This window comes from Paramisgurnus dabryanus, chromosome 1, assembly GCF_030506205.2.
Source record: "Paramisgurnus dabryanus chromosome 1, PD_genome_1.1, whole genome shotgun sequence".
NCBI classification, from domain to species: domain Eukaryota; kingdom Metazoa; phylum Chordata; class Actinopteri; order Cypriniformes; family Cobitidae; genus Paramisgurnus; species Paramisgurnus dabryanus.
Window position 1 is genome coordinate 36,446,690 of NC_133337.1, and position 72,089 is coordinate 36,518,778.

General features: G+C 39.5%; 1 protein-coding gene and 1 long non-coding RNA gene across 2 annotated transcripts in view; one reads left to right on the forward strand and one right to left on the reverse strand.

Moving 5' to 3' along the window:
• Positions 1-2,386: 2,386 nt before the first annotated feature.
• Positions 2,387-30,099, reverse strand: drd4-rs (dopamine receptor D4 related sequence). The gene is made up of 6 exons (XM_065268468.2): positions 29,653-30,099; positions 10,764-10,915; positions 10,099-10,373; positions 9,205-9,317; positions 5,568-6,262; positions 2,387-3,993 (listed from the first exon to the last, which is right to left on the reverse strand). Exons 3-6 carry the CDS (start codon positions 10,333-10,335, stop codon positions 3,791-3,793), a joined length of 1,248 nt encoding a protein of 415 aa, XP_065124540.1. The 5' UTR covers positions 10,336-10,373; positions 10,764-10,915; positions 29,653-30,099; the 3' UTR covers positions 2,387-3,790.
• A 40,886-nt stretch (positions 30,100-70,985) lies between these two features.
• LOC135749949 (uncharacterized) overlaps positions 70,986-72,089 on the forward strand; it is a 1,692-nt gene continuing 588 nt past the window's right edge. Inside the window, exons 1-2 of the long non-coding RNA XR_010532533.2 lie at positions 70,986-71,230; positions 71,687-72,089. The exon at positions 71,687-72,089 is cut by the window's right edge and continues 588 nt beyond it. This is a non-coding gene — a long non-coding RNA (uncharacterized lncRNA). The remainder of the gene's footprint in view (positions 71,231-71,686) is intronic.

The window sequence follows — 72,089 nt, forward strand, 5'->3', positions numbered from 1 at the left end:
AAATTATGTGCATAATAATGTAATCTTATTTAAATGTTAAACAAAGATTTATTTTCTCACTTTTGGCAAGTTGGATGGTTTGAAATGCACACCGATATTTATACATTTATGCAGTAACACTTTGGTTATAATGTACAGTATACTGCGCAAGTCTTAGGTCTTAGGCCACCACCACCAGAGTTATTTTAGAAGTTTTAATGTCCATCCATATTTATTTTTCAATCTTTTTTAGATACAAACAGAAAATACAGGAATATGTATAAAAAAAAGAATTTTCAGAACTAAATGTCTTCTTTAGGCATCGTCAGTGTTTTGTGTGACCTCTCTTGGTAGCAAACACATCTTGGGCCCTATTTTAACGATCTGAAACGCAAGTGTGAAGCGCAATGCGCAAGTGACTTTGTGGGCGGATCTTGGGCGCTGTTGCTATTTTCCCGGCGGGAGAAATAACTCTTGCGCCGGGCGCAAATCAATAAGGGGTTGGTCTGAAGTAGGTTCATTATTCATAGGTGTGGTTTGGGCGTAACGTCAAATAAACCAATCAGAACGCTATCCAACATTCCCTTTAAATGTAAGGGCGCAAGTTCCATGGCGGGTTGCTGTTATTATGACGAATTTACCAGGCGCACGCCAGGAGCGGTTCACAGCCGAGGAGACCCACGTTCTTGTAAGAGCAGTCAAAGACAGAGAAGTTGTTTTGTATGGGGATAGGAGAAACCCGCCCAAATCAGCGTCGGTTAAACAGGCGTGAGAGGAAATAGCCACACTTGTCTCATCAACTGGCATATCCATCCTTGCGCCAAGCGCTACAATGATGTCAGGAGACGGGGGAATCCCAAGCTTGCCAGCATAAATCGGGCACGCCGTGTAACAGGAGGTGGATCTGCCTCAGGACCTGACGCCAGCAAAGGACATCGCTGCGTCCACCCTCACCGCTGAAAGGGTTTGGGGGCTTTGAAATCGGACCCAAGAAACGCAAGCAAGGTCCAACCCCAAAGTGCACTTACAAATCAAGTTAATATAAATTAAGGTTTCTTATGAAAATATTTTAATCGTTATTTGCATGATAATTTTTTAACCCAGCCACACAATAAATAAAAACTATCACCACAATGCTCACCACTATGATTCCCCTTATCTCGTGTATTAATATTCTATTAATAAGTGTAACAATTTATGATTTGCAAAAGTTGCATTTGTGTAGATTAGATAAGCAAAGTGTATGCGCGTTGTGCACGCTATACATTATGGTCAAGCATGCGCCCTTAAAATAGCATAATGAACCACACACAACGCACCACTGACTTTAGACTAGTTTTTTTGGTCAGTGGCGCAATTGTTTTTTGAAACTGCAAAATAGCATCAGGGATGGTTTGCGCCGCAACACGCCTCCTTTTTTGCGCTGAACCGCCCAGGGAGCGCAAGTTCATTCCCTAGTTTGCCGATGTGCGTCTGTGGAGGGAAAAACCCGCTGTGCGCCGGTGCAAAATACGAATGATACATGCGTCACTGACAAAGTCAATTGCGCTGGGTGCAAGATAGGGCCCCTTGAGTGTTTATTCAGCAGAATGAAGTAAAAATACTAATTTCTTTAAAATTAGAAATTAGAATTAAATTTTATTTATAGGTTTAAGAAAGCCTCCCATTTCCTGCTATTGCTCAAGTGGAGGGGGAGTTTACTCTAAAAACTTGACACATCAGTTTACAATTTTATACAGTTTTAATACTACATACGTTTCCTGTATTTTCTGGATGAATTCTATTAAAGAGACAGAGAAACAATTAAACTGTATATGATCACTATGACATTGCAAAAACAACAAATCATATTCTGGCATGGTGGCCTGAGACTTTTGCACAGTACTGTATATCTGTTTATGAAGAGCTCCTATGCAAAACCCTCTAATTGTGTGTCTGTTTTGGATACATGTTTTCTTGTAAATACACATTTTTATCAGGCACTTATGTTTGGGTTCAGTAATTGGGTTCATTTTAATGGCAATGAAAAGGTTATAAGTGATGTCTTAGTTTCACTAATGTCACTTAAGTCCCTCCAAGTGCATGCAAAATCAAATCTCTATTTTTTTAAAAGTCTCTAGTAACTTATCACTGTCTTTTCTGAATACATTTGGTCAATATCCTAATATATCCGGTAAACAACCGGGTAAAGGTTAAATCTTGCACCGTAATGTACGCACACCATCATTCATTCAATTCTTCTTCCTTGCACTTTGAGGATTTCACTGAGAAATTGTCATGGTGTTTAAAGGATTCTGCCAACAAACTGACATTCCAGAATGGATAGATCTGTATGTTGACAACATGCACTTATAGATTCCACTGGTTTTTATTTATTTATTTAAATTAAAATGATTTTGTTTCTCATTGTTTTTTCAGGCTTACAGTAACAATCCCAATGTATAATATAGATATTTTTGTAGCATTTGTACACTTTAAGCAGGACAAAAACACACATCTCCAAAAAGTGACAGATGCACCAGTGATATTGTACAATAACAGTAATACTCAATATAGTCTTTTTTACAACACCAGTTCTAACAGGCACAACTACTACACCCACAATCCCAAAACTTTTTTATTACCGTTGAAAACATGTTTGGTGAATCACACACATATGAATTAAATTGGCAGACTGTGTGCGCTCGGGCAGAGAAAGGCATCCGTTGGATTTGGCAAAAGTATATACACTCCCAGCAGATGGCCCATTTTCTGTTTCGTCTGAGGCCACATGGCTTTAACTGAACTGCTTAAAGTCACATTTATTGTAACTAACAAAGTTTGAAAGTGCTGTACATAGGTAAGAAAGGGTTTTTAAAACCTGTTAATTCTGACTGTTTAATAAATCAGGCACTCTTTCCCTGGCAAAACATTTTGCAGGATTTAATTTAGCTCAGTTTGCCAGGGAAATTAACAAGAAAAAATGGCACCTTTAAGAGACAATGGCTATGTTCGGAATTGCATGCTAGCCTTGTTTATACTTTGTACAATATCGTAATTGTCTGTATGCATAGAATACCCAGATTTGCCAAAATATGCATTATACAACACCACGCTATATTGTATCGCACAATGCAATCTTGACATTCCTTTTCCACTGAATCAAATATATATGCAAATGTTTTTGTATTGTTTGATTGTTTGGTCTAAAATTGATTAAAAATGCAAAAATATCTTCTTTTCTGAGATTGTAACTAGCTTTATAAAATACACAATATAATGAGTTGTTTAAAATGTTTATCCTGCCATATTGAACGATGTGCAGAAATATCCCATTCCGAACACAGCCATTCAGCTCTTACCTGGTCAACTCAATGATATTATCCAAATGCGTCATCGTCCTTTCATCACCTTTTGCCTGTCCAATCGACTTATACAGTTAACAAACCAACACCTTAAAAATAAGATAAGAAACGCCATGAGCACTAAAAAACATCATGAAATCAACACTGATACCAAACACATATCAAACACAAATTACTTATTCTCCATATGGACATTTTCACATATTTTATGCCTTTGGGCTATGAAATCAACAGTATTCTGTACTATTTACAAGAAAAACGTTCGGTTAACTAAGGCATCAGAAATATTTTAGAATGGTACATTCTCCAGTGCTGTCTATGTCCAGTCATCCATTCCTTTGGTCTCTTTCCTTAAAGACCATTGTGCGCAAACGATCAAAAAGGAATCATTCTTCATTTGTGGATTTTGTCAAGAATAATAAGAATCTTAGTCTTCAACAGAACAATCCTCAAGAAAAAGCTCAACCTCAGGAGCGACAACAGATCAGTTTGTGAAAGACATTCCTGAACTCCACATTGAAGGCGGTGTAGATGATGGGGTTGACAGCGCTGTTGACGTAACCTAGCCATGTGACCACACTGATCAGCGTTGGCCCGATGTCGCATGACTTGCACAGCACCTTAGTCACATGGACCACAAAGAAGGGAGTCCAGCAAGCGAGAAAAACACCTGGGAACGGGAAGGTGAGGTTTAGCAGTTGAAATACATTTTTGTCCTCCTTCCTTTATTCCTCTAGCATAATTTCTTTTTTTATTTAATAAGATAATTTTATAAATAAGGTATTCTGATAAATGGTGGTAAGCATATAGTTCACAGTACCCATTGCCTTCCATAGTAAGAAAAAATACTATGGAAGTCAATGGGTTCCGTCAGCTGTGTGCTTACCACCATTTATCAAAATATATTTTTTTGTATTAAAATAAATAAAGTAACTCATACAGGTTTAGAACAACATAAGGTCCATGACGTTAATGTCGACCAAATTGTCATTTTTGGGTGAACTATCCCTTTAATCTTATAAGCCCTGATCTGATTGGCTGACTTTACACAACTTCCACAAGTAAGGAGACACATTTTGAATGTACTACACTGATTGTATTTTCATTTTTTAAACTTAATTTACACTTACTGTGTTTTCATTTATATTAATAAATTATTATAATGGATCTCTGATGACCCCGCCCCTAAATCCAACATCAAACCACATGTCAGTCAGGTGGGCGTTTCTTTGTCAGTATGATCCATAATAAGCACCAGACACATTTAGTTCAGTAAAAGGTCTGGCTACTCAAGACAAAATACATTGGTTTGCAAAAGAGCAAACCATATTCGGGCCGATGTGTCTATTATGTTCACAGTGGGCACTTTAAAAGTAAATGTTAATTACCCTTTCTTTCAGCTATTGTATTTTACTTCATTTACACTGTTGTGTTGCACCATACTAAGATTTCATTCTGAATAAAGTACAGGATACAATGGGGATCATATGGTCACATTCACAGTGCTTTCAATGCCCTTGAAACAGCCTTATGTGTTTTCACTTGAGAGGATATGTCTTAAAAAAGCAATTTTCATGTTAATTATATAAGCGCAGCAGGTGTCACCGTAAAGCATGTCACGAATGAGATTTTAGCCGTGTTTTTGATCACGGTTGACCACCCCAATGGCTGTCATTTGGTTTACTTCTTTGTTTATGCATTTATTCACGACTTGAGGGCTTATTTTCAAATAAATGAACATTTACAACATTACATGCTATACCTGACCACATGAATGAGTGTCTACATGCATTTGCAATGTATACCTGCAACATGCCTGGTTTGATTTAATAAACTAATCATGAGGTGGCAAACTCAGCAATACATAATTTTAAAGATGTCTTTGGTAAACCAGTTTCACCAGAAAGACAATGCAGACCAGCAATTTTTGCATGGGAACAGCATGGATTCTCTTGTCCACCATCTAGACCAGGGATGGGCAACTCAGTCCTGGAGGGCCGGTGTCCTGCAGAGTTTAGCTCCAACCATAATTACCGGTAAACACACCTGAAGCAACCAATTAAGGTCTTACTAGGCATACTTGAAACCTTTAGGCAGGTGTACTGAGGCAAGTAGGAGCTAAACTCTGCAGGACACCGGCCCTCCAGGACTGAAGTTGCCCATCCCTGATCTAGACTATAATAAACCAGCCTTGTAATTCATGCTAGTCTAAGTATGCTTAATAAATAAATGTGATATACATACCCACTACAACAGGTAACACCTTCATCGCTTTCCGCTCTCGTCCGCTCACCCTATTGCTCTTGCTGTGACGTCTGGACCGATGGTTCTTCCCCACACCATTCTCTCGCCCGCTTTCATCCTCTGTGTGCCGCTCTGGAATCTCTGCATCAGACATACTGTCCATTTGGGTGGTCATGGGGTCACTTTCTGCCGCTGGAATCTGCCCCTCTGCCTTCTCCTCTGTACTAAGAGTAACCGGGCTAGTTAAGGAGACCGGAGTAGTCGGGATGGTGGATAAAGATGTAGGACTGAGACCTCCAGGCATGAGGTACGCCACCTTTTCCCTCACTCCGCCCTTGTCCTTCTGAAGAGCTGCTCCCAACCTCAAAGACAGACCATGATGCCCTTTGGGAGCCCGGCGGAAGTGCGAACGGCTACGACCGGAGCTCCATCGCTTAAGTCCCCTGAACATCCAGTAGTACAGGAGGAGCATGACCGGGCAGGGTACAAAGAAGGAGCATATGGAGGAGTAGACCACAAACTGGTCGTCCTCCAGCTTACACACATGAGGGTCCCTGTTAGGCACATGGTTTAAGCCAAATATGACAGGACTGGCCACAACCAGGGAAAGCACCCAAGTGGCTGTAATCAAAGCCAGTTGACGAATGCTAAACTGATTCCTGTTGTACTTTAGAGGAACCACTACTGCTATGTACCTGTAACAGAAGAGTAAAGAAGTTTTTTTGGTTAATAAGTCAGACTTGCTTAATTTACACTAAACTTAGGTTTGTTCACACTTAATTCCTCTTTGAGAGATCCAAACTTAGAATGTCTTAAAGTGAACTAAAAAGAGACAGAAAAAGACCAAGTTATTTTTACTGTCTCTGTCCCTGAAAGAGGACTCAGATCCAGTTTGGTCCACAAGCAGTTATATGGTCTTCTTACGTTTACACTTATTTTGCAAACGAACCCTTTACCTGCACATTTTTAGCGAACCATACTGTTACTCAAAAGCAAACCATACTCAAACCACATCCTAAAAAAGTTTTGGTTTTGTCAAAGGGTCTGAGATCATTTAGAGTGTTCATATATGGGCCAAATACCCAGCAAACTGCACTCAGACCCCTAAGGACCGAGTGTAAAAACACCCTAAAGGCTGCAACAAATATAAAGATAATCAGGCTTGAGACGATTTGAGACGATTTTCCCCCTTACGACAATCCTAGGTAACATCCCGATCATCTTCGTGAATGAACCGATTATCCTATCAGTTTTCCTGTAGTGCGCAATATGTTAAGAGCGCCTAAATCTGCTCGGAAGCACATCGGAGGCGGTCCAATGGCAAATCGGAACTATTAAACATGTAGAGGCACCTTGTTTGTGAATGGAATCTGATGGTGTGTAGTGTGCCTTGCTCCCAACCACTAGAGGGCACTCTCGGCATAAAAATGCATCACACCACCGCCATATTAGGAAGGTCACGCTCTGCTAGTGTTATTGTTTTGGAAGCCATCTGTCTAATGTTTTATATGCATGAAGTTTTTTCATGACCACATAGCGGAAACCAAAAACCGTTAAATTGCCAATTTTTTGTCTTCATGTTTGTGGTCTCTCACATTTTGAAAGTTGACACTCTTAAGGGTGTCGCACACTGGATGCGCAGCTCAGCGCAGCGTCGAATCGCGTCTAGGACAACTCGGAGGTATTGTACACCGGAAGTGCACATTAAATAGCGCAAGCTTAGTCAGATAGCGTCTACTTCAAAATGCAAAATATACGTTAGCAGCCAATGTTAATCGTTAATGATTTGGGACAAATATGATGTTATTTAATGTTAAACTATGTGAGTGGCGCAACAGGGACTTCCTGAGTCAATCATGTGCCTATACTCATAGAAAACAATGTGTTCGATATTTTTTAGAAAGGCCCGGCGCTGAGCTGCGCGTCGGGTGTGCGACCCCCTTTCAAGAAATGTAACTGGTATTTAATCAAGTCACATTGTTTCAGTTTGGGGTTTATTGGATTAGAAATTCACAACTGTATGACTTTTCAGGTAACTCAGATGTCTTATTTATAGTATCTCTTAATTTTAAACTAGAAAGTAAAAAATGTCCCCTTTACTAAATGGTTGTCACTTATGTTGTGTATTTGTTCGATGCAATATTCAATCACACGTCACTTGTGGGTTTTCTTGTATTTGCTTAAACTGCCGTTTAAAAATTCAGCCTATTACTGAAAGCTCATATAAATGCATAAAATCGTGATTGACAACTCCTAAAATAGGCTTTGTATGCGTGTTTAATATTAAATCGGAGTGACCTGCTGAGACAACGGAAGATTGTAGTGCAATCATTTAACATCTGCATGAGATCTCATAAGTCTGATTCATCTTCATCCTTTCCAACGCAAAACCTTTGTTTTCATCTTCAGAGTCTTTGTTTATGTGTGGCTGAAAGACCGTGTGACCCTTGTTTGCCTCGGTCTGGGATCTCTTGAAGTCGCTTTATATTGTTTACGAGAAGCGCTGCTGCTCACCCCACTTTGTATTTAATGATATTCAGCTCCACATCGTGCAGGCGTGCAAACGGGAGCTGCGGTTTCATTAGCATCCCGCCCAGACCACCAATCACACATTAGCACTGAATTAGCTGAAATTCACAGTCTGAATCTGAGTTAAACAGAGCAGAGCCTTAAATTTTATCTAAAGGTTTATTGACGACCACAAAAATCCTCAATATATGATTATTGTTCAATCATTGTGGATGATCTGTCTTTTAAATAAGTTTGTCATTTGAAAGAATATAATCTTGTTTAAAAGTTAACATACCCCTGGTTCTTAATCCATCATGTTGCCTTCTTGAGCATCAGTGAATGTTTTTATCTTTTGTAATAGTTGTGTATAAGTTTCTCAATTGTACTGAGTGTATAAAGATGAATCTCAGTCACCGTTGTAGAGGGTTAAATATGCAGAAGACACTGAATAAGGCAAATACTGTGCAAGACCTCTGGGATTTTTCTAAAGACCAGATCAAACAAGAGACTTATTACCACAGCTATCACTCACTGATCATCCAGATAACAGCACAGTGATAGGAATCAATGTAAACTTTTGAACCGATTTTTTTGTCTATTAAAGGGTCGATTAAAATTCACACAAAAATAAAAATGTTGTGATTATTTACTCACTCATGTTGTTACAAACCTGTATACATTTCTTTGTTCTGATGACCACAAATTAAGATATTTTGAGAAATGATTGTAACCAAACGATTGTGAGCCCCATTCACTTTCATAGTATTCTTTTTTCCTACTATGGAAGTTAATGGGGCTCATACTCATGCAGAAGTATATATGAAAACTGACAAGGCTACACCAAAGGACTCATGCACAACTATAATGAGCCCTTAACCTCACTGAGTTACAGACCTAAATTTCTTCCTCTTGCATTTTCCCTAACCTTACGTATTTCTCCATATTTCCAAATTTTTCACATTTTCCTTTCCAAGTGATTGACTTATTTTGTGGGAGCCCACATACATTTGCAATAGGTGTGTGGTCGGGTTTCCCACACAAAAGTCTGACGTAAGGTTTGAGATTTTATAGACAGCAGTCGAAGTGTAAATGCAGGTGTGTGTGTGTGTGTGTGCGTGTGTCTCACCTGTCCACACTAATTGCACATAGGTTCAAAATAGAGGCTGTGCACAGCATCACGTCCATAGTCATCAGGGCATCACAGATGTACATACTCAGTGTCCACATGCCTCCCAAAAACTAAAACACCCACATACACGCACAGAGAGAGTTATATTGGGTGAGACAACAGGATTTACACTAATCCACACTTACTCAGCACGATCCAATGCGGTAACAAATGCTAATTTATAATCAGATTTCAATGAATTGGTTAAAACAGTGCCTTTGAAGGTATAGTTGACCCAAAAAATAAAAATTCTGTCATCATTTTCTCATACTCATGTTGTTTGAAACCTGTATGAATTTCTTTTTTCTGATGAACACAAAAGAAGATATTTTCGATAAATGATGGTAAGCACACAGCTAATTGTAACCATTGACTTCCATAGTAGGAAAACAAATATTATGTAAGTATTGTGATAAATTAAGAAGATGTTGATAAATGATGGTAAGCACACAGTTGACGGTACCCATTGAATTCCATCGTATTTGTTTTTCCTACTATGGAAGTCAGTGGTTACATTCAGCTGTGCGCATACCATCATTTATCAAAATATCTTCTTTTGTGTTCATGAAAATATATATATTAAAAAAACATATATGAACAACATGACGGCGAGTAAATGATGGCAGAATTTTCATTTTTGGGTTAACTATCACTTTAAGGTATATTTCTGATCAGTATGTGTGCTCAAACACATGACCTTTTGTTAAAGCATTAAAGCATAGCTTTATAAATCTAAATCATCTTTACAGTCACTATTGTGACCAATGGGATTAGTGAATTAGCAGAGAGATACAGATATTGAAGACGGATCAAAGGATCGACAGAATGCCACAAAAACTCATCTGTGTTTACCTCAGAGTAGACGTAAAGAGGGAGAACCAAAACAGCCAGCAGGAGATCGGCCACTGCCAAGCTTACAATGAAGTAGTTGGTTGCGGTTTTGAGAGACCGTTCTGTTAGCACACTGAGGCAAACTAGGACATTCCCCAAGATGATAATGAGGATGAGCGGCACACCACATATCAAGGCGAGGTAGTTGTACCCCTCATCGGTTGTCAGTGGGTCTGTACTGGGCGTCACATTGACCATGGTGCCCTAAAGTTCTGCTTCCAACCCGGGTTCAACATCTGTGGAGGACATTTCGAAAGAATAAGGACATTGTAGTCTGTTAATGAAGATAAATAGGTTTTGTGCATGAAATGGATGCTTATAAGTGTTTGTTATCCTGTGCATGTGTTTGTAAGAAAGTAAAGATGACAAGATGAGACAGTATGAACATGTGACATCAGTTAGTCATCTGTATGCATGCTTTTACGTGGCATATGGCATGTTGTTTTTCTTTTCTGACAGTAATAGACCCTCTCCCCGTTCTTCATCTGTGATTTTCTTTCATATTTGTTTGTTTTCGCTGTGTTCATAATATGCCTCCGTGATGCATCAAAGGTGACATTTATAGTTAAGTTTCTGCTGCTCTGTTTCATTCACTCTCTAGACTAAAGTCTAGCCAAAGTTCGTACCTTCTAAATGTCACAAGCAAAGAGTTTGGTAGAGGTATGTGGAGTATGTAGCATCGTCTGACATCAGCGTGTGCTGTAGTCACATTCTCTGAAGAGTATGCGAGTCTCTCCGTCGAGGTGCAAGGTGGCCATGTTCATAGGTTCAACACTTGCTGGCAAAGAAGAAAGGTGATAATTGAAATTTCTCTCCATGCTTTAAATAGGCATCATTATCAATTCATACGACTTATGTGACAAGTTAAAAAAGGAAAACATCTTCTAGAATGACTATAAGAAGTCTTCAATCGCCAACTGACTATTTAGAAATGCTGCACCTACAATAGTGGCCAAAACTGATGTCAGGGGGGATTTTGTAGATATTTGCTTTTAGTCCCCTCCCTCCAGATTATTAAATTACTCAAATATGAGGTGTATGGAAGAAAATGGACTAAACACTATACTTTTAAGGTATAGTGTTAGACAAAATAATTTAGCAATAAATCATCGTATTTGGGGATCTGGGTTTTATTGAAATATACAAATAATAAAGCATACATTTACTTCAATTTTAAATAAAGTTATTATTATACGGTACTCAAAATGCTTGATTTTTATTGGCTTGTCGTGACATTCCAAGGTATTTTATTCCAAAATAACACCCGACTGACACAAATAACACGCTGATCCAAAATATAATATAAGTATTTTAAAGATATACTTAGGTTTTACCAATTGAAGTAAATTTTTAAGTTGATCCAACTTTTTTAATTGTAATACTCTAAAGAAGGCCCAGTCAAACAAGATATTTCTCAAGATATTTGTTTTTTTAATACTAATTAGTGGTGTAACAGAACTGTGATCCATACAGATCACAACTCACAGTTTGGCTGGCATGCAATTTGCGGATTAATATGCACTCAACAAATGTAGGCATGTCAGAATTACAGTTAGAATATACATAATGTAGCCTTTTTTAATGTTTGATGACAAAATAGAGACTTAAGGAAAATTATGTAGACTAATAATTTAAGTTTAATGTCCTAAGGATCAGCCTACTTATTTGTAATGCCCCACAGCTGACATGGAACATTATTAACCGGTTCGGAAACTTAATTTTTTTGTTCTAACCGGTTCAGGAACGTCAATTTTAGGTTTAAACCGAAAACCGGAAACATTAAAATACTGTTTCTGTTCGGAACGAACCAATTGGGAAAAAATTCTAGTTCAAAGCCCTGATTAATTCTAGTAAAAATATAATATTAAAATGTAAAACATAAATGGTTTAACTGCCTTTTTTACATCTTATTAAACAAACAAAAAAGGGCATTTTTAGGTTCAACATTTTTTATGTTATGTAGAGAAGAACCGGGGGCTAAAGTAAAGTTACGCAGGACAAAAGTAACAATGCAATTTTCTCAGAGCCCTGACTACATTTGCATTTTAAACTATGACAGCATCTTTAGCACACATCCCTAGAAAGAGCTGACAAATATTGTATATATCCTCATCATTTTGCGTGTCTAGTTCCAGAAAGCTGTTTTCGATGGTAAGTAAATTCCCAAAGCTGCATTTTTGTTGTTGTTTTGTGTTTCTTATTTCCTGTGTTACAGTCATAGACTGTAAAAAAAGATGGACGTAGTGTCCGTGACGTCACCCATAGGTTTCTGAAGATCGTTTTTGAAGCTTAAAGTAGGCGGTGTCTTCCGTCGCCATCTTGGCCGCCCGTCACCGCGCATCACTCGCGAATATCCAAACAAGGGTAAAGAGGCGAGATGTGGGTGAAGCTGATGTGACTGGTTGCTAAAACCACGCCCACCTAGGTCGATTTCAGTGACAGCAGTGGCTGTTCAACCATCACTTAAGTGACCACGCGCTTAATTATGCAGAACATTTTAAGGCTTAATATAATTTAAATGGATGAGTTACAAAAAAATTCACCCCCCTCACAGTTGTCACGAATGGCAAAATTAGCTATTCAGACCAAAAACACTTTTTATACCAGGCTGTAAACATTTTATTTTCTACATTAAAGTTGGCCATTTTAACATGGAGGTCTATGGGAATTGACTCCCTTTTGGAGACAGCCTCTAGCGGCCAGTCGATGAATTGCAGTTTAAATTACTTCCGTATTGGCTTCATCGGAGAGATCGGAAAGTTGCCCCTCGGTTACAGTACTGAACAATCTACAGGTTATTTAGTGCTGTAACACATCCTGAAATTTGGCTTCTCAGAGTTTTTCAAAATAAAAGTAAATCAGGTTTAAATGTCAGAAGTTCCTGTCGGGACGAAAGTAAAACTTGTTACTTTTGTCCCACTGCTAATACTGTTGCATTATGTTGAACATTTATATTATTCTTATTTGATTTAATTAAATTTATAGTGTTCATACTGTTGAAAAATGTTTATGCAACAATTCAAGATTGTACTGTAGGGTTGCTTTTAAAACATTTGATTAAACTGAAAGATAAAATATGCTTGCAGTTACAAACTAACAAGGTCTAGTCATGTATATTTACTAAAAACAAGGGTAACACAAAATCTATTTTGTTCTGTTGTGTTACTGACCCACCTGTGTGTTACTTTTTTCCAGCTGAGGGTCAAATGTAACAATGTGCAACTTGTGTTCAAAGTGAAATTATACTAAAGTAGTTTTACATTTGTTCAAAATTCCACCTGGTATTGATAGACCACACTTGTGAGTTATTGACCACAGCAAAAATATATATCTGTCCCAAACATTATCTTTTCAAATTAAATTTTTCTGAAAAGTGGTACAGTACTTCTGCTCTCCCCTAGCCTGGCTCCGCCCTCCTACGTGCTTCCGCTTAATTTTCATTTCGCTTCAGTAGTACATCTGGGACTGCTGTGTAGAGTTTCGTTTTCTCCTGCAAAAATCTGCAGGTCCAATCAGTGAAAAGAGGGGGGTCGCTAAGAACAATGACATTGAGGTCGTGCGTCAGTTTGAGTTGTAGTAATGGCAGCGGAGAAAGACGTGAGAAAAGCTATTCGGTCCGTTGTTGCAAAACTGCCGAATATACAGAAGTTAAAGCCGGAGCAAGAATCAGGTTTGCTAAGTTTTGTTAGTCTGATTATTCGTACTTGTTGTTTCCGGACGGTTTCGGCGCATGACATACATACGTCACGACCACACGTTAGCAATCGCCTATGGCAGATCCTGAGTGACTCTGGGCAGATCCAATAGTTTTAAATTTTAACAGAGGACCCTCCTTAACGGAAGTAACGCTTTGCAATGGAGCATGGCCAGACTCTCTGTACAAATGAAATGAATGTACGAGAGTCTGGTTGGACCAGGCTAGCACTCCCCTACTCCTCATTCTGATCTGCTCCAGACAGCTGCAGATTTAATAGCTTGTTTAATAGCTGATTCTATCATCATATCATTTTCAAGCTTGTAATTGAAGTCAGCTAAAGCCATATTTACACTTATCATATTTCTCTATTAATCTATTTTGAATGGCATCAGCAGTTTCTGGACCAATTAAAATTAATTGCATCTATTTAAAAACAAGTGAGTTTCATATAAAGGTATAAAGGATATGGACTGTCATAACATCCTTATCCTAAGTTTCCAGGTTTTTTATTCGATGTGAGACACATCGGGGTATGGAATCAGTGGAGACTCGGCAACTGTGATAGCGGACTGTTTGAAATTCTCCCCTCTTGCACCAACAGGTGAAGGTTGCCATGACAACGTCCATGTGCCCGTGCACCACAATAAAGACGGGAGGCACTTATGAGCATGTACGTAAATAAAACCCAATCAAATTTGTTGCAGCTCACGTCAACCTTATCGTTTAGAGAGGTCTCCTCTTTAGTGGATGTACTCTTTTATTCTCTGGAGAGTCTGTTTTTAGATGTCTAGTAAGCAGAGTTGTCCAATACTCACAATTAAATTGAAAGAAAAAACTAGTAAATGTAGTTTTTAATAATACATTATAATTATTAGGGGTCAAGCCCAGAATGGGCGAAGACCCCTATTGTATCCGTTAGTTTTTTTTATTATTCTTGTGGCTTCTTCTTCCGCCATTGCGTCTATGGCAGCCCATAGCAGCATACATAGGAAAGTTATGAAATTTGGCACACTTATAAAGGACTGTCCAAAAAGTCTCCACAGCAAATTTGGAGTCTCTATATCAAACCCGCTAGCGCCACCAACAGTCCAAAGTTGCACTTACGTTAGAAACAAAATTCTTGTTTCCTCTGATTCATTGGCTCAATGGATTCAATTCGAATGGATCCTACGACGTCATTTTCCGTCATGAACATTTTTCAGCCATTGTGAATTATTCATAAAAACCTACTTTTGCTCGTCCTAGAGCTTTTGCCCGATTGTCAAGAAAATCGATATGTAGCATCTATTCACCCTCAATGCAAAAAGTTATGGAATTCATGACGATTCGTCAATCAGTTTCCGTAAACCGTGTCAACAAAATTTACGTAGAGTGCTAAAAAATGGATTTGAGGCTGTATCTTCGCCAAACTTAAGCCTATTGACATGAGACTTGGTACTTGTGATGGCAGTCAGGACCTGAGGGTGCATGCAAAGTTTCGTCACAACGCCACCTAGTGGTCAGACAAATGTTTACATGCCTATAACTTTAGCTGCAGTCGACATATTTTAGTGGGACTTGTTACCTTGTAGTCCTGAACTGTTGCCGAGTCCAACGATACTAAAAATGCCAGGTTTTGCCTTACGCTTAGCCCTGTGCAGCAAAATAGCGCTTAAAAAACATGCGCGAATATCTCCCCAATATATATACTATGACCACAGTCTTAGGCTACACAAAAAAAATGTGTATGCTTGCACCACTAGTTGGCCCTATAATTAAACAAAACCTTTGAAATCAAGCAACCCTATGGTCATACAACTGTTTCTTCTCTAAACTAAAGTGTATAGTCATAAAACTAACTAGATGCAACACAGTTATGATCTGAGGGTGCATGCACAATTTTGTCATTGCGCCACCTAGTGGTTTTGAGATAGAAATATGGTATTTTTTGACAAAAACTACTGCTACAGTTAAACTAAAACCTTGAGTCATCATGGATTAAGCCTTTAATGGTTTGAAGTATAATCATTGGTGCATTCCAATTCACTCCCTAGCAACCAATGAGAATACCTTATCAACCATTTTTGCAAGAGGTATATTTCTGCATAAGAACATCGTAGAGACATGGGGGTGGGCTCTTTTGACTCATGACACCACTGTAACATGTTGTGAGCTGAGTATTACCACTGCAAGCACCACTCACATTTTCTTCAGTGTTCTAGTTGTCAATGCTCTGTAAGAAGAGAGGGAGAGATTTCCCTGAATGAGAACACAGCTTTTTTGCTGATAACTGTTATAATATTTTGTCTGAAATCAAGAGATTTTCCTAGTTTCTTTAAACTGCTCATCTGAACTCAACTTTACTTTCTCCTGTGCCCTTTTTGGCTTGACCCCGGCAATTGCTGCTTGCAGCTATATTTATTATTATTATTATTATAATTTTTATTATTTGCCCATAAATGTATCAGACATGATAACTATGTTAAATATTTTGACAATATCTGACCCTGTCTGTGGCAAAGTCTTATAATCTAATTATAAGTTTAGGAGCATCAAATTTGATTTCACGCATTAATTTAACATTCATTTCAATCTTTGACATGCCTTACTCAGTGAATAATAAAGATATCAATATTATATTTTCACAGAATGATCTTTAAATTATTAGGATGATTTTATGTAGAAAACAGTAAATCCCAAAAAATTACGTTAGCTGGGTCACGTATTAAACATAGTGTCCAATCATTGAGAAAAATAAATTATTATGCTACATATTTGTGTATTAATTGGAATAATTTGCATTAATTATGTAATATTTTTGTCGCAGTTTTTGTGTGGATTTGTTGAATATGTTTGAAATGCAATTCCTCTTCAGTCATTTCAATTCAGTTTCAGGTCATAAATAAAAATGGGTGGTAAAGACCTTGTTTACGAGTTTGTTTAACCCTATCATAACCATAAAAAGCCTCTTTTTAGCTGTCATTAGATTTGTAGAAGTGACAAATGATCAAATTATCCTGCATTTGAGCTTTTGTGTTTTATTAATTTTATATTTTAGTTACTGAAGCCTGAAAATGTCATATGTCTCATGCACAGTACATCACGTCATTGTGTGGGAACTAGTCGAAATCTAAAAAGCTTTGCATGTGACCAGTTAATCTCTCGAAGATACAGAAAGACACAAACAACGTGTTTCTAGTTGTCACTGGTAATCACTCTGTTAATCTATCCCTGTGACTCTCGTACCCTGCGTTCTGTTTGTAAATGTCATCAGAGGCAAGACATGGCTTGGTAATGGAAACAGCAGGGAAACGACAAGAACAACCCCCACTTACACACCCCGTGTAAGTTCATCAGACCAGAACATTTCATCCAGGGCACATTGATACATAACCACCACACCACCATTTCTCTCCTCTCCCAGAATGTCCATCTGTAACACCCTTAAAGCACAAATAGCTTCTGTTTGTTTATTGACAGTGTATATGGTGAATAATCTCATTAGAAAGAATGTCGTTGTCACATAGTCGTCTGCCCTGGAGCATACGGACTTAGAAGGTTGAATCTCATTACGCTCCACCTTCAAGCATGGACTGTTTGATTTTGCACATACGAGCCTATTGAGACGCATTATTGGGATTAAATTCATGCAGAAAGGTCCTTTCATTACAGGTGGAGCGCTTTAAATATTTATCCCCTAAGCGGAAGTGCCCTTTTGAGGCTTCATATCTTTTGACCTTCTCAAAATGTGTGTGAAATTTACTAAGGCTGCAAATGTAATCTGTTCATTTGGTGCAATAATTATTAAAATAATGCTTTAAAAAACCTGCTGCTATTTATAGTGCCCCTTCACCTGTGCATACATTTTATAATAATGACATTTTTTGTGTGCGACCCCTATCTCCCTTTCAGACAAACTCGATTGTGACATTGATCAATGTGGACTGTAAGCCAGCGATAGGTTTATCTAATTATATGGTAATGTAATAATCAATATATTGAATATATCGAAATAAATTATCTTTAAATATTTTTACTACTTTACACATTTGAGACAATAATGTATTGGCTATTCAAATATTGATGTATGTATGAATCGTTGTGATTGGTTAATGACAAATAATGGAATTAATTATAAGAAACTTTTTATTAGATGTTTTCGTTCCATGTCTCTCATATATTGCAATAACGGGCTTTAGCCTACTGGTGTCCTAATTCAAACTTGAGTGAACAATTTCATTCCCTACATTCATTAACTGTTTTTATCCACAATGCATTCTTATTCTCCCGAAGTACATTTGCACTAGTACCCATTTTTCAGCAAAAGACAACTGGCTGACTAAGATCAGCTTACGTAAACCCTGTGCAATGAATGTTTAAACACTTTATTGTTCATTTTTTATGTATCTTGTTGACTTTTTTTCTACTTTATGAAATCTTACAAATAAATAAATAAATGTGATAAACAGTGTTTTGTTTTAAATATAATAAACAGACATAAACTGAAAGCAGACTGTGAGTTAACATGACAAGCAGTTGTTATTGTTCTCAACAAATACATGAAACGTGACAAAAGTGACAAACACTGAGAAAATTAATTTGACTGATTTACGTTACAATCCATAAAACCATGCAGATTACTATAAGGCTTCTACTTTACTTTATATAGGATTTGTCCTATATAAAATCTAAAATAAAATTTTAAAAAAGTATTTGAGTACGAATTGACCTCATACATGAAGTAACCATATAGATCAGGGGTGGGCATTCCTGGTCCTGGATGTCCCTCCAACCCTATAAAACAAACCTTAATGCCATTTTCAAGTAATCCTGCAGCCTTTGATTTGATTTTTCAGGTGTGTTTGATTAGGATTGAAGTTAAACTTTGCAGGACAGGCCCTCCAGGACCAGGAATGCCCACCCCTGATAGATCAACGAACCATAAAAAAAAAGAAATAACAAGAGTGCGGAGTGCAACCAACTTTGTGAAATGACTAAATAGGCTACCATAATGTTTATAATGAAAATTTCACGACAGTACTCTCCGTAGGGTGGCCATTTGTGCCAGTTCCACCGGACACGTCCCGAACAGGATTTGGGGTTCATTCTCCGGAAGTTGCGTTGCTAGACTGCATACGTCATCGAGGCTCTCACATTTCAGTTAAAATACAAATACAAAATAGTTTCATTCTTACCTTGAAATGTAATGATTGCTTTTTTTAAATTGAACCCGAAATATTAAACCTCGATGACGTATGCGTTTAACCAACGTGACTTTCGGAGAACGCACCCGAAAACCTGTTCGGCTTGTGTCGGGCGGAACTGAAAACGAATGGCCACCCTAACTAGGCATCGCATGTTATTTACGTTAGTGTCTGAAATTGCTCGTATATGTTCGTTTACATCTTTTCCTCGATTTATTTTGCTATTGTAGGGAATAGTGAAGGGATAGTGAAAGTTTTCAAAGATACCAAATAACACTTCACTCGTAGTTACGATCTACTTGCATGTATTGCGTTTCTCTCTTTATGTTGCTTATGGCTGTCAAGCCATTTTCAAGATCCCTCTCTTGATTTCGCTCTGAAACTGTTCCCACCTTCAAGCACATCCAGGTTACGTCGACAGCCGGTTTTAATTATAGACAGAACGGTTCAGAGCTGCTACATTCCATCATAACAGAACAAAGGAAAATGATCAAGGTAATTGCTGCCTTCATCACTTCAGTATAGTGATTTGCTCTCTGAGCTAATCAAAGCTTGCCAGGCTTTCATCAGATGTTCAGAAACGCGTGTGCTTTAATAAAATAATTTAAACGTAAGCTTAAAGATTTTCTTATTAGTAAATGTTTGGTAGTTGTCTTTTGTCTACTTTTGAAATACAGCAGGGAAAAACTAATGGCAAGCGTAAATCAGACCGAACGTCGAGGTCAACGTCTTACCCTTTGAGCCGTTTGTCTTTTTATGTCTGAGAAACGACTGACAGGAAGTGTTTTTCAACTTTAAACGGTTTGATTCATGCATGGTGTTCAGAGATGACGTTTCCTTTGTGTAGCTAAAAGTCCTTTTGAAGATTTATGACGTTGAAGGAGAACGCTTAGAGATGATTGAGGGGTCATTCACAGCAGCCATAAAATGTTCAGGTGAAGGGAAAGAGATGACGGGTTTAACAGGAGGCAACTGTGCTTACGTGTTTGCTTCCGTACTTTTCATTTTACATCGTCAGACATTAATAATGTTTCAATTGTGCAGGTGATATTCTTGGTCGATTTTAGATGTGATTATCTCTAAATATCTCTAAATATTTAAAAATATTATTATTTAAATAGAAAAAAAATCACATTCATTTTTTCACCGGGAGAATTGATTTTTAACATATCAGTGTTTAAAGACAGACCTATGAGCTCATTGATTGTTCATCAATGATGTAACTTATGCAACTGTTGACGCCATTGTTTCCTGTTATTCACCTTAATCGTTTTGAAAATTGCATTTAACTTATAATCATAGCATCAAATCAATTTTTGTCATTTGCAATACTTCATGGGTTTGTCGTTTATTCTCTTGCCGTGCCCTTTAGTCTCTTTGTCCCATTACTGGTTGTAAATCATGCTACAAGTCATTTCTTTTCCTTGGTGCCCATCACCAGGGGAATTGTCACTGTCACCCGACTCTTTGAATGAGATCGTTGGGAGGTGTCACTAATTCTGGTTGTCCTAGTAACACTTAAGAAGGATGACGTGAACTCCACAACTTCACTCCCATAAGTAGTCTCACCTGAAAATCACTCATTATTTGCATAAAGTTAAACTTATCGTCGATGGAAGTCACCAAGCTTTCATTAAAATGGACGAGTTTATATCGCTCTGCCATTTCTAGTCGCTGACGGTGCATGCAGCTTTACATCTGTTTATTGAAAAATGAGTTCTTGTGTCTTATACAAAAGTAAAAAAGGCCAAAAGTTGTCACTGGGGCCATAAAAGTCCTAATATGTGCCATTTTGGTACAGGTATGTACTTTTGATGTACTAGTATGTACCTCTAAGGTACCAAAGTTCACCTGTGAAGTACCAATATGCACCTTTTAGGTACTAAAGTATACTTTTTGAAAAGGTACCACTCCAGTGACAACTTTTGTACCTTCCTTGTTTTCTGAAAGTGTAGGTTAAACAAACACTAATACAGTCGTCATTCAACAAGAATGTACTGTATGTGTGTATTTGTAGAGTTGTAGCAATGGCTTTTCATTGATTGACATATCTGACACTTTCAGTTTAAGATCTGATATCTGTTATTTGCGAAGTATTGGAGTTAAGCTAATGGTAAGCTGGTGCAGTGCAGAGCTAGAGGTTTATAAAACATGTTTCTAACATAATCGACAGAGCTTCTCTGTCAGCGCCCATTTGTTTTGTTAAACGGCACTAGTCTAAACGTAGACTATGATAAGGTTTCGGCTTTATTTAATTTCAGAGATGAATTAAGGTGACGTATGATTGCAGACTGTCTTCATCCGCCATTTGGAAAATTGCCCTGCTATGAGATTTTGGTCATTCATTTTCATGTCTCAAATCTTATAGATAAACTGGTAGCTTGTTTGGACCCTCTCACGTAATCTCTTTCTCTCTCTTGTCATGTGGCCTTAAAGCGTTCAATACGCACTTGCCGATTTAGATCTGCTTTACAATTCAGGCACTGTAAGAGAATTCACTGAGAAGGTTAGCGTTGTATATCTATACAAGCACAACTAGTGCTAACTGCACCAGACAAGCAGCCAATATTTTAAATAATAAAGTGCAATGACCTTGAAGAAGATTGCAGGTGAGAGTAAATAAGGTTTTATGCTTTTGAATTCAGCCCTATGTTTTGCTGTGAGCTCTGTGTGATGAAGGTTATGTTATGGCGATAGCTGATGCATTGCAAAAGCAAACCATTATTCCCTCTATACCAATTACAGACGTTTTAACAGCGTTGGATCCCACATGGTAAAATATCATTAGGGTTTTGAATAAACTCAACGCTTGAGTGGTCTGCGCACAGCTGCTATGTGCGAGGTCACAGTCGATCAGAAGCGCAGCCCTCGGACTGTCAATTAGGAGAACTCAGATGTAGAAAATGAAAAAAGAAATGATAGGACAAGCCCACTTGAAAATCAGATAATTATTTTGATGGCAGGATGAGATTAGATATAATACGGACTGAAATGAGTCTGAGAAACCGCAGAGATGTAGGCAGACTGCAGATCAGCTTATAGTTTCTAATTTGATTGTACGTTGTAAAGAAGTGATGCTATAAAATCTGTTTTCTGTCATAGACGCTTATTGACACTTTATGGGGAAAAGATGACTAGCTGGGTTTTCACAGATTTTATGTACATCTGACCTACAAGTACACAAGTCTGATATTTCCTAATGAAAGAATTGTCCCAAGCTATCACCACGGCAGTTCCCTTTAAAATGATCCTAATATTAGGAATAGCTATGAATACATTTGGTACCAGTATGTACCTTTGAGGCACCAATATGCACTCTTAGGTCCCAATATGTACCTCTAAGGTAGAAATATGAACTTTTTAGTTGCAAATGTGTACTTTTTGAACGGGTACCTCCACAGTGGCATGCAGCTATATGGCTTAAAATGACAAAATTTATTATAACATGTTAAAATTGCCACTTTGTAGGTGTCAGCAACAAGGTGTCATTTTTGTGTGTGTCATTTTATATGCAAATGAGCTGATCTCTGCACTAAATGGCAGTGCTGTGGTATTATCCCCTTCTGACATCACAAGCGGAGCCATTTTTTTTCACATGCTTGCAGAGAATGGTTTACCAAAACTAAGTTACTGGGTTGTTATTTTTCACATTTTCTAGGTTGACAGAAGCACTGGGGACCCAATTATAGTACTTAAAGGGATAGTTCGGCCAAAAATTATATTAAACCCATGATTTACTCACCCCCAAGCTGTCCGAGTTGCATATGTCCATCGTTTTTCAGACAAACACATTTTCGGATATTTTAGAAATTGTTTTAGATCTTTCAGTTGATTAAATGTAATGTAAACGGGGTCCACCCATAGTCCACGACCTTCAAGTCCAAAAAAAGTGCGTCCATCCTTCACAAATTAAATCCAAACGGCTCCAGGATGATAAACAAAGGTCTTCTGAGGTTAATCAGCGCGGTGTTGTTGTAGAAATATCCATATTTAAAACTTTATTAACGAAAGTAAATACCTTCCGGTAGCACCCGCCATCTTAGTAGCGTCCGCATTCAGGATGAGAGTATTAGCGTAGTGTACACACTTTTCTTAGTGACGTTATGACAAATTCGGAGGGCGGGGGCACAGAGCAGCAGCAGAGTAGCCTCCGTAGGCTGCGTAAGCTCTCATCCTGAATGCGGACACGACTAAGATGGCGGCGCTACCGGAAGGTATTTACTTTCGTTAATAAAGTTTTAAATATGGATATTTCTACAACAACACCGCGCTGATTACCCTCAGAAGACCTTTGTTTATCATCCTGGAGCGTTTTGGATTTAATTTGTGAAGGATGGACGCACTTTTTTTGGACTTGAAGGTCGTGGACTATGGGTGGACCCCGTAACATTACATTTAATCAACTGAAAGATCTAAAACAATTTCTAAAATATCCGAAAATGTGTTTGTCTGAAAAACGATGGACATATGCAACTCGGACAGCTTGGTGGTGAGTAAATCATGGGTTTAATATCATTTTTGGCCGAACTATCCCTTTAAACATGGATTTTCATGAAATGTCCCCTTTAAAGAGACTGTAAAGATACAGTCCACTCAACAAGTTTACTGTTTATTGTTTACTGACAAAATATGAATTATACAGTAAGTCTTTTTAAAACATGAATTGTTAAAATAACCAGGAGTGTCATATATAGTTTACAGTTAAAACTGTCTATCCCAACTAAGATCCAAAAAGGCTGAATGATTTTTTATTTAATCCATCCCTTTCATTCAGACATTTTGAATTTCGTCCTTCCATCTTGACTTTGCTTTTTATTAACTTTAATCTACGATTGCGGCATCTATTGTGACCTGGGTACCATCTGCTTGAATGGCTTTTAAATGAGAAACTTCTGCTCTATCACACTCCAACACACACAGAGATGACTCTTCACCACATTAAGATTGCTATCAAGTACCTCGGCTTTAATGTTTCCAGATTCCAGGTATTTATGTTCCCCGCCGGCTTTGTGCCAGACAGTGCAGAGTGGATTATGAGTACAAGGTATGATTGACCTTTTCCTACTTGATCTCAGCTTCTCAATGGATTTAAGGACCTGGCATTCAACAACATCAGTTGCCCTTTTATCAAGGATTTGGGTTTAGCTCTATTTTAACTTCAGTTAAGTTCAAAAGATGCACCCAGATACATCTTAGTATTTACCCATAACCAACCCAAGTAAAATTATATAAGTCAGGGGTTTTCTAAGTCCAGCGACTATCAATGGGCTAAAAGTAGGAAAGTTTCAAGGAAAAAGGGGAAAACACTAATGACTTAGCCCAATACAATTAAGCAAAGATTTATTATCTAACACAGCATAAATGGGTCTTTATGAAAATGTATAGCTGACTTCATATTTTATTAAGGATTTTTTTGCATCAGATAGTTAAAAAAATGTTTTCTTGAATTTCTCAAAATAATTGATGCCTAAATGAAACAACTGTGATCTCAATAAAGTATCATGAGCTGTAAAATAGCAATGCCTGAGCAAAATATAGGCAAAATAAATACAATTTCTTTCAACATTTTCTTATAGATTCTAGAGAAATCATTGAGGTTTGTCTTGTCAATAAGTCATGTATAGGTTATGGTTAGAGATACTACCTTATATATTTTCTTTACAGGACCAGCAAAAGATGTTGATCCAGGGGCATATTCTGCTTGGCAATATCACAGCCACTCCACAAATCCTTTTGATGGTTGTGGTTTCTAGTCCTTCATATGACTAAAGTTTGATATGTATTTCGCACACAGAGTCATGTGTCAGATCTGGTAATGATTTAGTATGCATCCTATACAGCACAGAACATTCTGGTGTTGACATTCATCGCCAAGGGACTGAAATAACATACTGATCTACTTCCTTCATTTCACAAGAGATTCTTCAGGCACGTAATGTCTTTGTGCATGTCACACTAAACAATGGAAGGAGGAGGTTGATATGTGGGTAGGATGGGCAATAAATAAAAAATCCACCCACTTGCTGTCCACAGTACCATAGCAACCAACCTGTGGATTTTAGTGCCAGATGGCCATAAGGCATCTAATCGCCCATGATTCTTACCCATCATGTGAATGGAGCTGTAATTGCTTAGGGTGCTGCCAAACATAAAATATGTATTAAAATCCCAAAAGATGGGTCAGTGGATCACTACATGATCAGGGAGATCGGAAGTGCCTATTTTTAACGCTTTTAGACTGTATTCACACTTGGTTTGATTGCTCTGTATAAACCTGGGTTCAATCCGGAGTCCCTCCACATGCCCCATGGGACTCCTTTCATGCACTGTAGCATTTTTATGCTACTTTAACTTAATTAAGTTAAACAATTTCAACTTTTTTATAAGTTATGTCAACTATTCATAGGTCAAAACTTAAAATAGAAGGGTTGAACTGACTTGCAAACCCAAGTTGTTTTAACTTTATTCTGCATTTTTTTAAAGTGTGGTATACTTTTGGGTCAGAACTTTAATTTGTTTGTATTGTGAATGCCACCATGGGTACTTAACTCTTTCCCCACCAGCGTTTAAAAAAAAGTTGCCAGCCAGTGCCATATAAAAGTTTAATGCCTTCCAGAATAGACATTCTGCTAAATAAATACATTTTAAACTTTTTTAATTTGTTCTCTTTTTATCACCTCTCAAATATGGGTACATTAGGTTTCTTAGAAAGATCACATTTTGAGCAAGAAGTTGAGGTTAATTAAATTTTTATAAAGGACTTTTGTCAGAGATCAGATTCAGAGCAATACGAATTAATAAGAATCGTATGAATTAATACGAATTAGCCTACTCGTTAAAGAACATACGAAGTCCAACATTATTTTTCGTCTACAAGAGAAAATGCTTCCCTGCCAACAACGAGTTTTTACGCCAATATTTTTTTCCATTATTATCCACCAGGTGCATCCACTGATCCAAAAACAGTTAAAACTCTGTGTATGTTTTGATCAGTGGATGCACCTAGTGGAAAATAATGGAAAAAATGATTGCCGTAAAAACTTGTTGGCAGGGAAGCATTTTCTCTTATTGACGAAAAATCATGGCGGGGAAAGAGTTTAGAAAGGAGATTACACAACGTTACCTTATGACAATTCGTATGTTCTTTACGAGTTGGCTAATTCGTATTAATTCGTATTAATTCGTACGACCACATTCATACATTTTTGTACGATTTTCCTTGACCCTGTGACTTTGGGGTTAGGGGAGGGGTTTCTTTATTTTATTATGATAATCAGACAGTTTTGCAATAACTTCGTACAAATTCATACGAATTAGCCAACTTGTAATTATGTAAGGATTTTTGTGAGATCAGGATGGATTACCACCAAAACAAAGATGATTACACACACAAAACAATGCTTGCATTGTCTGCAGTGCTGTTTTAGCCAACAAAAAATGCACATAGTAAAAAAGTCTTTTTGTACTTAAATTTAATGAACTTGAATTTACTGTTTAATTTAAAGAGTTGCTATTAATGATAAAAATGTATTTAAATTATCTTAAGTTATTTCAACTTTATTTTGCATAATTTAGCAACTCTACATTGTAAAAAGTAAAAGTTGGATCTACTTAAATTTACATTTGTTCAACTTAAATTTCTTACTTAAAGTGATTTTACTTAAACAACTTCAAAAAGTTTAAAAAAAAAAACTTTTAGGTGTTACCAATTGAACCATTTTTTTTAAGTTGATCCAACTTTTACTTTTTACAGTGTAGTCAAGAAAGTTGAAATTATTGTAATAATTTACTGTAATAATAATTATTGTAATCCTAATTTTTAAGCTGGTTAACCATGGCTTTTATAGGTTATTTTCAGAGGCGGACTCAAGTAGGTATTTTAAGTACATTTTCCAAGCATGGAAACAGTGTTTGTCTTGTGAAAAAAAATAATTATTATTATAAAAAAATGTTCACATTCTAAAGCATCATATTGTGTATTCCTTTTATATTGCATATTAAACATTTATTTAATACCTAATTACATAAAAATTATGTACTTTTACTTTTCTTGAGTAAAAATACAAAAGTACTTTTTACTTAATTAAAAGAAAAAAAATACTAGATCTTAAACGTACTTAAATATTAAATGTAAACCAAAAACTTGAAATTATGAAATGTAGTGAAGTAAAAAATTATCATAATATGCTTTGAAATGTTTGTTTTCTAAAGAAAAACACTGATAAAATACGAATACTTAAAAATACTTTTATGTAGAAAGTAAAAATACTTAAGTAGTGTTCGCCTCTGGTTATTTTGTGGTAACCATGCTTTAACTATAGTAACCAAGTTTTTTCCACTCAAAGCTAAATAAACCTGGGTTTCTTTCAATTGGAGTTTGTGCTCTTCAGAGAGTTATTAATAGACTTAATCACCGTTCTGCAGATGCTAAGCAGAGGCGTGAGATTCATACAGCTTTATGTGAATTGTGACATTTTGTCAAAGCCTTACTTAGGGGGGTGTTCGTGCATAGTGAGCAACAGGTGCTAAGCAGCCCAGCTGTATTACCGTCACCTGCCAGGTCTCGACAGCATCAGTGTGATTCTGTTGGACCTGCTCCACTAAATGTCCATTAGCAGATGATACAACAACCTGAATGAGACCTCTTGAGCAGCTGTGAGCAATAACATTATGGGGGTTTGAGGGGTCACTGGGGCACTATGTGTACGTGTGTGTCGAAATGTGCGAGTTGTATTAGTTGCTATGGTTTCCAAACTCATCATTTCAGAACACTGTGTGTACCTTCATAACAGTATTTTATATGAGAGTCTAAAGCACTTTTCAAACACAAATACAGAAGAAGCACAAAATATTTGTCTGCGATTTATCTGGGGAGAGTGAATTTGGTTAATTCATACTGCCAATGATTTTCTGGAATCTTTGTATGCGCTCACACACATCCTGTAAAGATCCTGTAAAGACACATGACGTGTAATGGGGTGTACACACCAATTGCGAATTCAATGATTTGTGCAGATAACATAGCAAGTCAAAGACATGAATAGATGCAAACTCATGTGGGTCGATGCGAATAACACAAATTGGGCAGCGCGATTGCCACGAAAACACATACTATTCGCCTTAAACGCGCCTTCACAAAAGATGAATATATTAAACTCAAGCAAAAAATTTGGTATGACACAATGTTAAATCTCATAAATAATCAAGAGTGAGAAATGCAATGCTTTGCAGTTGGTGTGCACAGTATAATGTATTTTTAATCGTGCACTTGATGGAATGTTTCCACAGCATCTTTAAGTTTGCTTATTATGTGCAATTTCTTAATCATAAATTAAGCTGGTCGAACCAAGAGTGATAAGCTCCCATATCTGTTTTTTTTCAGTTTCAGATATTTTTGTCATGAACATTGAACTGCATTTAAAACCCTGTGCCCTTTTGTTCACAAAGGACGCATTCTGGAAATGTTACAGCAATGTCCTCATTATGGGAGCGATCGCAAAATCAATTCTAGGATGTGTTTGTGTTCACACAGAAGGTACTCTTTTCTGGGATCAGCATGTTGTGTGATGGGGGTTTAAATGTGTTCCTATAGCTCAACATGATTGAGCACTGCGTTAGCAACGCAAAGGTCATGGGATCGATCCGAAGGAACACACATACTGATTAAATGTGTACCTTGAATGCAACCGGGGCAAGGGGTCCTTATAAGATCCCTATTATATTTGAATATAGTTGGGTTAAATGAATAGCATCTTTTAACTAAATAAGATATTTAGATTTAATTAAATATTTTATATGCACATAGCACATTTTTGGTGAATGTACAAACTAGTGGGACCAAAGTCGTTGGACCTTTACACATTTTTTTTCTGTTTCAATCAATTCTTGAAAAAAATCTGACAAATACTACTTAGTATAATATACTACTTTAAAATATTAACATAAATCCCATTTAACATTTTTCAGTATTGGTGCATATTGCTGTAATGACAGCAAACTTAAGCTGGCACGCACTCCACATGGTTCCAAAACCTAATGATAAATGCCCTGTGCTTTATGGAAGAAAAAACTGACCTTTTGTACAAAGGTCGTGTGAGAGATTTGATTAGTGGACTAAAAATAGTGTAGAATATTTTATTTTGATGTAAGTATTTCTTTTGTTATTTTTTTATTCAGTATTTCCAAAAATTTTTAAATCCAAATTTAAATTTCACTTTAATTCCCACTGTACTGTTTAATGACACCACAAAAATACTTTTTCTTTAATATTCGAAAGCATGCAGAAAATAGCAACTCAACAGAAGATAACAGGGCAAAAGAATACACTTAATTCACAAAAGCTTTGTATTGATACCCCATGAACTGCATCTAATTCTGTGCTAATCCATATTCATGACGTTTTCCTTTTCAGTAGCATGATTTGAAAGGCAAATTTAGTTTTGGTTCATCGAAAACAAATAGATGTTAAATCTGATATACAGACCTTTTAATTTAGTCACATTTACGGTACTTTACAGTATTTACTTTATTCTCAATCTCTTAATGTAGGTATTATATATTAGCTAACAGCAAGAACATTTAAGTCTAAAGAAATAAAAACAGCAAAAGTGCTAGTAAAAGAGCAAATGTACTTACCTGCACAAATGCAGTGCCTCGAAAAAACATCAGAAATCCATTAAAGGAGTTCGTCCCTCCTAAAAGTGTCAACACAGAGGTCAAAACCATCGGTGTCAGCCTTCAACTCTCAGAGCTTTTACGTTGCTTTCCATAAGAGAAGCATCTCTTCTACGGTCTTTTAGCCTATGTGCCACCTCATAACATATTCTGACAGTCTTTCAAGCGTCACAAAGTTTCTTCAGGTGGCAGAAATGTGTTTATATACCTATAGTGTCTCCCTCTCTCTCCCTCTCTTTCATTAACTGCTGTCTGTGGATTGGATGAGAGAGTGAGAAAGCGTTCCCATTCTCAGCTCATGCATGCTACGTTCTCTCTTTTCTTGCTGTTACTGTCTCTCTCTTCTCACCTCTCTCCTCCCTCCTGTGACTTCTTTCTATGTCTATTTATGCGCTATTCCCTGCTAACTCACAGCCTCTCTTTACACATGTCTGTCTGCCTGTCTCACGCTTCATTTTTCTTTTCACTTTCCTCTCTCTCTCTCTCTCTCTCTCTCTCTCTCTCTCTCTCTCTCTCTCTCTCTCTCTCTCTCTCTCTCTCTCTCTCTCTCTCTCTCTCTCTCTCTCTCTCTCTCTCTCTCTCTCTCTCTCTCTCTCTCTCTCTCTCTCTCTCTCTCTCTCTCTCTCTCTCCCATGTTTAATTGGCTGTGGTACACCTGTGGCAGCTGTGATTGGTTGACAGCGACTTAAGCTCCTTCACTATGAAGCCTGTCTCAGAACTGCTGTTGACCAATCACTGACCCAGAATAGGTTTCTGGCTCTGACACGTAAAGCTGCGGATCCCAGTTATGTCCTTCATGTCTCATTGGTTGCTCTCGAAGAGAAATGATGGGGAGTGCTCTTTTGACTCCAGCGTTCAGTTGCATTATTTATCCGAGAAGAACCAATTAAGTTTAGTTTGCTGTGGTTGTGGCGGCCGGCCCTCTGGTGCCCTTTTATGCCTCTTTTATTTATTTCTTCCTTGAGCTTTCAGAAGAGTAAATGTTCTTGAATTCCAAGCAGTAATGCAAACAAAATTGGCCTTATTTTCCCTTAAGTGCACTTTTAACGGGATGGATAAATTTGTGAATGCATGCACATGGCTTATTACGCAAATGTGAATGTGTCTGACTAAGATATATGGTTGGGGGAAAGCAAATGGGTGGTTAGAACCACCCCATACAACCTAGCCAATGTATACAAATATACAGTATAAAGGAATGAGACAGTCTACTTATTTATGAATGGGAGAAACTGTAATGTAACTGTTACTGTAAATTGTCAGGTACGGCCATTGTATTAAATCAACCAGTTCACATTGCCACATTCATTTCAATCTTTGACATGACCTCACTCAGTCTATATGAAAGATATCAAGGTTTACACAGAATGTTTAAATGTTGTAGTATGAGTTTATGTAAAAAACAGTTAATCACAAAAAATTCTTTTAGCTGGGTTTTTATCAATCACACTTGTGCCTTGCATTGCATTTCTGTAAAAAATACACATTTACTATTTTTTATATTATTTTACACTTGCTAAATCCATACATGGACATGTGTATGTTTTACATGTGTTCATATATTAGATTTCTGTGTGGGCATGCATACTGTACATATAATAATATATATAGAGGATACAAACTATTTATAAAATGGTAAGAAAGAGACCAATGTGAATGTCACTATGGTTACAGACATTACATAGGAGTTTGAGAAAAAGCTTTGGTTACCTTACTTTACAGACAGAATTTGTTTAACTTCTGTCTGCTTTAATATGAACAGGACATTTTATTAGCAAAAACAGTACAATTCAAACCCAAACAGTGACTGTGTCAAGAGTTTTATGATGCAGGCGAGAGGCAGAAGAGCCAAATGCAGCAAATTGAGTTTAATATCAAATCCACAAGGTTACACAGAACAGGAACAAAACGATTTCTCCAATCGAAACAGAAATTGACATAACATGACACATTCAACAACTGACAAATGTACAAACAACAAGCCGGGTATTTATAAAGGACAAGAACCAATCACAGTAAAGAAATAATCAATCACCAATGGTATAGTGGGTGGAGTATGAATTAATTATCATGACAACAATCAATCTGGTCATCTTCAAATCATCTGACCACAAAAAAATCATTAGCAGAGAAGGCAGTTTGTGTAATTTGCTTTAACACAGCTGTTACGACAGCTTCCAAGTTCACCAAAGCCATTGCAATAAGTCACTTGTGTAAACCTTAAATCTTTAATTACACACTAATTACACTGTTTACATAAATCACTCCTCCTAAAACATGAAAAACAAATGTTTGAGAGTAAAGCGATGAAATGGAATTGGATATACAAATGCGAAATCATACTTTTATACCATTAAAACATGAATATCGTCACGATTCCTGTCTGTATGGGCTCTGTTTTAGTTTGCCTGCTTTCCTTACGGTTTCTGTGTTGCTCCGCCCCCTTGTTTGTTGCCATGAAAAATTAATTCTTACTCCACCCACTGCCTATCTGTTCCCATAGGGATTCATTGTCTCTGCTTTGTGATTGGTTCTTGTAGTGTTTAAATACCCTGTCTGTTCATTGCCTGTTGTTGGTCTTTGTTTATCCTGTTTGCGAGTGTTTCATGTTATTGGTTCCTGTCTGGTTTTCCTGCCCTATGTTCCTGTTCTTGTTTTAATATCTTTGGATTTATTCAATAAACTCTCTAAAACTGCAGTTGGATCCGCTCTCCTTGTCTTCCCTTCCTCGTGACAACTATATAGTATGCATATGGATAATATAAATAAATTCAGACGTACCAACGCTATCTAGCAATTGGTATGTATTTGAGGTGGCTAATTTTTGTTAATTTGTATGGCCATTTTTGTACATTTGCCTTGACACGTGACATTGGGGGTGGGGTTTCATTGTTTTTTTGATGATAATTGTATGTTTTTGCAAAATTACCTTCATACAATTTCATACAAATTAGCCACATGTACGCATTCTCGTAAGATCACGATAGATTTACTACATTCGTGTTGATACATCACGTGACGTACGTTGTCATTACAACAAGTTAGTCGTTAACTGTAATGACGTTAGACAAGCGCAATAGGCTTTATGCCCAGCTGCACTACTTCCTGAACTTCAGCCAGCTCCTTGTTTCCTGTCTGCCATTATTGGACAAACTGATTAATCCAGGAGTGCCTATAAATTTATACTATAAATTCGGCATACTACCAGCCTTGCTTACTGATTTTCGCTAACTATATGGTATGGAAGTAGGCAGTTTCGAACGCACCCAATGTCCTTACCAAATATGAGTTACAAACAAGAGGTAAAGCCATCTAAAAAAGACATCATTATGAATTTGTGTGTTGTGTCAGACGGGGACTTTAACACTGCATTTTGTTTATCGCTTGAATTTTATTTCTCGTGCATCTCCCTGAAATCCCATTAATGCAGAATTTCGCGTAGCTATTCGTTAAATATGAAGAATTTGGTTCCAAATTGAGATAACTCCGTTTTTACATTAATTATTTTTCAAAAATCGTGTTTTTTAAATGGTGCATTCCAATTAATATCAATCAAACTGCAGTTGGTTTGTTTTGATTTAAGCCTTTATAACTAAAAAAAATACATCTAAGTAGCACAATAAAACACAATAAAAAGATGATAATAATATAATAATAAACATGTTTTGACAGATTTTAAAAACCGAGTTATCTCGTTTCGGAAACCAAACTCTTCATATGTTTCATTGACTGCAGTTGTGTTACATTACATAGCAGTTTCATATTGAGTGTGGTAAGTTACCTGTTGCATCGTGCCTGGTTTGGACATTATGTCAGTCACAATCCATATGCAATTTTCAAAATATACAGCTGCTCCTGCCATTTATGTTATTTTTTGATTTCATCCAGCAGGTGTTTGATGGGCAATGTCTGATCTTTGCCATAACATGCACAGCTTTTCCTTGCACAGCAAGTTTTTACTTTTTATATGTGTGTTTGTTTTTGTAAGATTGTTATGTTTAGATTACTTTCTTTCTTATTTGTTTTGTGTGTTATATGGACCATACTTTTTGTTTGTCTTCTTGGCACCAGCTCCTCTGAACACATACCTTCGAAAGAGCTGCTTTTATCTAACCTCTCTCAGCTTTTCTTTCTCACTTTTTTCCCTCTCCCCTCCTTTGTGAAAAATTAATTGAGTTCTCTCCCAGTACCTCCAGGTTTTGACGTTGTTGCCATTTCAGTATGTGTGAAGAAGAGCAAATTTAGGTTGTGTTTGAAGCTTTTCGCACCCTAAGCTTTTTTCTGTTAATTGCATATGAAATCTATAAAAAGTGAGCTTGTGTGTACTATCTACTGAAAAAGAGATATTTGTCATTATCTTTTTTTTTATTTACAGTTCATTTTTTCATTATCGTTGTTGTGTTATGAGGTGGGTGTAATGTAAGTATGTGTGTGTGTAAACCTCACTCGCAGGATGCAGTGGTGCAAATATAAGCAGACAAGCTTTGATTTTTGAAGAGAGCTGGTTTAGTCAGATGCTGAAAATATTCAATGTTTTTGCCTTGTTTGTTGAATGTCAGCTACGGCAATCTAAAGTATACCGTTGCACATGTCAAGCTATTTTTAGCACCCAGAGAATAAACAAATGTTAAAAAACAGACAACAGCAACAGAACAAGATGCGAAGATATTATTTGCATTTTAATTTTGCTCTTCATATTAGTTCATAAAACCAACTTGGTGGCGTGAGAAAGTCACTTGGTAGACAATGCACTGGATGAAGTTATATATTTTAGATATTCCATAAAACCTGACACTATACACATAATAAGAGTCAAAAACTACATGCAAGCATTTTTCTGAACACAATGTTCTCTTCGCTTTATAAGACATGAGGAAGGGACTCTTGAAAATTTCACAAGGGTTTTGAATATTTAAAACATCACAAAGAGAGAGAGAGAGAGAAGAGGAAAATAAAGAATCTGAGAGTTAAGACAAAGAGAAATGAGTAGTGACATGGAAAAATTACAACAGGAGAGACAAGGTGAGGAGGAAAGAGGAGAGTAATGGGGAGTTAATGCGGAGAGTAATGGGAAATAAAAGAGAAGGGGAATGGGGTGAAGATAAAAGAGTGAAAATGATGTGTTTTTTATGCATTTTTGTATTAAAATAAATAAAAGCAACATTGATTGTGTTTTTTTTAACACATCTATTTTTAGAGTGTATTGTGGTGAGTAAAGCGTGATTTATAGTTCTTGCATAGCTACGGTGTAAGCACACCTTTCCAAAAATGTAACAACACGTCTAATTCTACGCAAACCGCGAGCACTGTGATTGGTCTGCTTATATCCTTGCCTCAGGTCAAACAAATCTGTTATAATTTCTTATATCCATTTCGGTAAACACAAAGATGGACCAAGTTCATCCCAAAATTAAAATGTACTGATTATTTTTACCCCCATGTCATCCGAAATTAGGATGACCATACAAACTATTTTTTTGGGATGCGTCCTGGCCAGGATTTCGGGTGTGTCTTCCAGAAGTCTTATTTCCAGAAGTTGTAGTGCCAGGATATTTTTATGATTTTCACAAAAGTTTAATGCTTCCAGAAAATTTTCTTCTTTAAATATATAAACATACAATATATCAAATGAAAGAATAGACCCTCTGCTTTCAAACAAATAAAAAAGTTTCATCATTTCTTCATTTGTTCTCTTTTATTACCTCTCAAATATGGGTAGGTTTCTTCAAAAATAAAAAAATTTGAGCAAAAAGCTGAGATACTTATGTTTTTGTGAAGGACTTTTGATAGAGATCAAATTCAGAGCAATCCTCAAAACATAGGGCTCTATCTTACACCCAGCGCAATGCAGCGCAAAAGTGTCTTTTGCTAGTTTCCACCCTGCGCAGTTATCATTTTCGCGTTTAATGCCACGTTGTTTAAATAGCAAATGCATTTGCGTCCCCTTTTGCGCCCATGGGCATTCTGGTCTGAAAACGAGGTGTGTTCAGGCGCATTGTTGGTGCGTTGCTATTTTGAGGCAACTAACCCATACGGAAATGTAATATATGTGAATATATGAAATATCCCTATATGAATATGGTAATATAAAGCAGAAACATATATGTGCATATATGTACAACTATATATGACACCTATTCGAAAATGGAACAATTTCATATATTGACATATATGTCTATCCCATACAAATGTATATGTCTATGTGTGCAAAAAACATACATAGACATATATGTCATCTATATAATTATTTATATATGTGACATACATGACTTCACATATATGTGTAATATATGTTGCATACATATACTTATCATATATCATAAAATAATTAAATTTGAATTGTAGTTTTTATCCACTTTTTGCACGTTTCACACCACAAGTAGGACATACAACCCATTCTCACAACTTAACACACAAACACAACTTATTATTTGTAATGTACCTGATGAGTCCAGTCGGGCCTCGAACCCAGGTCCTCACGTTGAAAGTCGTCCGCGCTATCCACTGATCCACCCAGCAGTTGGATAGGCGGGGCTAACAACTTAAGCTATTTGTGTGTTACTGAAGTAGGCGTTGTTTAGCTTGTGTTTATATTGTTTGATTTCTTATTCCTCCTGTTTTCATTTTATGCAGGGGTACACAGTGCAAATTTAACCCTTGTGTATTGTTCAAATTTAATACATCCACTAAATTAAACATCTGTAAAAATGTATCAGATTATAATTTTTTTTTCACTTTTTTTGCATAAATCTGTTAATCACAGTCAGTACTGATCAAAACTACCAAATCTTTACAAAAATTCCATGATTTTAACTCTTTAATTGCCAAGTTCATAAGTGGATTTGGGGAAAAAACTAAATGACAAATTTTCAATATTAAAATTTACCTTTTTCGCTGTCTTGGGCATGTCAAAGATAAAGTAAAAACATTGGCTTTTGATTATTGTTTTCTCCCTCATTTATTGTTAGTGGCTGTTTTTGCCCCATTGACTTCCATTATAACAACATTTTTTGATTGCAGAGCAATGACACTTTGTTATCATGCATTTTTGAATGTTGGTGGTTTTTCCTTTTGCAAAGAGGTCAAATTTGTCATTTTTACTGTAGATCACCATGTGGCACCATTAACCCTTTAGTAGACATGTGCAGAGCTTAATTTCTAGCTTGTACATTGAGTAATATGGAGCATAAATTTTGAAAGTGTAGCATACTATAGTAGATAGCCTATAGTGGGGATTGTAAGTGGAATGTACAACACACTCAGAAAAAAAGTACAAATGCTGCCACCGAGGTGGTTTTTAAAAAAGTAACTTACACCCTATTTGTGCGTGGTATTAGTATAATAAAATGTACTTATTAGTACTCTACCACAGAGGTACATGGTCCAACATGTATTCATATGACAGCTTTTCTTCTGAGACTGCAGTTTACTAAAATAACTAGTATTTTTTCACATGGTTTATTATATTATGATTATAATGAGACAATGATACATTTGTGGTTAATATGGTTTAACTACAAAACCATAGTTAATTGTTATGAAAGCTAGATAATGTTGGTGAGGTTTTTTTAAGCTTGCAATAGAAAAATGAATGACACAGAAGAGCGTTTCACTCTGGAAATAGTTAACGCCGTGTTATTCTAAACACCGGGTTAACGGATTCCTGGGTTATCTTCGCTTCACACTATTAATACTTAGCCAGGGGTTAAGAGAGAACCCTGGGTATTCATAATCTGACATTTCACACTGTGCATTCCTAAACCCTACCCTTACGATCACTAACCATGGTTTTACTACAGTTAAAACCAAAAACCATGGTTCCTGTAGTAAAACCATGGTTCTCTCTAAACCCCACTTTTAACTCTAGGTTAAGGAGCATTTCACACTTGTAATTTAGAAGCAGGGTTATCCCTGAAATTAACACAGGGTTATGAAACACTGCTCGGAAGCATGGTTAGCCCTGTTTTTGTGGGATTAACCCCGCATTGCGGTGCCAAATACATGCAGTGTGAAACTAGGCAGGGTTATAAATGTTATGACCCTAATAATGTTTAACAATATATTTAAAGACCTATAGGCTATGTTGTTTTAGACATCTAGACATAAAACATATTGATATCATTTGGTTGGGGCATACAGTACCATGTAAAAATCCATCTTATATGGTTGTAAAATACAAACCCATATAAGAATTCATACATATACATATTTTAAATATATGCATTTAAATACATTTTAATATGAGTATTCCATATAGGTTTAAAACATATATCTTCATATATCAAGAGTATCTATATATGTGACATTCATATATGTATTTATATACATTTTAATATGAGTATTTCATATAGGTTTAAAACAAATATCTCATATATCAAGAGTATCTATATATGTTATATTCATATATGTATTTATATACATTTTAATATGAGTATTTCATATAGGTTTAAAACATATATATTCATATATCAAGAGTATCTATATATGTGATATTAATATATGTATTTATATACATTTTAATATGAGTATTTCATATATGTTTTAAACCTATATATTCATATATCCAGAGGATCTATATATGTGATATTAATATATTGCATATATATGTAGCATATATGCCAAGATCGGTTTTGATATAGGGACATATATGTCATATATTACATTTCCGTATGGGAAAATAGACTACGCCATTGACCAACAAAAACCTGGTCTAAAGTCTAAAGTCAATGGCGCAATATGTTTTTTGTTATTTAAAGAGCGCATTAGTAATATGCGCCTATAAACGGGACGACAATGTGGGTTTCCTTATCACATGCATGAATGCGCAGCAGCACAAAAACACTTTTAAATATGAAAGATTTGTGAATTCTTTAACTCCTGTTTATTACAAATAAAGTATTTTTAGAGTACAAACCTTTTCTTACATACTTGTAAATTATTTTTTGATGATATTGGATAGCCATACATTTAAAGCAATTAAAAGCCTGCTTTTTTATTTCCATGACTAAAAGAAAATGGGTTTTAAAGGTTTTAATAAAATAATAACAATTTCAATACAAGTGAAAAACAACACAATTATTTAACATTAATCTTAAACTGGGGATCTTCTTCCTCCACTTAGTTTTTCAGTTTACAAAGTCTGTCATCTAAATAAGGATTAGACATAGTGCCAGCTTAACTGGCTTTTAAAGGGGATGAGAGCTGAGACTCTCCTTCACTCTAAAAAAACAAACGGTGCTATATAGCACCAAAACAGTTGCTTTGGATCGTAACGATAGAAGAACCATTTTAGTGCCATATAGCCCCGGTGAAGAACCAGTGAAGCACCAGTGAAGCACCAGTGAAGCACCAGTGAAGCACCAGTGTAGAACCATATAGGGGCCATATAGCACCACATATGGTTCTACATAGCACTATATGGTTCTACACAGGTGCTTCACTGGTGCTTCACTGGTGCTTCACTGGTTCTTCACCGGTGCTATATGGCACTAAAAATGGTTCTTCTATCGTTACGATCCAAAGCAACTGTTTTGGTGCTATATAGCACCGTTTGTTTTTTAGAGTGTTGGTTTATTGCACGTTACGCCCAAAATACTCCCATTACTCATTAAAAAAGGACCAACCCTTTTTGACGATGCGCTCGGCACACAAACCATTTTTCCCATCGTTAAATTAGCAAAAGTGGATTCGGACAAGCCCATTTACACGCTGTGCACTTTAGACAATGCGCTTAGATCATTAAAATAGGGCCCATAGAGTTCGGCGCGCTTCCAGGTTTTATAAATTGAGTAAGATTGCCATCTGGTGGATAATAGCGGAAATATGGATTGCTGGAAAAACTCATCATTGGTAGGAAAGCGTTTTCACTTATTTGACGAATTAACTCTTCAATGGCGGGGAAAGAGTTAAAAACATATACAGTCACTGTAGTTTCATTCTTACCAAATGTAATGGTTGCTTTTCTGAAAAAGAACCTTAAATAATAAACCTCGGTGACGTATGTGGTCCACAAATACGACTTCCGGAAGACACATATGAAATCCTGGTCAGGACACGTTCCGGAAAAAATGTCACATATGGTCACCCGATTCAAAATGTTTGTCTTTCTTTCTTCAACTGAACAAAACGTCATATTTAATAATAATCATGTCTCTTTCTTGCATTTCATCAGATGCACGCACGCCTCCATGTTTTTTAGGCATGTAGTGTGACAATCTACGGTCTGTGCTTGTTTTTGCACTGGTTCTCTCGTGTCTTATGGCTAGTCAACATATGAGTTGCGACAAAACTGACAGTCATGAGACACGAGTGAACCACTGTGATTTCACCTTTAAAAATAAGAGGGGGGATAAAGACAGTAACAGTGAGGAGAGTAAAGAAAAGACAGGATGAAGAGAGTAATAGGGAGAAACTGAGAGTAAACATGAAAGTGATAAAGAGAGAAAAGAAGAACGTAACAGGAAAGAAAAAATGAGAGGAGAATTCAATTAAAGGCAGTAACAGGAAGGAAAGAACAGTAAAAATGCAGGGATGAAGAGAGTAACAGATAGGAACATTTAAAAAAAGAAGGTATGACAAGTGTAACAGGGAAGAGAGAAATTTACATTTACTCATGCTTATCCACAGTCTATGATGTTCCATTTACATCTAAGCGATAAGAGATCAACCTTCATTTGTCCTTCCTCTGTCCCTTTATCTCTTGCTCTTTCTCGCCTCTCTGTGTGTCTTTTTCTGTCTTTGACCCTTACAGGTACCCAAAAAAAAGACCAGTTAATTCATTTTTTTCTCACTCTCTCTTACTTTGACACACACTCTCAGCATCTAAATGTGACACACACACACACACACACACACAGCAGGTCTTAATTGGGTGACTTTATGTGCTGAAAAGCCCTGCAGTCCAAGTGCGCTACTAGGGAGAGTGATGGTACATCTTATTCACTTAAATCATTCACAGCTTCATTTATTTGGAGAGACAAAAGTGATCATACATGAATGTTTGTGTGTGTGTTTGTGTGAGAGGTGGTTCGTTCTTCATTAGATTTGAAAATTCAAGGGGACATTTTGTCGCTACTGGCTTTGACTAGGTCTACTGTTTGTGGAAATAAAACATTTGTGTGGTTTCGTGTAGAGATTTGAGTGGCTTTTCATAATACCCTAAAAATGTAATCAGTAATCCTTTTCTCCCTCTTCACTCCCAAAAAGTACACCTTTATACCTAAATGGTGCATAGTACCTTCAAGTTATATATTAGTCTACTTCAAAGGCACATATCTGTACCTAAATTGTACATATTAGGACTATTTTAAACGGTACCGTCCCAGTGACACCTTTTGCATTACCATGTGATGTTTTAATCATTGTGCATTAACTCACATATATATTACAATACTTGTAATCTCAGAGCAAGGTCCCACAATACTTACTTTTTATTTTTTTATTGATTTTTGCCCTAAAACATATGGCATGCACTTAGAGTAGGGTTGTGACAATTAATCGGGCAAATGCGCATTTTCTCAATGAATGAATTTGAATGAATTACGGTGAAATGCAGGCACATCCAAAAGCCAGGGGGCGCTCTCGCTTAGAAACACCATTTGTGCCACAGAAGAAGTAGTATACCAAACACTATTCCAGGAAATGTCTAAAGGAATATTTATATCGCTGTTCTTCAGATTGTTTCAGGTATTTTCATGATAATAAAGAATATTTTAAATGATTGTGTTTGACGAGTGTTGCTTTTTTAAATGCACGTTATAAACGAGTCAAACTTGTAGTGATTTTAGATTGATAAGGACTTCCTACTGATCACGGAGCCGTAATACATGCACAAGCTGTGCATGAAACACTGAATCGGAGCCTTACGATTCAGAATCGATTTCAGACAGGTCTTTTTAATGGGAGCGCGATGCATCGATGCACATCCCTAACTTAGAGGTCACATTTCACATTTGTTAAATACCAATTAAATGACTAAAGTGACATTTGTAAAAATAAGGAAGCACTAAAAAGGTTTTGCATCTGAACTCTTCAAATACTGTATAAGCAATGAATAAATAGTCAACAGTTCTCCCTGTCCTCAACTCATGCATCAAATCACTAAGACAGCGACTGTCACGCACTTTCAGCCAGACGATGGTTGAGATACAGAGATGCAATCTGTATCAGGAGACAGAAAAATCTACAGGCACATATCTGCTTTGATTTTTGCTGCCTCACTGGGTTTATTATCATAGTGTTGAAGTGTTAATAAAAGTGTTGATTACAACACTTTATTATCCAGATGTTGAGCAAATAATTAACATGTTTGACCTATTTTAATATATAATACAAGTTTATTAAAACTAATTGTGACCCTGTTTTTGAAATCCTGTCTCATAATCGATGTCATGTGTTCGTTTATGATCTTATCATAAACAAAAATACATGTGGGTGGTTTCTCGAGAGAAAGAAATTGTGGGAAATAAGCTAATTTAAAAAAAAGTGTACACGAATTACCAAGTGCACAAATGCAATCATGTGTACAATGAACATCAAGTGTGTCTTTACAGGATCTTGATAATATTTGTGTGAACTCACGCACAGATTCCAGAAAATTATTTGCAGTTTGAATGAACCAAAATCAAACGGCACGATTTTCCGTGTATTTTCCGTAATCTGTTTGCGACAAGGGCTATAACACACAAACACACATGTTTTCACTTATGAGAGGGCCATTGAAGGACACAATAGGCAGAGAGAGGTCAAAGACACACACACATACACCTGGGTGTGTGTCATCTCTCACTTAATCCCCGTTTCTGAAGGGCATTACAGATAAAAGCGCATCTCTGTTGTCCGCATGTGCGCGTTCGACCTCCCTCTGCCTATTGTGTTTCGATCGGCGGCCCTCTCACGCGCCTCCGTTGACGTGAGCTGCGCTCTGCTGATGTGGCCACCTTCATCAAACCATCTGGAAATGACACACTTTCATTAGCCATGTCACTCGAAAACATGCTGTTTCAGTCCCATGATCCAGCACGTGACACGAGCTCATTTGTACATCTGTGCTAGGCTGTTATGTGTGTTGTTCCTCATTGTATGCTTCCACATTGACCTGCAGTGCAGAATTACTTGTTAGCGCACTGAGTGCGTCAGAAAGCAGTTAATGCTATAAGTGGGGTCTATTTCAGCCATCTTAAGTGAAAGAGAAATTCAAAACACACACTGTCCTTCCTTACACACATCATAGTTCACACTTCATTCACTATCTTTCATTTCTTCTTTTCCACTCTCATTTCCAGGGCCAATTAATCCGGATTTCAAGGCTCCCATCCCTAGATAAACACGGCATGGGTAACGTGATAGATACCGATTACAGTGGACTACGTCATAGCTCACACACGTGCACACAAACAGATGGGCATTTGACCAGTCATAAGGGTACATTTATTTGAAATTGAGATTTATACGTCATCATAAATAAACTTTCCATTGATGTATGGTTTGTTAGGATAGGACCATTTTTGGTCAAGATACAATAGAAAATCTGGAATATGAGGGTGCAAAAAAATCTAAATATTAAGAACATTTAAAAGTTTAAAGTTGTCCAAATGAAGTTCTTAGCCAAGGTTAAATACATTTTTGATATATTTACAGTAGGAAACTTACAAAATATCTTAATCGAACATCATCTTTACTAAAGCCTCTTAACTGCCGCCCGTCCCGTATACGGAACATCCTAAGTTTACTTCAATATTTTGTAAATTTTATCTATCATGACAAACCATTTATCGTTGCAAAGTCTCTAGAATACATATTTCAACAGTGCTTTCTAAAAATAATTATGTAGGGAGAATAGTGTTTCATTTATGAAGAAAATGTGCCTCAAAACATTTTATCTTGCTAAATGTCACTATCCCGCCAGCAGGACACCTACTTTACTTCAGTGTTTTGAATGTGAATTATTTATTTGATATATATATGACCGGGTAAAATAATTTAATTGCACTTTAATAAAACAAAGCATGTGATAAACCATTAATTTAATGCACTTAAAACAGCGTTCTTGCTTGTGTGAATAAATAATGAGCAGTAATGTGCTTTAATAAAAAAAGTGTTGTGGCCCCTTTAAGAGTGCACGAGTATACGATGAGCACGTGAGCTTGAGCGCAGAACGCAAGAGACTAGGAAGTAAACAGAGCTCCATGCGATTGGTCAGTGGATGGCTTCGTGTTGTTGGTTTGTGCTGTGTTTTGATCTCCTCGAGCGAGCGGTTTTCGTCACGTTGTTTGTGCTGGTTGGAGATTTCTCATATTGAGCGTAAGTGCTGTATTATGATACTGAGTGATAAATTATGACTGTAATGCAGCTAATGTTCAATAAAGTGTTGTAATAAGGGTTTGGAAACTCTCTCTCTTTGTTGTATTAGAGGGGAGAGGTTAAATGTGAGTTCACACGCAAAGCTGTATGTCACGTGAGCTAAAGGAGACTGTTGCCAAGTAAGTTTTGTTTATTAATTTCTTTACTGATGTGTCTTTGATTTCATAAAATGTAATGGATGCGTGTTGAATGTTTATAATTGCTATTCATGTGATAATTGTGTTTTTGTTATGATTGGGGTTAAAATACTAAATGTTGCTTATGTTATTATGTAATGTAAGTGATGAGTGAATTCTAATTGGCCCTATTTGTATCTTTTTGTATTTTTATTATCTTTCAGAGCACAGTTGGGCCACTACCGTTGTTTGCTTAGGTGAAAAATAGTGTTTTCTTGTGTAACTAAGGGGCTTGTTTGCATTACAGAGTATTACAGCCAAAGAAACAATTTCATTTTTTTTATTTTCTTTTATTTCTATGTTATGCCAATTGAAGTAACTTTTGTTATTTCAGTGTTATGTTATTTTTGTCCACTTTAAAAATTGTCAAAACCAACACTAAAAGAAAGCAAGAAAATATTTAATGCTGCACTCCTTTTGAGTGTGGTCAGGAATAAAAGAACCCCAGTTTAATGTTAAGCCACTGTTTTGGTTTCCTTTATTTTAAACAAAGGTACTCTTAACCCGGCTACACATTTTTGGTACCAGGAGTGGGGTTCCTTTTTTTATTCGACTTTCTTTTATTTAAGTACTATTGTGGGTGTTTGCAAACAACGGTAGTGGTAAGGAGCGGCCAAGTGTTGGGAGATCCTGCAAAGCATTGTGTGCCAAACTGGGAGGAGCCGTGCGAGGACGAAGGACTGCTGTCGAGGACTACTAGAAACGTTAAGGACGTGGCTTGTTGGAAAGACTGTTAAAGACCTAAGACTTTTCGTAACGATTCAAAAACATGGACGTTGAACCCATAGAGGGTGCAGCTGGGCAGGCTGAGGACATTCAAGGAGCGGGCGCTGCAGCTCCAGAACTGGACACTGAGGGAGGTAACCCTATTTCACAGCTTCAATCACAGATCCTTGAGCTGGGACGTAGACATGATCAAGTAGTGTCAGCTCTTGCTAACATGACTAATGTAAATACTAGGTCCTATGTGTATATACCAAGGGAGAGACAAATTGTACCCTTTAGTGGGGACCTGAGTAAAGACAGCCAAAATGTTGATGAGTTCATTGAGGAACTGGAGCGAGTTATAAGAGTGAGAGGTTTGAATACTGAGGATCAGGTGGATTTTATCCTCTCACACTTAAGGGGTTCAGCTCTAGATGAGGTTAAGCTGTGCATGGGGGGGGAAGATAAGTCACCTCAAGACCTGTTCTCTTTCTTGCGCGCCGCATTCAGGGAAAAACGAAGCACTCCCCAATTGTTACATGCGTTTTACGCACGGAAACAATTGGATGGTGAGGATTTTCGCGATTACTCGCATGCTTTATCTTTGATGTTAAGCGCTGCGCTTCAGCAGTCACCAAATGCTGTTCCGAACATGCAGTTGGCGTTAAGAGATCAATTTATCGAGGGGGTGAGGGATTTAGCCCTCCGTAGAGAACTGCGTAAGGTGGTTCGAGAGCGCCCCCGTGCTACGTTATTTGACGTCCGTGAGGAGGCTTTGATGTGGTGTTCAGAAGAGAGACCTCGTGGGGCTAATGTTGCTAAAACTAGAAACTTAATGGGGGTAGAAGAAAATGTAGAACATACAAATGTGAGTAATACTGTAACAAACGACCTGACTGTAGCCCTGCAAGAGGTAATTAAGGTAATCTCACAACAAGGGAAAGCAATCGGAGAACTTACCAATGCTGTCCGTGATCTCACTACCCACAGGTCTGATCCAAGTTCTGAGAAACCCAGTAGGCGCCAGTTTAAGCCAAGGTACACGCGTGATGGCCAACCCATTTGTTTGAGAAGTGAGGGCGTTGGGCATTTAGCTCGGCAATGCACTATACCTCGTGCCCCAGAGAGCACTAATGTGCCAGCTCCACCCGAGTCCTCACCCCAGGGAAACGAGGCACCTTCATCGCGAAGAGCCGAGCGATGAGGGGTGGCACTGATGGCTCAAAGAGTGGCACGCTGACTAAAGAGCGGTTCCTAGAGCGTGCAGTGGGCAAATGCCCAGAAGTAGAAATTTACATTGGGAGGGTAGCTGTCAGGTGCCTTTTGGACACTGGTAGTAATGTAAGCACTTTAACTGAGAGTTTCTTTAAAGAGCATCTTCATGGGGAAGATACAGACATACATTGTACCACCAAGTGGTTAAAAATCACTGCTGCTAATAGGTTGCCACTTCCTTACCTTGGGTATGTTGAACTTGATATCCAAGTAATGGGGTTGACTGTACCTGGGTGTGGGTTTTTGGTGATACGTGACCACGATGATGTGGAGACTGACACAGCACCTCCAGGCATACTCGGCATGAATATAGCACAACGCTGTAAACAACTGATTTTGGCTGAATTTGACAATGCCTTGGAGGGTACCTTGGATAATGACTGGAGGGCTGCTTTTAGCAGAGTGCAGGAAGCTACCTTAGGGGAGGCAAACCGTATGGTCCGAGTGGCAGGTACATGTAAGTCCTATGTGCCCGCAGCCTCGGTGGCAACAATTCAAGCTAGAATACCGAGAGAACTGATGGGAAACAGGGACATAGGTTTGTTTGAGCCAGGAAATACGCCATTGCCGGGTGGCCTGATTTTGGTTCCTACCTTAGTGTCGCCTGGCAGTCGTGTATTCCCTGTGCAGGTAGTAAACTTGTCACCAGAGGATGTGTGGTTACCAACTAAACTAAAACTCGGGGTACTTACCCAGGGTCATCACATTGACAGTAGCTCCTGTGAGGTTAAGTTCCAGCGGATCTCTGCTGATCATGAGGAGGTTATAGTTAGCCAGAGGTCACTGACAGGGGTTGAGCCTGGCTTGCAGTGTCCTCTAGAGAAAGTGCAGATAGGCGGTACCCCCACACAACAGGCAGAGCTAAAGGCACTTCTGATAGAATATCTGGATGTGTTCGCAGTATGCGATGATGATCTTGGCTATACTGAGAATGTCACACATGAGATTCCTGTAAGTGATGATGTTCCTGTCTCGCAGCCTTACCGAAGAATACCACCGAACCAATTGGAAGAGGTAAAAGAGCACATCTCAGGACTTCTAAAAAGGGGTGTCATCCGAGAAAGCTCCAGTTCGTATGCCTCCCCGGTGGTATTGGTTCGTAAAGCTGATGGGAATCTGCGATTATGCGTCGATTACAGGAAATTAAACTCCAAAACTAGACGCGACGCGTTTCCGTTGCCGCGGATAGATGAGAGTTTAGATGCTTTAAGTAAAGCTAAGGTGTTTTCCTCCATTGACTTAGCCAGTGGCTACCACCAGGTGGCAATGCATGAAAAGGACAGGCACAAAACTGCTTTCATTACACCATTTGGCCTCTATGAGTACCAACGGATGCCGTTTGGCCTTTGTAATGCGCCAGCGACATTCCAGCGGCTCATGCAGGCCATAATGAGTGACTTGGTCTTTCAAATGGTACTTGTCTATCTGGATGATTTGCTGGTGTATTCCAGTACATTTGAAGGGCATTTGGTGAGACTAGAGACTGTGCTTCAAAGATTGAGACAGGCTGGGCTGAAAGTTAAGGTGGAAAAGTGCCACTTCTTGCAGCCTGAGGTAAAGTTTTTGGGTCATGTTGTGTCTGCCCAAGGGGTGTCCACCGATCCTGAGAAAGTGGACGCAGTAAGGCAGTGGCCAGTCCCTAACACTCTGAAAGAGCTGCGATCCTTTTTAGGATTCTGCAGCTATTATCGTCGGTTCATCGAGGGGTTCTCCAAGGTGGCGGGTCCGCTTCATGATGTGGTAAACATTTGTGTACGCCAGGGCAGGGTTGCTCAGGCCAATAAGTTGTTCAAGGACTCCTGGACGACGGAATGCCAACAAGCCTTTGACCATCTCAAGGAGAAACTTACCTGTGCTCCAACGCTGGGCTACGCAGATTTTACTCTACCTTTCATTCTTGAGACGGATGCGAGTAACCTGGGGTTGGGCGCTGTGTTATACCAGCAGCAGGAGGGGAGAAAAACTGTCATAGCTTATGCAAGCCGGAGGTTAAGGGGTGCAGAGCGAAATGACAGAAACTACAGCAGTATGAAGCTGGAGCTTCTGGCACTCAAATGGGCAGTAGTGGAGAAATTCAGGAGTTACCTGCTCGGATCCAAGTTTACCATACTGACCGATAATAATCCCCTCTGCCACCTCAACACGGCCAAATTGGGTGCCATTGAACAGAGATGGGCTGCACAGCTTGCTGTATTTGATTTTAAGGTGCAGTATCGTCCTGGGCGGTGTAACACAGCAGCCGATGCCCTCTCCCGACGACCAGGACTAGACGGGGAAGTGGAGACTGACGATTCAGAGTATGATGGCTGTGTAGCTCTTTGCAATGGGCTGCGGACAGGAGCAGTTGTGGGGCCTGACCTGGCAGAACTAGTGGTGGGGCCTAGCCAGGAAAGAACAGGACAACTACATGCCGCCATAGAGGATGAAGGTACTGGAGAGGAATACCCTCTAGAGAATACCCCAACGTTACCTGGATACACGAAGGATGAGCTTCGTCAGTTTCAAGAGGCAGATCCAACCATCAGCGTGTTTAAGAGTTTCTGGGATATGAAGAGGAAACCCGCAAAACCTGAGAGAATGGGCTTGTCCAGACCAGTTCGATTATTGCTCAAGCAGTGGGACAAGGTCCAAGAAAAAGAAGGACTCTTGTACAGAATTGTTGATGAGGTGTCCAGTGGGGAATGCCATCAGCTGCTGCTCCCTGCATGTCTAGTTGAGCTGGTGCTGCGCAGTGTCCATGATGAAATGGGACACCAGGGAGTAGAGAGAACACTAAGTCTTCTCAGACAACGCTGCTATTGGGTGGGAATGTATGATGCTGTAGATAAATGGGTGAAGCAGTGCCAGAGGTGTGTGTTATCTAAAATGCCACAGCCCAAAATTCAGGCCCCTTGGACCCCCTTCTTAGCTTCTCATCCATTAGAAGTTGTCGCAATGGATTTTACCACATTGGAGCCTGCATCTGACGGCCGAGAAAATGTCCTGGTGTTAACCGATGTATTCACGAAGTTCAGCCAGGCATTTCCTACCCGCGATCAGAAGGCGGACACGACCGCTAAGGTCCTTCTGAGGGAATGGTTCCTAAAGTATGGCGTGCCACAGCGCCTCCATTCAGACCAGGGGCGCAATTTCGAGAGTGCGGTTATTGCAGAGCTCTGTAAATTATATGGGGTAAGAAAGTCCCGCACTACGCCTCATCACCCTCAGGGGAATGCACAGTGCGAGACGTTTAACCGAACGCTGCACGACCTCTTGCGTTCATTACCGCCTGACAAGAAACGAAAGTGGCCGGAATACTTACCAGAACTGGTCTACGCCTATAATGTGACCCCCCATTCCTCTACAGGCCACTCTCCTTATTACATGCTGTTTGGGAGGCAGCCGCACTTACCAGTGGACGCGTTGTTAGGTCAGGAGCCAGTGAGAGAGAAGGAGCCTACCTGGTTGACTGTTCACAGAGACCGTCTCCAGGATGCGCACTCTAGGGCACGAGACTATGCGGAAAGGAAGGCAGCAGAACGGGTTGCAAGGCATGAAAAAGGGGTATTTTGTCCAGAGGTATCAGTTGGTCAGCAAGTGTACTTACGACATCGTCCCCCAGGACGGAACAAGATCCAGGATGCCTGGGCACCCGAACCCTATCAGGTGGTGGAAGTGCAGGGTACAACCTACATGGTGGAGCCTGTGGGAGGAGGTCCTGCGAAGAGGGTGCATAGGTCTAATATCAGGCCCTGTCCGAGGGCAGTTCCAGTCCCAAAACCAAGAAGCAGAGTTACACCAACAGAAGTACCTACCTCTGAGATGGAAAGAGAAGTGCCTTCGCTGGATGTAGAATGTGTGCTTGTGGAGGAGACTAGACAACCTGGAAGGAACCCAATGGACCCAGTTATTGAGGAATCACAAGAACCAAATATGGAACCAGAGAATGAGACTGCAGCTGTAATGGAGGAAGCACAAGAAAGTTATGATGATGATATACAGTTGGGCAATGAGGCAAATAATGTCAGGGAATTTTCCCATCAAGAAACAGAAAGAGCTGGTTTACCTTTAAATGTGGTGGTAACTAGGCCAGTTCCAGTGCCCAGGAAGCAAAGAGCTGCACGCAGTCAGGAGGATGCACCAAGTCCTTTGCCACGTAGAAGCCAACGGTCTACGGCTGGTTTTCATAGTAATCCGAACAGGTTGCCAAAGCCCACTTGTAGTGCTTTGTCTGTCAGTCCTGATGTTCTTTCCCAGGTTTTAGCTGGTATTGTTTTGTACACATCTGGGAAACTCCAGGAATAGAGATAAGTTTTAGCAGTCACCGCGGACGATGACTGTAAGCAGGGGAGAGTATGACCGGGTAAAATAATTTAATTGCACTTTAATAAAACAAAGCATGTGATAAACCATTAATTTAATGCACTTAAAACAGCGTTCTTGCTTGTGTGAATAAATAATGAGCAGTAATGTGCTTTAATAAAAAAAGTGTTGTGGCCCCTTTAAGAGTGCACGAGTATACGATGAGCACGTGAGCTTGAGCGCAGAACGCAAGAGACTAGGAAGTAAACAGAGCTCCATGCGATTGGTCAGTGGATGGCTTCGTGTTGTTGGTTTGTGCTGTGTTTTGATCTCCTCGAGCGAGCGGTTTTCGTCACGTTGTTTGTGCTGGTTGGAGATTTCTCATATTGAGCGTAAGTGCTGTATTATGATACTGAGTGATAAATTATGACTGTAATGCAGCTAATGTTCAATAAAGTGTTGTAATAAGGGTTTGGAAACTCTCTCTCTTTGTTGTATTAGAGGGGAGAGGTTAAATGTGAGTTCACACGCAAAGCTGTATGTCACGTGAGCTAAAGGAGACTGTTGCAAAGTAAGTTTTGTTTATTAATTTCTTTACTGATGTGTCTTTGATTTCATAAAATGTAATGGATGCGTGTTGAATGTTTATAATTGCTATTCATGTGATAATTGTGTTTTTGTTATGATTGGGGTTAAAATACTAAATGTTGCTTATGTTATTATGTAATGTAAGTGATGAGTGAATTCTAATTGGCCCTATTTGTATCTTTTTGTATTTTTATTATCTTTCAGAGCACAGTTGGGCCACTACCGTTGTTTGCTTAGGTGAAAAATAGTGTTTTCTTGTGTAACTAAGGGGCTTGTTTGCATTACAGAGTATTACAGCCAAAGAAACAATTTCATTTTTTTTATTTTCTTTTATTTCTATGTTATGCCAATTGAAGTAACTTTTGTTATTTCAGTGTTATGTTATTTTTGTCCACTTTAAAAATTGTCAAAACCAACACTAAAAGAAAGCAAGAAAATATTTAATGCTGCACTCCTTTTGAGTGTGGTCAGGAATAAAAGAACCCCAGTTTAATGTTAAGCCACTGTTTTGGTTTCCTTTATTTTAAACAAAGGTACTCTTAACCCGGCTACATATATATAAAAATATACAGTCTTGTTCAAAATAATAGCAGTACAATGTGACTAACCAGAATAATCAAGGTTTTTAGTATATTTTTTATTGCTACGTGGCAAACAAGTTACCAGTAGGTTCAGTAGATTCTCAGAAAACAAATGAGACCCAGCATTCATGATATGCACGCTCTTAAGGCTGTGCAATTGGGCAATTGGTTGAAAGGGGTGTGTTCAAAAAAATAGCAGTGTCTACCTTTGACTGTACAAACTATTTTGTACAAACATTTTTGTCACAGGTAGGGGTGGACCCAGATGTAAATAAGGTCACGCCCCTTTCTCCACCTCGAGGAGGATCCCAAAGCCACCCCAATGACCAGACACACACAGTAAGCATAATATTAAAATACTCTTTATTTAAATTACTTAAAATAAAATAAATAGGGGAGAGAGGGAGGGCAACTTAAAATAACGGCCTCTTCAGGCTCTCGTTATCTCCCTGGCAGGGTTTCACACAGTTCCTTTTTCAGGTCGTTCACTCGCTCTCTTTCTTCTCTTTCCACAGGCATCGTCTTGGACAGAAAAGCACAGTTACTCTGCTTTGGACGGTTCTCGCCTCTTGGCTGGGCTCAGCGTACCGTAAGTACAGGCTTCCTTGATTTCTCCTCAGGTTATTCACTCTCTCTCCTCTTCTCTCCACAGGTATCGACTTGGACACAAAAGCACAGTTATTTTGCTTTGAATGGCTCTCACCTCTCGGCTGGACACAGCGTACCGTAAGTACAGGTCTCTTTGCTCTCTCCTCAGGTTATTCACTCTCTCTGCTCTTCTCTCCACAGGTATCGACTTGGACACAAAAGCACAGTTATTTTGCTTTGAATGGCTCTCACCTCTCGGCTGGACACAGCGTACCGTAAGTACAGGTTTCTTTGCTCTCTCCTCAGGTTATTCACTCTCTCTGCTCTTCTCTCCACAGGTATCGTAGCAAATTGGCGAAGCGTCCGCTGGGGTAAGTAGTCCCTACGTGGCGTCGGGGGCGAACCCTCTCGACTGCTGGGTGATGGCAGGGGGGTGGGATAGCACAACGTCTCACCGGGCCGAGCGCTGCCCTTTCCTCGCTGCCGTCAGGCGTTCGAACTCTGGACAGGGGCGCCCCTTTGTAGAGGCCACGGGACGATGGAATCGCTTCACCTCTCTCTCTGCAACACCAATACTCATGCAATTTAAAGTGTCAATGATAATAGCCCCAAATCGTACTCACACTGCTGCTGTTTCCTCAGCTCTTCACCGCCACTCTTCACATCCGCCCAATGGCTAGACGGGGGAAAATCGTTTCTGGGCACCGTACTATTTCTGGAGGCCCGAAGCACGCTCACAACGTATGCTGTACTGAACTAACTACGCCAGCAGCCTCTTTGTCTTCCCTTGACGAAGTGCGTGAAGGCGGGGTTAATCTGACAAAACATACAGCACCACAGCAACCCACAGCAATATACAGCACCACGTCAAAAATAAGGGTTTCCACAGCACAAAGACTCACCCACCACTCCAAGTGTACGAAAAAGACACCCGTCTTCCCTCACTTCGCTTAGTTCAGTTTTGGCGATGGGAATGTGCGGCCCAGCTAGTGGTGTCGTTATTGTGTCTGCTCCGGTAAGTATTTCCTCGGCTCACCCACCATGCTCCATGAGGGGTAGGGCCGTCCTCCTTCTCCTGGAGGGAGTTAACATAAGCCAGGTTAATACACAAGTCACTTTCAGCTTGATCTAGTACTCACAGCGATGCCGTTTTAAATCCCCTTTTTCACTTCGTCTCAATCCGTCATGTGTTCGTTCTCCTCACAACCTTTAAGGTTCGCGATGACCTCACAATCGACAATTCCAGCCTGTGAGAGAGAGAGAGAGTTAAACAGCCACAAACAGCGTACCAGCGGGCACAACACAGTGCTTCCACACACACCCAAAAGGTTCTTGGGGTGCTCCTTTAAAAAGATCCACGACTGGCCTTTCTTTCGCCTCCTGTGGCTCTGTCCTCTTTCCGCTGGCTTTCCTAGCACAGCCCGGATCAACAGAGCCTTCGGGCTCTTCAAAAGGTGTGTGTCTTTGTTCTGCTTTTGGCAAAGGAGCTTTCCCCGTGTCAATCCCTCTCGTGTCTGACTCTTCCTTCTTTGTGTTTCAGCAGAGCTATTTATTTCACACAGCCTCCAATCACACTTCGCTCGCTTAATTCCTCTCACCTGTGGCTCGTAAAGCCCTGATTACGTTGTCCTGGAAACCAGGAAGTGAGAAGGTCCGTCCTCGAATTTAGCCCGGTGGGAAACCTTCCGGGCGGAACCAAACTTCCCTAACTTTGGTTCCGCCCTTAAAAAGATCGTCACCTTGTGACATCCTCCCCTGCCAATCCGTTCTCGTCCCAAGAACGAGCTATTTGGGGACTGATACAGCGTTAATGGGGTCTTTTGTTTAAAAAAACGTGGTAGGCCATTGGGGGACCTTGGTCTCAACCCGAGGTGGACTGCCGACTACGCCAAAGCTGTCACAGGTAGGGGTGGATCCAGATGTTAATAAGGTCACACCCCTTTCTCCACCTCGAGGAGGTTCCCAAAGCCACCCCAATGACCAGACACACACAGTAAGCATAATATTAAAATACTCTTTATTTAAATTACTTAAAATAAAATAAATAGGGGAGAGAGGAAGGGGAACTTAAAATAACGGCCTCTTCAGGCTCACGTTATCTCCCTGGCAGGGTTTCACACAGTTCCTTTTTCAGGTCGTTCACTCGCTCTCTTTCTTCTCTTTCCACAGGCATCGTCTTGGACACAAAAGCACAGTTACTCTGCTTTGGACGGTTCTCACCTCTTGGCTGGGCTCAGCGTACCGTAAGTACAGGCTTCCTTGATTTCTCCTCAGGTTATTCACTCTCTCTCCTCTTCTCTCCACAGGTATCGACTTGGACACAAAAGCACAATTATTTTGCTTTGAATGGCTCTCACCTCTCGGCTGGACACAGCGTACCGTAAGTACAGGTTTCTTTGCTCTCTCCTCGGTTATTCACTCTCTCTGCTCTTCTCTCCACAGGTATCGACTTGGACACAAAAGCACAGTTATTTTGCTTTGAATGGCTCTCACCTCTCGGCTGGACACAGCGTACCGTAAGTACAGGTTTCTTTGCTCTCTCCTCAGGTTATTCACTCTCTCTGCTCTTCTCTCCACAAGTATCGACTTGGACACAAAAGCACAGTTATTTGGCTTTGAATGGCTCTCACCTCTCGGCTGGACACAGCGTACCGTAAGTACAGGTCTCTTTGCTCTCTCCTCAGGGTATTCACTCTCTCTGCTCTTCTCTCCACAGGTATCGACTTGGACACAAAAGCACAGTTATTTTGCTTTGAATGGCTCTCACCTCTCGGCTGGACACATCGTACCGTAAGTACAGGTTTCTTTGCTCTCTCCTCAGGTTATTCACTCTCTCTGCTCTTCTCTCCACAGGTATCGTAGCAAATTGGCGAAGCGTCCGCTGGGGTAAGTAGTCCCTACGTGGCATCGGGGGCGAACCCTCTCGACTGCTGGGTGATGGCAGGGGGGTGGGATAGCACAACGTCTCACCGGGCCGAGCGCTGCCCTTTCCTCGCTGCCGTCAGGCGTTCGAACTCTGGACAGGGGCGCCCCTTTGTAGAGGCCACGGGACGATGAGAATCACTTCACCTCGCTCCCTGCAACAATAAGACCCGCACAATTTACAGTATTGAATGGTTATAGCCACAAATCGTACTCACAATGCTGCTGCTTCTCCAGCTCTTCGTTGTAGCTCGCACCACCAACCAAATGTCTAGGCGGGAAAGGATCGTCCCGGGGCACCGTGCTACTTTCTGAGAACTGAAACACGCTCACAACATATGCAGGGTTGAATCAAGCTAAAGCCAGCAGCCTCTTGGTCTTCCCTTAGCGACGTGCGTGAAGGCGGGGGTCTGTCAGACAAGACGTACAGCAATCCACAGCAACCCACAGCAATATACAACACCACGTCAAACTTAAAGCTTTTCACAGCACAAAGACTCACCCACAACGCTCAGTGCACAAAAAAAAAGGACTCCCGTCTTCCTTTACTTCACTTCAGTCAGATCTGGCGATGGATAATGCGGCCCAGGTGGTGGTGTCGTCGTTGTGACTGCTTCAGTAAAACATCCACTCGGCTCACCCACCACGCTATAATAGGGGTTGGGCCGTTCTCTTCCTCCTGGAGGAATCTAACATACGGCTAGATCGTTACAGAAGGCATTTACAACTTGTACTTGGTACTCACAACAATGTCGGTTTCAATCCCCGTTTTCTCTTGGTCTCAATTCACCAAATACTCAGTTTCCTTCTCAACCTTTAAGGTTCGCGATGTCTTCACAACATACTATTCCAGCCAAAAAGCTCTTCAAAAAGACTAGTTCTCTTCGGGTGCTCCTTTAAAGGATCCACAGCTTCCCTTTCTTTCGCCTCCTGTGGCTCTGTCCTCTTTCCGCTCGCTTCTAGCGATCCCCGGATCAACAGAGCCTTCGGGCTCTTCAAAAGGTGCGTGTCCTTACTCTGCCTTTGGCAAAGGAGCTTTCCCCGTGTCAATCGCTCTCGTGCCCGACCTCCTCTTTGTGTTCCTGCAGAGCTATTTATTTATCTCCCTCTCACACAGCCTCCAATCACCATCCGCTTCATAATGTCTTTCACCTGTGGCTTGTAAAGCCCTAATTTCGTTGCCCTGGAAACCAGGAAGTGAGAGAGTGCGTCGTCGAATATGGCCTGGGCGGAAACCATCTTCGAGTGGAACCGAGTTCCGCCAATTTCGGTTCCGCTCTATAGAAGTCACCCTGTGACATCTTCAACAAGTGTTGGCTTCATCCTTAAATAGGGGCCACCTGATTCACACCTGTTTCTTCACAAAATTGATTACCTCAGTGATTGAATGCCACACTGCTATTTTTTTGAACACACCCCTTTCAACTAATTTAACTAATTGCCCAATTGCACAGCCTTAAGAGCGTGCATATCATGAATGCTGGGTCTCATTTGTTTTCTGAGAATCTACTGAACCTACTGGTAACTTGTTTGCCACATAGCAATAAAAAATATACTAAAAACCTTGATTATTCTGGTTAGTCACATTGTACTGCTATTATTTTGAACAAGACTGTATATAGCTATATCATAGCTCTAAGAGTGTAGTTTTTATTTATTATCAGCATTTTAGGAAAGGAATGACATAGAGAGAGCCATTTTCTAAAATGTCACTGGGCCAAAGGTGGACTCAATTTGTTTTTACATATGGATAGTCCCTATTCTAAAGCTAAACAACCTTGAAAAACTATATATCATTGAAAAGCTCTAAGAGTGTAGTTGTCATATATCATCACCATTTTGGGAAAGAAATGACGCAGTGAGAGTCAGTTTTAAAAAAGTCACGGCCCACATGTAGGCCCAATTTGTTTTTACATATTTATAACACTTAACCCCTACTCTAAACCTAAAAATCTTGATAAACTATATATCACTGGAAAGCTCTCAATGTAGTTTTCATATTTCAAGGTCTTCTGACACTAGAAATAATGTAGTGTTTTTTTTTGTTACATGACCCCCCCCCATAGGAATGCATATTAATTAATATTTATCCTAGTATAAATCTACAAAAATCTTGACCAACTATACCATTGGAAAGTTCTATGAAAGGAGTTTTCATATTTCAAACAGTAACAATAATGCAGTGACAGTAATTTATGAATTTGTGACAAGAGTATGCGGCAAACTGTTGACACCTAGTTGCCTTAATTGGAAAAAACACTAAAAGTGTAACTTTTTGTAATTTTAAATTTGGATCACAACTACTTGAGTGTTTCTGGCTTGAAACATTTCCATTTTTAAAATGTTATGTTTACTACATATACATTGTTTAATAATTTTTATTTGTTACAATAAATGTAAACTGCTATAACAAAACTCTTAAGTGTCCTCTTTAAAACAAGACCAAGATAAGGCTTCTAGACCAAAGAAATGTATATTAATTTGAAGATGCACATCAACTCCCCCCCCCTTCATAAAGAGGGGTGACAGTTAAAGGTTTATTGTCCTAATGTTTTTTGGCATAAAAATCTGTTACTTGTGACTGTTTTTCACATAAGAAATCATTTAGACATCTGTTTAGTATTCTTTAACCTTTTATTAAGGTGTTTGCTAAAACACAATTATAACATAAATCTTTTGTGAATGTAATATACTGTACATGTCAACCACCTATCAAGCAATATCCATCATTTCACTGTTTAGGTTAACTATAGACCCAACATTGTACAGAGTAACCCACCGTTGGCCAAAATAATCTTGAATTCTGGTTATATGTCGTGTTTGTTAAAATAAATTGAGATGATATTCCATTATGTAAGCAAAGGTAACAGCAATTACAATGTGTTTGGTTTTATTTATTTTGGGGCTGTGGTTAAACGTCTATAAAATTTTCACTGACAGCCCAAATTTTGCCTTAATTGTTTTAGCCTAGACATCTGTCCTGTGTTTGGGCAGCTATTAGACATCTTATAAACGCAAAATTGTCGGGCATCCACTCAGTAATTCACTTTAGTTTAATTCAATTAACTTGTAAGGAGTGAAATTTAGTTCATTCAGAATTTGCTATTTAAGTAATTTGATGTTAGAATGAACTGTTGTCTCATTAATTCAGTTTATTTTATAAAATTAAATAAAATTTACCATTTTATAAAATGTATTAAAAGAACAACCTTATTCACTTTGTAATATACTGAGCACATTTGGTTTTCAAATCAGATCATGTACTTTAAAAGTGATTAAATCTAACAAGCAAAGTACTTAATATGCATTCAAAAAGTAAGAATAAAAGCTAATGATTCATTATTTAATGTCACAGTTGGATGTATGAGAAAAAATCCTTTAAATCCTACGTGACTGTTTCGACTGTGACACATTTCAAATAATTTGGTTTGCATATGCATATCAGTAATGAATGTAGTTTGGGTTTGTAAAACAATGATTTAAAAAACGGAGCATTGGGCATGAAAGAACTTTGCTGTTGGATCTTTGCTAGCTCTGAGGTTTCTCATGAATGATAATCTTTTATTAAATTTTTTTTTTTTTGTTATTTTCGGTTTCTGCTTTAAATGTTAAATCAGCGATGATACTCTGATTTCAACTCTCTGAATGTGTAACACCACAACTCTTTCATTGAATAATAAATTCTCAATCCAGTGTTGCCAATGATTTTGCAACAGTACTGTTTATGATGGTACAAAATCTGCATCACTGATGTTGGAAACACTAATATTACACACACAATTCTTATTGACTAGGAAGAGAACCGTGCCGTATTGGACCCCATGAGAGTTTCATACCAGTATGAGGCCACTTAACCAGACTGAAAGTGCAGATCATCTGTCCATCCGACTGTCCTAATTCAATATTCTACAGGCAAACCCAGCAGTGCTAAAGGTTAAACTCTTATTGCCATTTTAGGAGGATATGACCTACAATAATACAGGCCAGAGGCACACTCGCTGCTCACATATCTGCTCAGATTTTGTTTTGCTTTCGATGTGGATACAGTAAAGACTGCTGTGGGCGCTAAAAAACCTGGTTTAATGTTTCTAAGAAAAATTTCAAAGAGATAAAAGCGTCTTTACAATGTTATTGTTGCTAGGGATAAACATTATTATTTTATCAAGGGCTGTTTAAAAAAACTCTACATGATAACTTCAAGTAAGACATTGGCTTTTGTAAGTCTGAAATGTTCTTGGTGCAACAGATTTTAGGTTGTATTGATTTATTCAATACAAACACACATTCCTGTTCTGAATTACACTTGCGAGGAGCTATTTTGAGAGATCAATGACGATTTACTGTGAAAATAATTTCCTATGGGATTTTTCAAAGCTGTATCTGTATGTTCCCTGACATTTCGATTCCCCGAGCGGCAGCTCTTCTAACAGTTCAGCTATTACGATTTTCGCACTTTTACAGGTAGCAGAAATGAAAGCTGCAATAAATCTTTTACAAAGACCTGGCATTGTTTATACATCATTTAGTAATTTCGAATACCTTTATGTTTTTGCTCCAAAAGGATTTGAATGATGCATTTGTGATGCTTGGAAGTTCTGAATGCGAAGCATTTGATGGCTGCAGTCACAGATAGCGAGGGTGAAAGGAGATACATGATGGAGCTCAGTCACTTTGCGTTTCGTAGAGGAGACCCCTGTGAATGCCAAATGGTGCTTGAGCATTTTAACTGGTCTCGGCTGGGCAATATTTCATCCAGACAGAATAAATGCATTAATTTGTAATACCTGGCAAGCCATTGAACCCATTTGCTGGGTTTAAACATTTCTTCTTTTGAACTTGCGGTAGGTTATGGCATGAAATGGCTAAAGATGAAATCCATTACATACAACATTAAACCCAATCAGTATGTAACGGTTCTGTGGGCGCTCCATATTTACATTACATTTGGCAAACGATTTTATCGAAAGCCTTAAAAGTGCATTCAACACTCTCAGCAATAAATTGTAAAAATATGCACCCAGTTGTCATTGGAGTTGTACCAGAAAGTAGTATCTCAGAGGTACATAATGGTACCAAAAAGAGCTATTGATACCTCAAACATACATAGTAGTACCTTAAAGGGATAGTTCGGCCAAAAATGATATTAAACCCATGATTTACTCACCCCCAAGCTGTCCGAGTTGCATATGTCCATCGTTTTTCAGACAAACACATTTTCGGATATTTTATAAAATGTTTTAGATCTTTCAGTTGATTAAATGTAACGTTACGGGGTCCACCCATAGTCCACGACCTTCAAGTCCAAAAAAGTGCGTCCATCCTTCACAAATTAAATCCAAACGGCTCCAGGATGATAAACAAAGGTCTTCTGAGGGTAATCCGCGCGGTGTTGTTGTAGAAATATCCATATTTAAAACTTTATTAACGAAAATAAATACCTTCCGGTAGCGCCGCCATCTTAGTCGCATCCGCATTCAGGATGAGAGCTTACGCAGCCTACGGAGGCTACTCTGCTGCTGCTCTGTGCCCCCGCCCTCCGAATTTGTCATACGTCACTAAGAAAAGTGCGTACACTACGCTAATACTCTCTCCTGAATGCGGACGCGACTAAGATGGCGGCGCTACCGGAAGGTATTTATTTTCGTTAATAAAGTTTTAAATATGGATATTTCTACAACAACACTGCGCGGATTACCCTCAGAAGACCTTTGTTTATCATCCAGGAGCCGTTTGGATTTAATTTGTGAAGGATGGATGTACTTTTTTTGGACTTGAAGGTCGTGGACTATGGGTGGACCCCGTAACATTACATTTAATCATCTGAAAGATCTAAAACATTTTATAAAATATCCGAAAATGTGTTTGTCTGAAAAGCGATGGACATATAACTCGGACAGCTTGGGGGTGAGTAAATCATGGGTTTAATATAATTTTGGCCGAACTATCCCTTTAAAGGTACAAATACATATCTGTACCAAATGGCACATATTAGGACCTTTTTAAAGGGTACTGCAGCAGTAATGCCAGGGTTAAATATTTGACAATTCTAGCAGTGAATATGCATTTTAACATGTGTTCCTTGGGTATAAAAGCTATTAAGTTGCTAATAGGCTACAGGAACACCAATTGCACAGCATGGTAAAACACTAGGAACCAGAGGAAGAGATTAAATCATAGCCCAAACAAACACACCAGTCAACAATTGGCAGCTTACTCTAGTGTTGTTGACTTAGTTAATGCCTAATAGCTAATCTCTACAAGATCTTCTGTTTATTTAGAGCTAGACCAAATGTCCAACAGCAGTACCCTAATGTAAAATCAAATTAGAAAAACAAGAGGTAAAGATGCAACCATTTGCACAATTTTAGAAATTTTATTTCAAGTTCAGCCATTTTTAAAGTCCAGCTCAAGATTCCCTTTGTGATCTTCAAGAGACCTCATCATACTGAGCCATTGTCATATAGTGCGAGGTCGGGTGTTTCGGGGGATTTGGGGACTCAATAGATGAGACAAGTTCATCAACTTCACATTTGGGTTGGAGTGACCCTCCTACTTTCAAAAACGAACAGAAGAAATGTGAAAAGGAGAATTAACTGATGCTCCCATCTTCTTTGTCCTGCCTGGAGGCTGGTAGATAAGTGCATTACATCATTTTGTACCAGTAACTCTTATGTGGCCTTTTTGACATCCTACTTATAGGGACAATAAGACGGGAAATGAAAGGGGAAACGAGGAACAAATGAGAAAAGGTCATGCGAGTCAGATTCGAACTTGCATCACAAGGGCTTGGAAACTTTTTAATTCATTCAATATTACTTTTCAAGATATAAAAACTAAACGATGATATGAATTTAAATGTGCATTTATTTAGTTTAAATGTCATTTATTTTTCTAAAGACTCTTTTTTCTAATAAAATATCTCTATTCACGGTAACAATTTCAGAGAAGGCAAAGCTAAACATCCAAGTATCCAGACATATATTGAAAACCTAAAAAAGTCCAGATTTATTACACGACTTGATTATAGAAGATGCAAAAATATTGCAAAACATACTTGTTGAACAAGCACATGAATGAACCCCCAGGTACATCATTTCTATCTGCTTTGATTTCTTTTGATATCAATTGATTTCCTGGAATGTACGTGACAGCACGTCACGCACAATTTAACAAGATAAGCGTCATCGAACCGCAATGTGGCTCCAACAGCTGCTCTCTTTCTCTCACACAGACTCATGCAGTCTTTGTTTCTGACAAAACTTCAGATGTGAGAGCCTAAACTTCAGATGAGAGAGTTAAAAATAGGTCTGCTAATGAAGTCATCTCAAGAGTGAATGAAATCATGCCGTGTGATTCAGTGGTGGCGGGGCGAGCGCGCATCAATAAGTAGCGAACTTTTTTCACACATAACAATCATCATTTTAGGGCTGATTGTAGTTATTACCTCATCGTTTTTCTCTTGTTCACATTTTTATCGTGAAGCCTATTCTAAAACGACAGACACTAAAGTGTTATGTCAAAGGGAATTATACTGGATTCATATGCTGGACACCTTACATCCCAAAGGTTTAAATGTGGATTTTGATATGAGCGTTATGTTATAGTTGAAGTTGTATATAAAACCAGTCTGAGTCTTGAATACTGCAATTTATGAAGGTTGTTACTGATGTTTGTCCAGTTTTCTTGTACTTATTGAGAATGTATGTATTTATATATTTTTCTGTATGTTTCTTTCTTGTTTTTTTGTGAATTGATGTCTTTTTTTGTGTGAATTGATGTCTTTTTCACTATGGGTAGATTGTGTTGATTATAGAAGTAAAAATTACAACTCCCAATATTGAACTATAACTCTCCCACATGACTTTCACAGGTGCGGCAATCGTTGTTGATTGTCTTGATGTATCTGAACATAGTAAAGTGATGTGCCGCATTTGTTGTGTGTATACCCTGAAGATGGTCTTTTGACCGAAAGCTTGGAAAGGTTATTAAAACCTGCTGCTAAGGATTTATGTGTGCAGACGGCTTTATTTTCAAAACGACAGACACTGTAAAATGGTTTTGAAAAAGTTCAATGCACAGGGACAAATATAAAATAGGCTTGGTTAAAGGAATATAAAAGGCCCCCTCTGCAAAATACCCCTTTAGCATCCAAAAAAAGCACAGAAAGATTATTGCTCTTATTTAGTCCAAAAGAGACAAAAAGTACAGAATTGCTGGGAAGTTATAAAAAAGCAGAAGTTTTAAAATCTTTGTCTGTCACATACAGAGTCACATATTTCAGCTGTCTGCCCCTTATCACCTGAGCTGACACATTCATCCAGAAAGTGTAATTCAGGCGACTTTGTCTGGACTCATATATCGCATTTGATTCCCACATATAATTCCTATATCTCATATTACCTGATAAATCCCAAGAACCTTAATTGCTCCAGATGAGTCTTTTAATTGCATAATTGTTTCGCAAAGAGCTATATTTTAAGAATATTTTAACTTCTTAATGGTACCATGCTTAAAATTAAAACTTTTTCTTTAGGTTAATATAAACCAACTGTTGGGTTGGTTTGGCTTTGCGTGAAGTCGAACACAACTTAAAAACATCTTCAAGAATGTGCAGGGTTATTTAACATTGCAGAGAGAGAGAGAGAGAGAGAGAGAGAGAGAGAGAGAGAGAGAGAGAAGAATAAAGGTTTTAGACAGCAGGTGCCCAAGTTAGGAAAAATATATAAAAGACGGTAAACGTGTAAAGGATAAAAATATATATAGCCATGGCACTCATGATATTATATGCCCAATATGCAAATTTATATATAGCCTATATATTTAGTTTAATAAAATAATGTCTAAAAAGGGCAGCGAGGCAACAAAGTCAGCTGCCTAAGCTTTTGGACGCAGACATTGTCTGAATTACTCTTAAGTGTGACAGCAGCCATAAAGCAAAGACAAACAGCCATGTTTATTACAGACAAACATTTCACAAAATGTGTAGCGCCCATGCTTCACTCCAAGTTGGAGAATTGAAGAAAAGCCCATAGGGAGCCACTGAAATACACCCACTCAAGATACAACAACAGCACCGGTAAATGATGTTGGCATCCAGCACAAGGATTCAGAAATCATATCTATACTTTCATGGTACACCTGGTAGACAAAAATGAAGAGGTGAGTGGCGGCTGTCCCCTCCTATTCCATGTTGACTTCTCACAAGACACCTTGCCAACAGTGTATAACTGTCTCTTTAAATTTTTACCTGCAACCTGCAAGATAATGTGAGCTTTTCAAATCTTATAAGAGTAATTCCCAATGGCTCTGTCTGCATTTTACGAACAGCTATAACAACATCGGTAACAGGTATAGACCAACTTTATTTTAATTGGGCTACAAATTAAATGCTTTGACAGGAGTGATGAAATAATTAAATAAAATAGGTGTTTTTTGAAAAGGAAATGATATCTTGTTTGCTATAAAATGAAGTTCATCAGGGTTTACATACTGTATATAAACAAACAAGGCACATTTTAAATAATCCATATACACATATCATTAAAAGATATATGCAAGGGGGATGTAGTGTTGATATTACAGGCTATCTAATAAAATTGCATAAATTGCTGACTATACAGTATACCTTATAGTCAGATATACTACAAATGTCATGACTACTGGGTGATCGATGGCTGTGTGATCTGTGTGTGTGTGTGTTGTTTACCTGTGGTGCCGGTTCCTCGTGTGTTCACTAACTCCGCTCCCTTGTTTCGGTAATTGTTCACCGGTGGTGTCTCGTTTACCTTTTCCTTTATATTGCACGTAGTCCTGTCCTTTGTTGCGCGCTCATTGTTTTATCACAGTCCTGCTGCCCTGCCTTGTCTTGTCAGTCGCTCTCTGTCTTCTCCTCTGTTACCCCAGGTTTGGTTTCGGCGTTCGGGGACTCGTCTTCAACCGAACCGCTCGCTTGTGGAACATTGGATTATATTGACTTTGTTTGTCTCTCGATACAGCTGGTTCGCTTCGTTTCTAGGCGGTATACCAGCTGTCTCCCTCTCTCTCCGGGTTGCATCATCACCCGTGAGTGGAGTACACCCATTTCACCTTTGTGGATTATATTGACTCTAACGACTGTTGTTTCTCGGAACCGCTGGTTCGCTTTGTTTTTAGGCGGTGACCAGTGGTTTCCGGGTGACCCTTCTACATCTGGATTACACAGTGGATTACCCGTCTGAGAACTTGGACTTCCATCTTCCATCTCCGCCTGTCATCCACCTTCAGGGCGGCGTGTTTCATCCCTCTGTTGCGTGTGGTGACGGTGCTGGCGTTCTCGACGGAGCGCGTGGGTGGCTCTCTCTCTTCCTTTGGATCTGTACTGGATTATTGTGTAACACCGACTCACTCTCTCCTACTGTGGGAGTGCTTCATTCCCACAGTAGTGTTTCCACCAGAGTGAGTCAACGGGTGTACGCCGTGTGTGGATCTACCAGTGACTTTGCTCTCCAGTTATCTATCTTTTTCTAAATAAACTATTTAACTTGCACGTGACTCTGAGTCCGTTTTCCTGACAGATGAGCGCGCCAGAAATGGAGTCAGCAAGTTTTGAAAGTCTGGAGGTGCAGACCGCCCTTCACCAGCAGGGGGCGGCCATCGACCAACATTCGTCGTTATTGTCTGCTGCTGCCAGAGATTTCAGCATCCTGTCTGAGCAACTGAAAGAGCTCAGCAATCGCTTGGACCAAGTGACTCCTCACCATGAAGCCCCAACCTCATCCGGAGGAGCCGCTTCATTTGAACGGGAGCCACACACGGCTACACCCCCCACCTACAATGGCGATCCCAACACCTGCAGATCCTTTTTACAGCAGTGCTCTCTCGTCTTCGCGCTCCAGCCCCGTCGATTTTTTTCATCCACTTCCAAGGTGGCCTATGTCCTGACATTACTCACTGGAAGGGCGAGAGACTGGGGTATGGCCGCCTGGGGGGCTAAAGCTCCTTTTACTTTTTCATTTGAGGCTCTCGAGGAGGAGATGTTAAAATTGTTTGACCGCTCACTCAAGGGAGACATGGCAGCGGCTGAGTTGGTGAGATTACGGCAACGTAATGACTCTGTGACAGATTTTGCCATACGATTTAAGACGCTCGCTATTTGCTGCAACTGGAATGACGCGGCATTAAAAGCACAGTTCCTCGAGGGTCTCACGCCAGGTATTCAAGACGAGATTGCACTGAGGGAGCCACCCACGTCCCTGGAAGCTGCCATCGATCTGGCTCTGAGGGTCGAGTCTCGCCATCGGCAGAGAGACCTGCGTCGCTCATTTCGTCAGCTGATGTCGGAACCAGGGGAGATCGCTTCAGAGACGCCCTCCGAGGAGCCTATGCAGCTGGGCAAGTTCCGGATTTCTGCTGGAGAGAGAAATCGTCGGCTGTCTAATGGCCTCTGTTTGTATTGTGGCAAGCCGGGGCATCTGGCGGCTACCTGTCCGGTAAAAGCTCACGCCCGCCGATGAACCTGGGAGTCTCGGTGGGCGCATCGTCATTTAAATCTCCCGTAAGCAGCACCACACTACCTGTCATTATTAACTCTTTCCCGTCACAGGCGTTGCTGTATTCCGGTGCGGAGGCGTGTCTTTTGGATGCTGGGTTGGCCAAGTCCTGGGGTATTCCATTCATCCCTCTCTCCTCTCCTTTGTCTGCCTGGACATTGAAGGGCCAGCATATGGCTGTGATCACGCACCGCACACCCCCTGTGAGTTTGTTTGTTTCTGGCAATCATCGTGAGGAAATTGAATTTTACATCTTAGAGGATTCACAATCGCCAGTCATTTTAGGTCATGACTGGCTATCCAAACATAATCCTCACGTTGATTGGCAGAACAATGTTGTGTTATCTTGGAAGTCTTCGTGTTATGTTTCTTGTCTTGGTCCTGCTCCTTCTCTTGTCTCTTGTTCTGTCTCGCAGGTTCCGGCTATCGATCTCTCAGGGGTCCCGGTGGAGTACTCGGATCTGTATCAGGTTTTCAGTAAGTCCCGGGCTACTTCCCTGCCTCCTCATCGGTCGTATGATTGCGAGATCAAACTACTTCCCAACACTTCTCCGCCTAAGGGTCGTATATTTTCCCTAGCTAAACCAGAAAGAGAGGCTATGGATAAATACATTAATGACGCTCTTAAAGCCGGTCTCATTCGCCGCTCCTCGTCTCCAGCTGGTGCTGGATTTTTCTTTGTAAAGAAGAAAGACGGGTCTCTTCGTCCGTGCATTGATTATCGAGGGCTGAATGACATTACTGTTAAGAATAAGTACCCCTTGCCATTAATGTCATCAGCATTCGAGTTATTACAGGGAGCGCGCGTATTTACCAAGCTAGATCTGCGCAACGCTTATCACTTGGTACGTATTAGAGAGGGCGATGAGTGGAAGACAGCCTTTAACACACCCTCAGGACACTGGGAATATTCCGTTCTGCCGTTCGGTCTTTGTAACGCTCCAGCTGTCTTCCAGACCATGGTCAATGAAGTGCTGGGTGACATGATTAACAGATTTGTCTTTGTGTATCTCGATGACATTCTCATCTTTTCTCCCTCCATGCAGATACACACTCAGCACGTTCGCATGGTTTTACAACGGCTATTAGAGAATCAGCTATTCGTTAAGGCGGAGAAGTGCGAGTTCCACAGAAAGTCGGTTTCGTTTCTGGGTTTTGTCATTGCCGAGGGAGAAATTCGTCCCGATCCCGCCAAGGTTAAAACGGTTGCCGATTGGCCAGTACCCGACACTCGGAAGGAGCTTCAGCGATTTCTGGGGTTCGCCAATTTTTATCGGCGTTTCATCAGAAATTTTGGTCAGATCGCTAAGCCTCTCACTGCTCTCACTTCACCTAATGTATGTTTCCGTTGGAATAGAGAGGCTCAGGAGGCCTTTGATGTGTTAAAATCCCGGTTCATCTCTGCGCCTGTCCTCTCTATTCCCGATCCGGCTAAACAATTTATAGTGAAAGTGGATGCATCTGATGTCGGGGTAGGCGCCGTTTTATCACAGCGATCGTCTATTGATGGGAAAGTACATCCGTGTGCTTTTTTCTCTCACCGGTTAAACCCAGCAGAACGTAATTACGACATAGGGAATCGGGAGCTGTTGGCGGTTAGACTCGCTTTGGGTGAATGGCGTCACTGGTTGGAGGGAACCTCGGAGCCCTTTCTGGTCTGGACGGATCATAAGAATCTTGAATATATCCGTTCGGCCAGAAGACTAACATCTAGGCAGGCTCGTTGGGCACTTTTCTTTGATCGTTTCAACTTCACCCTCTCGTACCGGCCTGGCTCGAAAAATACCAAACCTGATGCTCTCTCCCGTCTGTTCGAAAAGTCCGATTCGGATAGGACGGAGACCATTCTCCCGGAGGGGAGGGTGGTCGGCGCCCTTGTATGGGGAATCGAACAGCGGGTGAGAGAGGCCGGCCGGGAGGGGGAAGTTCCGGAGGGGTGTCCAGCGGGTCGCCTATGGGTTCCTGAGCGGTTACGTTCCGATGTCATCCGGTGGGGTCACGAATCCAAATTTGTCGGCCATCCAGGTATTCGGAGAACGTTGGCTGCCGTCCGTCAGCGTTTTTGGTGGCCTTCTATGTCCATTGACGTCAGACAGTTTGTACTAGCCTGTTCGGTTTGTGCTCGTAATAAAGCATCTAATTTACCACCCGCTGGTCTGCTTAAATCTTTGCCCGTGCCCTCCCGCCCCAGGTCTCATATAGCCCTTGATTTTGTCACCGGCTTACCCGCATCTAATGGTAACACTGTTGTTCTAACTGTGGTGGATCGTTTTTCGAAGGCGGTTCATTTCATTCCCCTGCCCAAGCTACCTTCTGCAAAAGAGATGGCTCAGGTTTTGATTAATCACGTTTTTCGGTTACATGGTATTCCGACTGACATAGTGTCAGATAGGGGTCCTCAGTTCATCTCTCGTTTTTGGCAGGAGTTTTGTAGACAAATTGGCGCCACGGCCAGCTTGTCTTCTGGTTATCACCCGCAGACCAATGGGCAATGCGAACGGGCTAATCAGGATCTCGGTAGAACGCTCCGCTGTCTGTCGTCACAATATCCGAATTCCTGGTGCGATCAGCTCCCGTGGGTTGAGTATTCTCATAATTCTCTTCCCGTTACGTCTACCAATTTGTCCCCGTTTGAACTTTCCATCGGTTATCAACCTCCCCTGTTTCCATCACAGGAGCCCGAGGCAGCGGTTCCGTCTGCGTTAGCTTTCGTACGCAGGTGCAGACGCACCTGGAGGAGAGCTAAGACACTATTATTATCTAACTCCAGACGAACCAAAGCTGCAGCTGATCGTCATCGGCGACCTCCACCCCGTTACGTTTGTGGTCAAAAGGTATGGCTTTCTACCAAGGATCTGTCTCTCCGTGAGCCTTCTCGTAAGCTGGCTCCGAGATTCATTGGGCCATACAGTATTTCTAAGGTCATTAATCCGGTGACGATAAAGCTTAAATTACCCCTTTCTCTTGGTCGGGTTCACCCTGTTTTTCATGTATCCAAGGTTAAACCTGTGATGTTTGCTCGCTATAACCCCCCTGTCTCTGCCCCTAACCCCCCCGCCCCTCGTCTAGTGGATGGTGCCCCTGTCTACACTGTTAAGAGGTTACTAGACTCCCGCCGCAGGGGCAGAGGATTTCAGTATTTAGTGGATTGGGAAGGATACGGTCCTGATGAGAGGAGCTGGGTTCCGGGTCGGGATTTGCTGGATCCTGGGCTGATCGAGGACCTCCGTCGGCGACAGGGTGAGTCTCCCGGTCCGTCTGGTGCGGGTCGTGGAGGGGGGGGCTACTGTCATGACTACTGGGTGATCGATGGCTGTGTGATCTGTGTGTGTGTGTGTTGTTTACCTGTGGTGCCGGTTCCTCGTGTGTTCACTAACTCCGCCCCCTTGTTTCGGTAATTGTTCACCGGTGGTGTCTCGTTTACCTTTTCCTTTATATTGCACGTAGTCCTGTCCTTTGTTGCGCGCTCATTGTTTTATCACAGTCCTGCTGCCCTGCCTTGTCTTGTCAGTCGCTCTCTGTCTTCTCCTCTGTTACCCCAGGTTTGGTTTCGGCGTTCGGGGACTCGTCTTCAACCGGACCGCTCGCTTGTGTAACATTGGATTATATTGACTTTGTTTGTTTCTCGATACAGCTGGTTCGCTTCGTTTCTAGGCGGTATACCAGCTGTCTCCCTCTCTCTCCGGGTTGCATCATCACCCGTGAGTGGAGTACACCCATTTCACCTTTGTGGATTATATTGACTCTAACGACTGTTGTTTCTCGGAACCGCTGGTTCGCTTTGTTTTTAGGCGGTGACCAGTGGTTTCCGGGTGACCCTTCTACATCTGGATTACACAGTGGATTACCCGTCTGAGAACTTGGTTTCCATCTTCCATCTCAACCTGTAATCCACCTTCAGGGCGGCGTGTTTCATCCCTCTGTTGCGTGTGGTGACGGTGCTGGCGTTCTCGACGGAGCGCGTGGGTGGCTCTCTCTCTTCCTTTGGATCTGTACTGGATTATTGTGTAACACCGACTCACTCTCTCCTACTGTGGGAGTGCTTCATTCCCACAGTAGTGTTTCCACCAGAGTGAGTCAACGGGTGTACGCCGTGTGTGGATCTACCAGTGACTTTGCTCTCCAGTTATCTATCTTTTTCTAAATAAACTATTTAACTTGCACTTGACTCTGAGTCCGTTTTCCTGACAACAAATGTAGTAAATGGTCTTAAAGTATAATATATTTGTACTGTAAATACTTTTGATATAGCAGGGTATTAATATTCACCTTATTTTCCACGACAACAAGGGCGGCGCCATTGCGCTCATTTTGTCAACGTACTTCCGGCTGCATATGATGAGCAGCTGAGGCAGTGGCTGAAGGCGACGCGTTAAACTTAAAAAGCTCACTCAAGCGCCTTTATGTTTGTTTCTTACCAATTTTAATGGACGGGGAGCCGACTGAAGAACACCCTAATCCCAAGTAATGGTTCGACTACGATGTTCCGGTAACTTTAAACCACGCCGGGTGTTGAAAAGGTGGTCAGTTTCAGGTAAGCTATCTTAGCTTAATGTGCTCTTCGCCTAACGTTAGATTTGTGATGTCCGTTCTACGAATAAACTTAAGATCAGTAACGTTAGTTTATAAAATGCAATTATTTTGAATGATTTTCATTGCCCACCTGTATTTTTATATTTAAGATAAGACAGCAATATATTATAGTACATTACATTCTTACAGTAGCTCACGTGATTCATACAAGTTACAGAGATTTCAGATGCTAGGAGGTCAGTTAATTTCTCATTCAGATATTGATGATATTAAACGACATATTATTTAACATTGAAGTTAGAGGTTGTGTGTATAATGTTACTGTCTCTTTTTAATGCATCTCTCTCTCACACACTGTTCTGTTTAAGTATGGATGTCATTTATAAATTAATTCTCATGATGCAAGTTTCTTTTAAATACTAACATAAAAATGTTTATGGTTATATTATTTTCACAGATGCATTGATGTTTAGTGATGCAATGGACAACTGTGAGGATGATATACAATCAACGTGTTCCTAAACTGTGATGCAGAAACACAATGGGAGGATCAATCCGTCTCTGAACACAACTACACTTTAAAATCACAACTCAACGTTGAAGCAACCTACATCTGATATGGGAAAACAACCTTGCAGTTTCCCGGACAGGGCTTATGCTGGTCCCAGGCTAAAATGCTTATTTGAGCTACAATAATTTAAAAACACCTTGTACTGACATACCTCAACATATATGAGTGCCATTGTTTTGTCACAAGATGTGGTTTGTTTGTAAAAACTAAAATGTCCTAATATAATTAAGGCCTAGTCCTGTAAACCCTGTCTGAGAAACTGCTTCAATGCTTCTGCTTCATGTGTTGA

What these genes read in the sequence shown, in the direction of transcription:
- drd4-rs (XM_065268468.2), bottom strand. Translation starts at nt 10,335, where the DNA reads ATGGTCAATGTGACGCCCAGTACAGACCCACTGACAACCGATGAGGGG. An exon ending in CTCTTTACGTCTACTCTGAG is followed by an intron (nt 9,318 to 10,098) that starts GTAAACACAGAT and finishes TGGGTGTTTTAG; the next exon opens with TTTTTGGGAGGCATGTGGAC. An exon ending in TGTGCAATTAGTGTGGACAG is followed by an intron (nt 6,263 to 9,204) that starts GTGAGACACACG and finishes CTTCTGTTACAG; the next exon opens with GTACATAGCAGTAGTGGTTC.